General features: G+C 35.8%; 2 protein-coding genes across 5 annotated transcripts; one reads left to right on the top strand and one right to left on the bottom strand.

Moving 5' to 3' along the window:
- Positions 1–51299: 51299 nt before the first annotated feature.
- Positions 51300–52082, bottom strand: LOC110712730. The gene is made up of 2 exons (XM_021891183.1): positions 51769–52082; positions 51300–51663 (listed from the first exon to the last, which is right to left on the bottom strand). Exons 1-2 carry the CDS (start codon positions 52080–52082, stop codon positions 51300–51302), a joined length of 678 nt encoding a protein of 225 aa, XP_021746875.1.
- A 5496-nt stretch (positions 52083–57578) lies between these two features.
- On the top strand, positions 57579–69459 carry LOC110712645 (single myb histone 6-like). Of its 4 annotated transcripts, XM_021891115.1 has the most exons (9): positions 57580–57782; positions 58506–58616; positions 58849–59032; positions 59192–59406; positions 61396–61480; positions 64193–64276; positions 65035–65372; positions 67437–67512; positions 69135–69459. In XM_021891115.1, exons 3-9 carry the CDS (start codon positions 58883–58885, stop codon positions 69156–69158), a joined length of 972 nt encoding a protein of 323 aa, XP_021746807.1. In that variant the 5' UTR covers positions 57580–57782; positions 58506–58616; positions 58849–58882; the 3' UTR covers positions 69159–69459. The 4 variants fall into 4 exon arrangements, with proteins under 4 accessions (XP_021746808.1, XP_021746807.1, XP_021746806.1 ...); XM_021891114.1 differs by lacking the exon at positions 58506–58616 and having other exon boundaries at positions 57581–57782; XM_021891116.1 differs by lacking the exons at positions 58506–58616; positions 64193–64276 and having other exon boundaries at positions 57579–57782.
- The last annotated feature ends 2630 nt before the right edge of the window (positions 69460–72089 follow it).

Below are 72089 nucleotides of genomic sequence, written 5' to 3'. Positions count from 1 at the left end.
AAAATATACTTCAATATCTTTCCAACTATATCTTATTTATCTTATTCTGATTTTTGGATCGAAAGATATGATAAAAACAAAAACCGTAAAAACTGCTATCTATCGAGCTTTATTCCGATTTAATTCGGATCTTATCTTGTTTTTTCGACCCTTCTTTTTTCTATATAAATAGAGGTCATATCACCCCTTTTTCAATAATCAACAAGCTTGATCACAAAATAATTCTCTTCTCCCTCTTTAGCCTAAACACTAGCCTCCCTATTCTTTCATTCCTTCCCCTAAGCACTCCAAGGAGTCCATACAATACCCAAAGTTATATACTTAAACCAAGGCGTGAAAGTTAAAATTAACTGAGTTTTTGGACCAAGTCAACTTTACATTTATTTAATTTAATTATTTCAATTCGATTTATATTTTTATTGAAGTTACTAACAATTTATTCATGATGTAGCAATTTGAAGGAACGCGCAGAATATGAGTAATTAGTTAATTTAATTACTCTTATTTTATTTTCTTACTGCTAGTATCATGATTAGGTTATTTTATATCTGATTTAACTCACATTATTATTGTCAAATTGCTTCCAATATTAATGTTGATTCTATTATTTATTATGATCACCATATTGCATGTTTAAAGGAATATGTAATTGAAAATCAAGCCTAATAAGATAATTTGGACAACCGGTTTAGATTCCTTTTTAATCTTGGTATTTAATTCAAGTGATCACAAATAAATTAGAATTATGTGTTGCATTAATATTTAACCAATTTAGCTTAATAATAGTTTGGAGCAAATTGAATCTTTGTTTGTATGCCTTTGAAATCGCGGGAATCAATTTTCACTATAAGAATCGAGTAGAGGCCAATACGGGCGAATGTGACTCCATGACTCACTTCGTACCATCATCCCCGATCCTCCTTTCGTGGTTCCAAACCATATAGAGTTAGTAATCTCATGGATTATTAATAGGGTGTAACCTTCACGGGTCAATCGTTGTTGCCTATCGTTGTCCCTTAATCGTGGTTGCCTTTTATGATCCGTGAACGGTTTACAAGCTCCTTAAAAATTTGTTGGCGGCTCCCTACTTTGCTTTGTCCCTAATCGTTGTCCCTAATCGTAATGTCAATTCCCACTTCTTCTGAGTGCCAAGCATATTCACCACATGATTTAACATAGGCGCACTTCGAGCGACGCCTACAATTTGGCGACTCCACTGGGAGGATTCTTGGTTATTTATCGATTTGAGTGATCAGTATTTAATTAAGATGAGTGGATGAGACTTGAAAGATTCTTGAATTGTATTCCTGTGATTTAATTGGCATTGTCACATATGCATATTCAATTTTAGGTCACCTATTTTGCCACAATAGTACGTGTTCTACGTATGTGGCTAGCCCGGGGGATTTATGCTCTATCAACCCGAAAACGCTCATGGCAATCAGGGTTCATCCGAGTTTTTAAATCCATCCAAACCATGGAGTCTAGTTCCATTTCATCACGAACTCGCGGAGTCGCCCGTTGGCATACACCCTCAAGGAAGGATGCCTAGCTAACGCGTCCAAACTCTTAACCATGGTACCCTTTGACACCCAAAAGCTTGACCATAGTCGAACATAGAACTTGACTTTAGGTTGCGAACTTCATTGCATCATTCGTGACAATGTGCTTATGTGTGCATTTTTTTTTAATTTTTATTTAATTTTTATTTTTTTCTCTTATCAAACCTTTTTTTTATTATTAGAGTCGAACCATAGATTTTTTTTTTATTTGAGTCACCCGGATTTTTATTCCCGTATACTGCACAAGAGTCAACTTGTTTTGGTAATAGCCAGAGTTCTAGAAAGAGTTACGTGTTGTGCTACCTATGGATCTGTATCCCCGAGTTTTGTCTTTAATTTGGAGTTGGTTTCGTACCAATCAGAGTCACAGATCAAAAGTTTCTTTTCAGCCTGTCCAGTTTAGGTGACTTTTTAGCGTCAACCTTTTTTTTTCTTCTTTAATTTTTTTTTTTTATCTTTTCATGTCAAGCTAGTATTAGCCAAGTCCTTTAATCCATGTCAACACATATAACATAGGATTATAGATTTTTATTTATTTATTTATTCTAGTCCTCTTCCTAGTTTCTTGTGATCGGTTTTTGTGCTAACCTTAACATGTTTCTTTGACTTTGATTGTGGTTGATCTTATTTATGAATAAGGATTGCCAATGGACCGTTTTCACCTAGTAAATAGCATAAACATTAAAATTGGACAAAATTAATCAAGTTAGTTTGTCTTTTAGTCTTCCGTGCTATTTGGTCATTGGGTCCTTTGTTTTTCACAACGTCCTCGTGTCTAGCCATGCGATCATACCGCGATTCTTAATAAACTTTCCTAATCACACATGTTGAGTCATTGCACATACTTTGTCTCCGAGTAATGCACCATATTGTTTATGATTGTATATTAGGACCATGCATGCATCGTTTTCCATCATAATAGGAATGAGTGGAGTATTTCCCATCAGTTTTCGAAATTATTTCATACACTCTTCCTTTTCAATTCGAGTATTGAGTAAATGCATTAAGTGAGTTCATCCTTACACAGTACTTGTGTCTAAAATCACTAGGCAATAGTTTGAAGAACAAGGGGAACATCACTCCTTCCTTCTTTCCTTCCAATCAAATCATCAACGACAAGAAACCTTTTTCCTCACCAGGCGGCAAGAAGTTACTCATAAACAGCCATGAAGACAAAGCACGATGCAAGCTTTTCACCAAAATTTCATGTTTTCTTCTTCTTTTGTTTCATACACTTCCCCCCTAAAAAGTCTAGCATATGTTCTCCTTATCCATGTGTCTATGTGTCACATTTCTTACTTCTTCATAAATGAGCATATCTTTCTTTCATTCGATCACGTAATTAGCAAAAAAAAAATAAAAAATCAATTGCCGAACTAAAAACAAGGTACACCAATGATTTGAGGCACCTTTGCTACCCTTTCATTCCCCATTAACCATTAAATCACATATCCATTTCTTCATCAATCACTTTGAGCCTCGTCTAAAGATTGGCCTTATTTATTCAACCCACAATCACCTAGTGTAATACCCCGTATTTTTATGTATTTTTATAAAATATTTAAGTATTAATAAAATGTACTGTCAAGGGCTTAAGTATTTTAATTAAATATTTTAAAGGGTTAAAGTATTTTAAATATAAAGTTTTATAAAAGTAAAATATGTTTTGGACCAAACGTTTATTAATTATATGGCAATGTAAATTATTCCTACATACTCTTATTGGAATAACCCATTCAAAAACCCATAACTCAAGCCCTATCCCATAACTCAAGCCCACATTTTTATAAGCCTAAATTTAACCCTACACTCTCTACTCTATAAATACCCCATGAATCCCCAAAAATTTCCCACACAAAAAGGTTAATCTTATTTTCTCTCTCCTTTGTTTTATTAATTTGTGTAATTATAATTATTGATTTATGGGTTTTGATTTTATTGTTTGAAATTAATTTAATTAGTATCAAATAGTATTTTGATGATAAAACTTTATAATTTTCAGATTTTGTAAATTTTATAACCTAGGGTTTTTAATTATTGAAAACCATGATTTTAGTGTTTTATGAATAATTGATTTAGGGCTTTTATAGTAATGATGTTTTGAAATTTTGGTGATTATAACTACTTATTAGTTTAACTTAATTCCAGATTATTTTGAACACGTAAATTCATGTTTTAATTATTCGATTTCCGTCCGTTAATATTAATCCCGTTTTAATCCCGATCAGGTTCTGAACTCCTCCGATTTTGATAAAAAAAATAAAAAAAAAAAGAGTAGTGTTTTTCGTGTGGAAACAACGTTTTAAGAATGACTCACTACCTTTTGTAATGAGCACTACCCTCTCATTGCCAAATTCAGCCTCTAAATATGATTTTCGGGCAGTTTTTGATTTTTAACGAAGTTTTTTTATGCTTTAAATTTTATCCTTGAGTTTAAAAGGGGTAAGAGATAATTTAATGTTTCTATGGATAATTTAAGTATAAAGATGTATTTTGATGAAGTTTTAAAGGGTTTTTGATTAGTTTAAAATGTTAGAATTTTATTTAAAGTAGTATAATTGTGATTTTTAATAAAAGGGTGTGATTATCCATTAAAAAGGAGTTTAATTAGGGGTTTTTAAATAAGTTTCAGATTATTTTAAGTAGTCTAAAGTAAATTTAAGTTGTTGGAAATTTTGAATACAAGGAGAATTAATATAGTATTATTGGGACATATGTAGGAGACTTAATTCGGGAATTGTTGTAGTGTAACGGCTACTTTAAGGGCTTATTTGAGGTACGTTCGCGTACTTAGCATATTTTGATGATGTAGAATCATGCTAGGCTTGATTTCAATAAATTACAAGTAGTATCATGCTAAGGTTTATGTATGGAATCGTGAATTAATGGTGTTGGTGATTGAATTATGAAGCATGAATTATTTGTGATGGTTTATGGATTAGAAAATTATTTTTGGGCATGTTGTGTTTGAACCACACTTTTATTTATGGCATGTTAGAATGCATGATTAATTAAACTACATGTTTAATTATATTTGGAATATTGAAAAGGAATTTTATTATGGTTCAAATAATTTTTATTGATGCTTTAAGCATGAGGAAGGAGCTATATAAGTGTCTATGTACACGAGGAATAAATTTTATGTTGGTGCCTTTGTGCACTTAAGGTGTTTTTAACACCGAGGGATAGGATTTTTGGCGCTTTATGCATTTAAGGTGTCTTTGATACTGAGGTAGAATTAAAAGGGGTTCAACATTAAATAATATGTGGTCACTAATTATTGAAGAATTAAATTGGTATGTTTGGTTGATTGAATAATTATTGTTGATTGATTTATTATGCTTTGAGAGTCATCACCAAGTCCAATAACGCGTAAATAACGTAAAGTGAAAGAGATTACGCACCAAAACTCTTGGAACGTATATACCTTGAGTATGAACAATGGGGGGAGTTATGGGGTTTTATATTTATCTATAACTTCTAATGGAGTACAGGACGCTGTACATTCCTTTTTATTTATTATTATGCGCAGGAATTCCGCCACCTTTGAGTGGTTTTATCGCTGGCACGGTTAGCTCCCGTGTCAGTTAACCTCAATTTATTTGGGGGAGGTATAGTTGGAAACCCGTTCGATGCGTAATCAACGCTAAATGAATTATTTAGTGTCTAGTTAATGTGTCTTGTTGATTGTTGTGTGTGCTTGTAAACAGGTGCAATGAGGTAAGTGTGTGTTGATAGGTGAAAGCATGTTAGTGTGTTTAATTACGCTTATGTACTCAGCTTTGCTGATTGTGTGTGTTTGTGTGTTTGGCCATGTCTTTACTTTGGCCCTACGACGACCCATTTTCTAATGGCGAGTAGTGGGGTCAAGTAGAGAGGAGGTTTTCAGGTGATGAAGCATATTCATGGATGGGCATGAGTGAAGAGCGAATCATGCTAGTTTCTATAAGTATATGATGTGTTTAATGCTTTAATTATTTATGATATTATTATCATGCATGACTAACGCAAAAGTTTTTAAAGTTGGTTTGGTTTTAATAAGGGCCTACAATGGTTCCAAGTTGTAGGATGATTTTATTTTACTTTCGTTGGTTGACTTTTCAAGTTAACTTGTTTTGAATGGTTTTGAAATTAGTCTTCCGCTGTGTCTTTGATGGTTGCCTTACCCGTTTTCACGGTGGCGGTAATATCTTAGATATTCCTATTTAAATTTTTAAACTGGGCAAAATAGGTATTTTAAAAGAAAGAAATTTCTAGGGTGTTACACCTAACCCTGGAATGGGAAGGTGTGTAATTTTTATAACATTCAAAGGCAAGTAAAAAAAAAAGGCAACAAAAAAACAATGTCTAAGGGCAAGTGTTCCAATGTCTTTGATATGAACACGTCTCAAATTGCGTCTCTCATCGAGTGCTTGGTACCGTGCCTGAGAAACATGAATGTTAAGTGAGTGATGGACCGCATGATCAGAGATTGCCCACATTGATTCAAAAAAAAAGAGTCAAAGCAAAAAGAAATGTTAAAAATAAAACTTGCAAAGTCCAATTCACAATTACACATCTTGGGGGTTTCTCTCGGGTCTTGAGCTTTTTACTCCTTTCTTCCTTAAACCATCAGCTTAACCACATTACAACCCTTGAAAGACTTCTTTAAGGTGTACATACACTTGTGCAAAGTTTGGTCAGAGCTACGTTTGGCCTGATTCCTAATGGATACGTAGGCAACCTCACATCGAGGTGCTGCCACATTCATATGCATGATCGAGTCAAAGAATATCCAATGATTACCCCTACCCATTTAAAACTAGACATGGGGGATTGAACCCACATCACATTAGCCTACCTAGCCTAAAGAGTCATCATCTTTTACTCTTCTCACATATATTTCCATCACCATAACCCTTGCATCCAGCCTTAGTATCACATTCACACACTTCACTCACACATACATATCCATATCACCTTTCCTTCTAGGAACCCTCTATTATGAAATCTTGTTTCCCTACTGTGCATGCTTCATCATCTTTCAAGACAACATCCATTAAAAGAAACATTGTATACTTGCCTAGCTTCCTGACCTGAGCAATGTTCATTGTTTCATGCATCGCATAATGTGCTGAGCAACATTTATACATCAATGATTTGTTATCATACAAAGCATATCGTTCTTAGCTCCTTGACCTAAGCAACGTTCATTATGCAATAATCTTTTCATCTATATACACACTTAGCTTCAAGACCTAAGTGATGTTTAAGATCGTTTCTTTACACCATATATGATGCTTAGCTCCATGACCTAAGTTCATTCATCAATCGTGTCACATGATTTAATTATCCTTTGCCTCCTGGCCTAAGAACATGCATCATGTATAAATTATTTTCAAGACAAGCAATTTAATCCATGTGATTCATTTCGTCTTGCTCAACGAAGAAGTTCAAAACTCTTTCCCTTTCTCATAACCTTTATTTTAGGGAAATTAAAAAACGTTTTTAAAATTTTCTCATCGAGGGAAGTTTGAAAATAAAACTTTTTTTCACGTCTTTCTTTTACGAGAGAAAGTCGGTACCCTTCACTCATCTCATGACAAAAATGACGGAATTTTTTGCTTTTGCATTTGCTTGTGTCTGTGCACACACACTCAAACTATACACACACAATCACAAGTCATACTCATGTCATGTCATGTCGTGTCAAGTTAAACTTGGTCAAGTCAGTTGGTCAAGTCAACCATAGTCTATACGAGTCCCTTGGTAAATTTTATTTTGCAGGTCTCAATTACAGCCCACGTCCAGGGACAAACAGGCCATTTACAGCCCATATCCGGGGACAAGCGGACCGTCTACAGCCCACGTTTGGGGACAAGCAAACCATTTACAGCCCACGTTCGAGGACAAGCGAAGAACCATCTACAGCCCACGTCTGGGGACAAGGGGACCATGTACAGCCCACGTCCGGGGACAAGCGGACCTTCTACATCCCACATCCGGGGACAAGCAGACCAACTACAACCCACGTTTGGGGACAAGCAAACCAACTACAACCCTCGTTCGGGGACAATCGAACCACCATCATTTCACAACGCAAGGTTCTCGATACACAGAGACTTGCAATATCATCATTTTTCGACTTTCCTCAAGCAGTGAAAGTATTATCCGGTGGATTTCTTCAAGCATAGAAAGCTGCCAAAATCATCTGTCGACTTTCCTCAAGCATGGAAAGTATTATCCGGTGGATTTCTTCAAGCATAGAAAACCGCCAAATTCATATGTCGACTTTCCTAAAGCATGAAAAGTATTATCCGGTATATTTCTTCAAGCATAGAAAGCTACCAAACTCTTCAGTCGGCTTTCCTCAGGCATGGAAAGCATTTCAACAAACGTCATCCGGTGGATTCCTTCAAGCATAGGAAACTAACAAACTCATTTGTCACCGATACAATGGTGTCAGATAAGCGTTTTATCCCTTTACTCTTTTATCTGTGGAATTAACATTTTTTGCAGGTATCGGCGTATACATAGTGATTTAGGATCGCAGAACGTCTTAAATCATTCTCCGTCCCTATCGACTACTTTGACTACCGTTTTTGAAACTAACGTTTCTACAAACTCCGTTAAAGTGGGGGCTTCTATAAACACCTAAGAATGTCTCCCCAAAACTAAACCCGATGATGAACAACCTTTCACCGCCCTTATTGGTCGGGTTGAGTATTTAATCTTGGAGTGCTTAAATCCATATTTCCATTTCATAAAACCAACCCAAATCCTATCCCATTTCCCCAAACCATAACTTATTTTCCTCTTTTCGTGTCTTTAAACCCAAAATAATTAATTTTGTGTCCTTTAAAATCATTCATTTCGTGTCCTTTTTATAAAAACATTTATTCTAGTTTATTTTGGTCCATAATCTGGGTCCAATTATTGAATAATTGGATGGGCATTGAAAGAGCTTTCCAATGATATTTTATAATCCCAAATCCAAGTTATAACGAATAAGTTATGACCAAAATATTAAACAGAGCCCAAACCGAACCTAAGCCTACCTTACCTACGACCCAATGATCATGTGGAGGGTCCAAATTATTTAATCCCATTCCTAAACCAATTAGGACTAATTGGAGGCTTCTAGAGGTTTCTAAAATATATTAATTATCCTTTTAAAAAGATAAGATTAAAGATTTTGAAATTGAATAAAACTTTTCTTTTTGAAAATCCTATTTCTACCCGAATTGAAAGACGTTCAAAGATAGTCAGATATTATTTTTGTGCCTCATATTTTTTATCCAAAGTTTATATGGTTGGATAGCCCTTGAAATTAGCTTTCCAATTATATATTATAAAATCAATTCCGAGCTATAACGGAAAAGATATGAATAAAATATCAAACTCTATCCAAAACTGACACTGTCTCACTATTTCGGCCATATCATTTATCCTACAAAATATTTTAATCTGATTCTAAGTGGGTTAGAAAATATACTTCAATATCTTTCCAACTATATCTTATTTATCTTATTCCGATTTTTGGATCAAAAGATATGATAAAAACAAAAACCGCAAAAACTGTTGTTTATTGAGCTTTATTCCGATTTAATTCGGATCTTATCTTGTTTTTTAGACCTTTATTTTTTCTATATAGATAGAGGTCATATCACCCCTTTTTCAATCATCAAAAATCTTGATCACAAAATAATTCTCTTCTCCCTTTTTAGCCTAAACACTAGCCTCCCTATTCTTTCATTCCTTCCCCTAAGCACTCCAAGGAGTCCATACAATACCCCCGAAGTTATATACTTAAACCAAGGCGTGAAAGTTATAATTAACCGAGGGTTTGGAACAAGTCAACTCTACATTTTTTTAATTTAATTATTTCAATTCGATTTATATTTTTATTGAAGTTACTAACAATTTATTCATAACGTAGCAAATTAAAAGAGACGCGCGGAATGTGAGTAATTAATTAATTTAATTACTATTATTTTATTTTCTTATTGCTAGTATCATGATAAGGTTATTTTATATTTAACTTGACTCACATTATTATTGTCAATTTTCTTCCAATTTTAATGTTGATTCTATTATTTATTATGATCACCATATTGCATGTTTAAAGGAATATGTAATTGAAAATCACGCCTAATAAGATAATTTGGACAACTGGTTTTGGTTCCTTTTTAATTTTGTTATTTAATTCAATTGATCACAAATATTTTAGAATTATATGTTGCATTAATATTTAACCAATTTAGCTTAATAATAGTTTGGAGCAAATTGAATCTTTGTTTGTATGCCTTTGAAATCGCAAGAATCACTTTTCACTATAAGAATCGAGTAGAGGCCAATACGGGCGAATGTGACTTCATGACACACTTCGTACCATCATCCCCGATCCTCCTTTTGTGGTTCCGAACCATATGGAGTTAGTAATCTCATGGATTATGAATGGGGTGTAACCTTCATGGGTCAATCGTTGTTGCCTATCGTTGTCCCTTAATTGTGGTTGCCTTTTATGATCCGTGAATGGTTTACAAGTTCCTTAAAAACTTGTTGGTGGCTCCCTACTTTAGTTTGTCCCAAATCGTTGTCCCTAATCGTAATGTCATTTCCCACTTCTTATGAGTGTCAACATATTCACCACATGCTTTAACGTAGGCGCACTTCGAGCGATGCCCACATGTGGGATAGTACACCTTGGATCTACTATGTGACGAATTAAAAAAGGGATAACGTTTTCTATGTTATTCCCTAACCTCCCTCATTATTCAAAAGGGACCATTCGATTTGACCCTAATTCTCAACCTGATCCCGCTTGCTTAGTGGGGAATGGACATATTAGGATACCATCAAGTATTACCTGGAAGATATGAGTACCAAATATGCAAGCGCCTCTGTCTGTCACCTACAGAGCAACGACCAAGAAGAGGCAGCAAATAATCTGATCCTAATAGCCTTGCAAAAGAAATTGGAAGAGCATCATGACCTATGGGCTGACCTAGTCCCAGAGGTATTGTGGTCAAACAGGACAACAGAGAAGGAATCTAAAGGAAAAATTCCATTCACCCTGGCTTATGGGGAAGACGCAGAAGTTCTAGTGGAAGTATAAATCCCTATCTTGAGAATCCAGCACTATGAGTAGCAAGGGAATGAGAAGTGTCTGCTAGAAGAGCTAGATTTCATTCTAAAGATGCGGCTAAAAGTAGCCCTTAAGCTGGCAGCTTAGAAGAGCAAAATCTCAAAAGCCTTCAACAAAAGAGTTAAGCATTGGAAAATACTACCTAGAGACTTGGTTCTCAGAAGGACTGTAATATTAGGAAGAGGAAACCGACATGGAAAGCTGTCAGCAGCAGCAAGACATCGTTAAACTTGTAAAGATCACATTTCCCTAAGTTTGACCTACCTGCTAAAAGTAAAATAGGGCACCGCCTTGGGAATGCCTGAGGAAGGGGTTTAGCACGTTCAAATTTAGCAGGGAGGAGTGAACAAAAAGAAAAAGAACAGGCTGAGCGGGTTCCCCCAAGGTTCTCTTGGTCCCACCTTACTCACCTTTTTTGTAAGAAGAGAAGAGGTAGATCAGCAATGACCCCTTAAGAGAGATAATTAAGAAGCATGACTAATAAGTCACATCCAAACAATTTGAATGACATACACATAAGTCACTGCCAAACAAGATGAATGACACACATAAGTCGCAGCCAAAAAAGCTGAATGACATACGCATAAGTCACAATCAAGTAAGCTGAATGACATACGAACAAGTCTCTACAAAAGTTAAGTAGTGACATAACATACAAGCCTTCGTCACAAAGAGATGAGTGGCATAAACATTAACAGTTCCCACCTAGTGCAGTGAAGGGAAAAAACTAATGAAGCCCTATACAGCTAAGTTAGGGAGCAACAAAAGCAAACGCAACAGGAAAACCTAACCTACAAGGTTTTACCTAGTATAATGAATGGGTTGATGAGTTAAGGTTTAGGTACCGCTATACCATGACTCAGTAGAGGATTTGAGCATGCATATTGGCAAAAAATTAAGCAATAAGAAAAATAACATAAAAGTTATTATATACATATATTAACAGGCTGAACCTCTGTCCACCAAGACAAAGAAAACATTCATCCAAAAGTTATAACATTCACAAAGCTGAACCCTCATCCACCAGGGTGAAGAAATATTCAACAAAAGCAGTTAGAAAAGCAAAAGAATTCAAGTTAAGCTGGACAAACCTAGCAGGCAGACATATATAGTGTTAAGAAAAAACACACAGAAAAAACAATCTTTGGCAACTATACACCTTAAAGACAATTATAGGCACTACCTAGTAACTATAGACCTAGGTGAGGGAAACTCCGATGAACCGTTGGAGGAAGGGGGAGACAGCCGCCAAAACCTTTATTGCTCATCAGCTAGAGTCTGCACTCCAATGGAAGCAGCAATATCAGCAAAGAAAGGCACTTCAAAATTCGGCACAGCGTGATTAGGGACTTTGCAATCAACAACGCGAGGGTGGTCAACAGGCAAATTATAATATTCAGCTTCTTTAGCAGCATCAACCTTAGCCCAAAAGGTGTTTAAATGAGCTTGTTACTCCACACTCTCTCTATAAAGGCCGCTCACGCAACGAGTTGCGGCCTCCCAGCCCCCATCACGGCGGTTAGCGAGCAACTTAGCAAAGGCTGGAGAGAGCACAAAGGACTTAATTTATTGCCTCTTTCTTAGCAGCCTCAAGCTCATTTTCCCTCCCATCTTGCAAATTGGCCATCTCAGCCTCTAACGCTTGCATCCTGGTTTGAGAAGCTCCTAGTTGCCTCTTATAGTCTGCTAGCTTAGTCTGGGTGAGTTGGAACTCTCCTAACTGACATTGTAGGGAAGTCGCTCTCTCTCTTAGGGGAAGCACCTCGCCAGCAATTGCATCTCTCTTAGAGCGAGCCAACTAAACATCCTTGTCCTTCTGAATAAGGGCGCACTTTGATTTTTGTACTCCATATCCAATGTAAGCAAGGCATTTCCCAAGTCACCAACAAACTTGGTGAGCTACAAACAAGAAAAACGATAAAGATAAGCTAAAGCAAATAAGCAAAGCAATGCAAGTTAGCTAAGGCAAATAAGCAGAGCTATTAAAATAAGCTAAGGAAAAAACAAGAATAGAAGGAGAGAGACAAAGCTAAAGCAAACAATAAAACCAGAGATACAAAAGCTAACCATCTGCAAGTCATGACACGCGGTGACAATAGGCAGACTAACTAAACCACTAGTAGAATCAGTAGGAAGACGAATTCCTTGAGTAAGACGATAGCCCAAAGTGCCACCTTGTTGCGGATTGTCCACAAACATGGATTTGTTAGTCCAAACATTTATCAAAGGGAAAAACAGAGCGTCCTCAGCCCCAGGGGGGCATAGCAAAGGGCGAAGAAAGGTATCAATGGGAACCTCCCCGAACTTTATAGGTCAAGTTGGACGGAAAGTACCTCCATCAAAGATTAAGGTTACAGAGAGAGGATTCTCAAACGCATCACTTAAAAACTGGTGAATGGAGCAATTAATTTCACTCGAATTATGAGTGTTAGTTTCCTTAATAGCATTCTCATCAGGATGCCCAGTGTTGGAAGAATAAGAAGCAAAGGGATCAAGCACAAAAGAAGTACTAGCCCTTTTGGCAGCAGGTTGGTCAGCATTTCATGAAGGAAAGACCACAGGATCATTCTCCAAGTCAATAAATGGATGATCTTGCTTATGTGAGCTCCTAGGCTAAGAGTGCCCTCCCCTACTAGTACTTCGTAGACGGCTTCGAATCCTAGTGGAGCGAGGTGTGATCTTAGGAAGCTCTATGATAGGCTCACCAGGTAATTCAAAGGCAGAAGCCTTAGTAAAAGGACTAGTAGCATCCTTAGCAGCAACGGTAGCACCAATGCTTGCAATATAAAGCAGAACATGCTTAGCAGAAGTTGTGGGTTTCTCACCCACCGCAACATGAACTACAAAATCTCAAAAACACTGTCAGCAAAATTATCCAGTCTAGTCCCTTACACATTATTTGGATAGAAGGAAATGGAAGGAAAAAAAGGAAGAGATAGGGAAGGGGACAAACTATCTTATTTGGATAAAGGATTGGGGGAAAGAAGGGAAAGGAGAGGAAGGGATCCATTTTCCCTCTTTATTCAATAAGCATAATCCCTCTAAAATTGGAGAGATTTGGAGGAAAAATGGAGCTCACCTCCCCATCCCTTTCTCTTCTACTCCTTTCCTCTTGTATTCCTCCCCTTCCTTTCCTTCCTTGTTTTCTATCCAAACAAAGCATAAAGCGACCAAGCTTGAGATAAGACAAAAATCAACTCTCTTTAGGAGCCACATATTACCGTAGACTCAAAACCAGAGGACAACCTCTTCAGGTTCATTAAAGACTTAAACAAATACATCAATTCAGGGTACCTCTTAAACCGCGGGAATCACAACAAGCATATCAAGGTATGTAGGGATGCAGGGTGTAATAGGAAAATATAAAGGTTAAAGGCACAAAAGACCTTGTCCAAAATAGGGTCATGGGGAAATCGCAAACCCAAGTTTAAGTTAGCTGCAAAAATAACAATGTGACTAGTAGGAGGAGCAGATAACTTAAAGCCCCCAGCTGGCAAAACCTGGAGTCCAGCACACAATTTTTGGGGCCGTGACACCTCTTTCCAGGTAGAAGATGTTCCCTCTTCCACGGGCTCTATAACATAAGTAGGCTGGCAATCATGAAAAGCACACGTAGTGGTAGACTCAACCATCCTACTCATATTTGTAACCGGAGAAGGAGATGGTGAAGAAGTCACATCACTGCCGCCCCGCACTACATAACGATCAAATCGATTCACATCAACTATATCATCAAGCCAGGTAAAACTTTGTAAAGGCTGGACATGAGGAATGGGGCTAACAAGAGACACATCAAGAGGATTAGATTTAACTTGGTTAGCTAATTGTTTATGTTGCATCACGTGCATCCTTAAACGGGTGAGATGGGACAAAGGTATCCTATCACGAGTAAAGGATTCCCATCACAAGTATCCTTTCGCAATAAGGGTCAACAAAATCAGGACCGGGCCTGGACCGAAAGGGATGAAAAGCGCTGCCATTAGCAGGATGACTACTACCCGATCTAGGTGCAATAGGACAAGTCGCAACAGTACTTAGCCTGCTCTCAGCAGGAGCGCAATCACCTAGCATAATATCAACAGGAGCGCTCACTTGAGTGAGATGAATTAGAAGGAGAACCTAACTCGATGCCTACAAGAGGGTCACTCACATTTTGGCTTTGAATAGCGTCAAACATCCTTAGATCTACAAAGACAAAAAAGTCCCCCAATGAAGACGAAGAAAATAGGGTGCCAAAAACTCAAGAAGAAGTCAAATCCTGAAGAAGAAGCATAGAAAACAGCGCAAGAAGTGGGGAAAAGAATTGCGAGTACAAATAAAGCAACAAAAACAGAAGACGTCGACAAAACTTATCAAATTCGATCAAAAGACGCCATCTTGCGAAGAAAAAAAGCCAAGAAGAATGAAATTGCACACATAAATTCAAGAAAAGGTACAAATAAAGTACCTTTATGACAAAAGCTACAGAAGCAAGAAAGCACAACAACAATGGCGACTCCAAGAAGCCAAGGAAAGAATAGGGTTTCGAGCTAAAGTAAAAAAAGCAAAGAATATCTATGTAGAACGAAGAATGGGAGAAAATAAGTAAGGAAAACAGAAAAACGGAGCAAAGACAATAACGAAAGAGAATGAAAAAGACAAAAACTTACAACAACAATGGAGGAGCAACAAGCGTCTACGAGGAAGATAAAAGGCAAGAAATATGAAAATTGAAAGAGGAAGATGAAAAATGAAGAAAGTAAAAAAAGTGGGGAACAATGAACCCACAAATGGCCGACACATGTCCCACGCATGCAAAACACTATTCCCTCCCAAAAAAATAATAAAATAACTTCAGCGGGAGTAATCGAAATTCCTCCATACAAGTTTGTCATTTCTCAAACTTCAGCGGGAATAATCGAAATTCCTCCTTGCAAGTTCATCAGTTCTCAAACTTCAGCGGGAGTAATCAAAATTCCTCCCTGTAAGTTGGTCATATATCAAACTTCAGTGGGAGTAATCGAAATTCATCCCTGCAAACTAGTCATTTCTCACATTTCAGCGGGAGTAATCGAAATTCCTCTCTGCAAGTTCGTCATTCCTCAAACTTCAGTGGGAGTAATCAAAATGCCTCCCTGCAAGCTTGTCACGTCTTGGGGTTGATAATTCAAATCCCTCCTAGAAAGTCTACTATATACCCTCTAGTATCACCATGAATAAATTAAATATCCCCTGATACATGGAAGACATGTACTTTAAAGACAGAGAAAAGCCACTATAAACAAGTAATAACACAACCATGTCTTCATCAACTTGCAGCGTGTCCTCCCAAGTCTCAGAATCGCGTAGTCAATCTCGAGAGTTGTGGGGCTAAATGTGTATGGGGCAACTTAGCCAGACGACCCGTTGAGCAATCACCGACCGGGAAGGTTACGTGCTTAGAATAGCTGGCATGAGTGACCTCATACCACCACTGAAGGGGCTAGTTGTAGGGGATAGCTCCTGCTGAGCTATTTCCCCCCAAAAGGGCTCATTGAGAGAGGTCGCACCGTGCAGAGAAGAGCCGACATGAGTAACCTCCTACCACCTCTTGAGGGGCTAGTTGTATATGATAGCTCTCATTGAGCTATCACTGGGATCCTAGTATGGCTCACGGGGTGCGTACTCACCACTGAAAGAACTATCAGAAGGGCTCACCAGCTTGACAGAGTTAGCCCGCAGGCTGAACAATTAGGAATTTTCACAAAGGAGATCGTACACCTATAAATAAGGGATAAAATACACCGAAAAAGAGGTTAGACACACATTCTATTACATCATTTATCTCTCTAAGTACACTTTCTCTCTCTAAAAACACATTCTAACTTGGGCATCGGAGGGAGGGGTTCCTCGAGCCACCCCCGAGGGTAGTTCGCGTGTGTTGCCTTGCACAAGTCATCAACTAGACCTAGCCCGTGCCAGCCAAAACACTTTAATCCATACCTAGAACAAAAGTATATGTGGATGATATGATTGTGAAGTCCAAAGATAGAATGGTACGCATAAAAGTTTTACACAAATTCTTTACTCGTATAAAATAATATAAAATGAGATTAAACCCACAAAAATGCGCCTTCGGAGTAATTTCTGGCAAGTTACGTAGTAAGGACACGTGACATTGAGATAAATCCCTCTAATATAAAGGCAATTATTGACATGCCTCCCCTCAAACTAAAAAATAAATTAGGGCTTTCTTGGCATGTTACATTACATTAGTCGATTCAGTGGTAAATTGACGATGACTTGTGATCCAATATTCAAAAAACTAAAGAAAGAAGAAAAACATGAATGGGACAATCAATGGCAAGAGGCCTTTGAGAAAGTGAAAAACTATCTCAAAAGTCCACCAATTTTGGCACCACCAGCAGTTGCCAAATTACCTCTTAGACTCTATATTACTGTTACGGACACGACCACAGGAGGCATGCTAGCATAAGAGGTAGATAAAGTAGAGCGTGCAATAAACTATATAAGTTAAAAATTCATTCAATACGAAACAAAATATAGCACTTTGGAATAAACAAGCTTAACATTAGTGTGGGCAACAAAAAAATTACGACATTATATGCTTTCCCACACCACTCATGTGATTTCATAACACAATCCGATAGAGTAATTGTTTGAACAACCACCCATACAAGGAAGAATATCTAAGTGGCCTGAAAAATTAATAAAGGGAAAAGTAATATCCGACATCCTAGATCAACATTCGATTCAAATAAGTCATGCAGAAACTACTCACCTTCCCGATGAGGATATTCTCATGACACAAGATGACAAATAGGTAATGTAATCCTCCATAATTTTAGAGTGAATAATAATATATTTCTTTTTATTTAAATAAATATTTTATTTTGTTTTCATTAAATGAATTGTTTTATGTTAATTTACTTGAATTTTGTTAAATTAATAGGCACTAATATAATTTACATTTATCTTCCTATGCACCAACTCATTTTGTTTATAATATTGGTAGCCCACTTTTGAATAAAGAAAGCTTAAACTTTCATTTAAACCCAACTATAAAATCCTACTCTTATTTAAACTTGGAAACCAAGCCCATATAAAAAAACCCCCCAAAAACCCTCAAATTCTCCCTCTCATTCACGTAATTCCCTTCTCTTGTTTTTCCCCTTATTGCTTCAGTGTTTCAGAGTATTCAAAAAAAGTAAAAAAAAATCAAAATCTGCTACTCGGCCACCACCCGCCACCCTGTAGTTGTCGACCGCTGCTGCTCAACCCGCACACCACTGTACAACAACTCTCCTTCCTCCTCCTTTCATTTTCTCTTTTGTTATTTAATTCAAGTTTTAATTTTTATTAAGTTTTGTTTTTATGTTGTTATTACTATGATTTAAATATGCATATAAATTACAAAAGATTATAAATTTGTGATTTTTTCTATGTTTAATTTAATGACAAAAGTTTCAGATTTGGTTTAATCAATAATTAAGGGTTTAAATGTTGATTTTTCTTGGTTTTAGGGTTTAAAACGTGTTAATTAAGTTATCTAATTATATTACGTGTAAATTTTGTTTAAATTCAATTGTTTTGATTACAAATTAAGTTTCAGATTTTAAGTATGTATATTTTACGGTTGAAGTTGTGAAATTTGAAGGTTTGATTGAGTTTTTATGAAACCAATTGAATTCTAATTATATATTTCAAGTTTAGATTGTTCTACTCATACATTCTATTACTAAATTAAATTTTCAGATTTTTAGTCTTGGTATTAAAGGTTTTAAATCATGGTTCTATGATGGAATTTTAGGTTTTTAACATACTAACCCACTACATAATGATTATTTCAAGTAGAGATGTCTATGAGGTTGTTTTATAATCTTAGACTAAAATTTTAAATTATAATCTTTACTTTAAAGTTGTTAAAATTTCATGTTATAAGCTATATATATTCATGATTTTAACCTATAAACTTAAAGTTAAACTATTGAATTATTAGCTTTGGCTATTGTGAACAATTTAAATGCATTATTTCAAAGGTTTAAGGGCTTTTAAAGTAGTTTGGTATTGTAGACACCCATTTGTGTCTCCCCAAAACCAAACCCAGTGATGAGTACCTTTCATATCATTTGATTATCGAACAAAGAAAAAGTGTGAAAAGTCTAGTGATGAGGATGTTTTTATTAAAATATCTTTTCTTTCTGTTATTGAAAATATTTCTTTTCTTACCTTATTTATGAAAAACGTGCATTCTATTTTAGTTTGGTCCATGATAAGGGTCCAATATTGGTGTAGTTGGATGTGGCTTGAAAATACCTTTCCAACGATATATTATAAACCCAATTCCGATGAATAATGAGGAAGTTATGGCCAAAATACTAAACTGGGCCCAATTTGGTTTTTATATGCGGCCAAATGATCTAGAGGAGGGCCTATTAATAATTATCATTCCTAAATCTATTTGGATTGATTATATTTTTCTAGAATAATCTAAAAGGTTCTCTTAAATCCTAATGGAGTTAGGATTGATAATTATGTTTCAAAGAGTTTGAAATTGAATAAAACTACTCCTTTTTAGAATCCTTGTTTTGTACGAAGTGGAATATATTCAGATTTTATTTTCATACTTCATAATATTTATCCAAATTTTTTATGGTTGGATAGATATTGAAATTATCTTTCCAATGATATATTATAATATTAATTCCGATCTATAACGAAAAAGATATGAATGAGATATGAAACTCTATCCAAAACTGACACCGTCACACTATTTTAGCCATATCGTTTTTTCTACAAAAGACTTTAATCTGATTCTAATTGGGTTGTAAATTAAAATTCAAGAGCTTTCCAACGACATATTATATGCCTTATTTGGACTTTCGGATCAAAAGATATGATAAAAACAAAAAACGCGTGAAACTGATTATTAGCGCATGACGACAAGCATTAGCGTCTGGCGCTCTGGTGCTAATTGTGTTTTATTCTCGTTGTAACTCTGATTCATTTTTTTATCCATCCGGCTGATTTTCTCTATAAATAGCCTCTTAAAATTCTATTTTCAATCATCAATTCTCTCTATCACCAACTCTCATCAAGAAACTCTTGATTCTCTCTCTCTTTCTAGCCTAGCATTTTACAAACACAATTCCTCATACATTAGCACTAGACACACCTAGCATTATTCGAATTTTCCTTCTCCCTAGACGTGAAAGGTTTTAATTTCTGAGGGTTTGGTCCCAAATCTCTCTTTCAATTATTTAATTTAATTGTTTTGTTTTTATTATTTTCCTTGAATTTACTAACGTGTGTATTTTGTTATTAGAAAGAGGTACGAGGCATCCAAGTAAGTGCTTTAATTGTTTAATTGATATTTTGATATAGAAATCATGTTTAGGTTATTATATTGATTCCTAGTATCATGTTTAGGGTAAAAGTTATAATATCAAATATGCTTATTATGATTTCTGTGATGCTTCCTATATTCTTTCCTAATATTCATGTAAGTATCGTGTTAGGGCTAAATATATGATCTTTGATTGTTTAGTGACATGCTATGGTTTGTTATTAATCTTGTTAATATCATGCCTAGGATCTTGCTATTATTATTATGCTTTAACATGATTATGTTAATTATGATTAATTTTATTTTTTTAATCATGATTAATTTTATAATTTTTATAATAATTATGATTTTTATGATTATTATCATGATTATTATTATGTTGCTTGATATTTATTATTATTTCTTGATCACGCCTTTTATGCATGTTTAAAGGAAATTGGTACTTGTAATCACGCTTAATAAGATTATTCATAATCTTATTGAGGTTAATTTAATTATAATTCAAGTGATCTCCAATAATAGATTTATTGGTGCATTAATATTCAACCAACATAGATAAACAGGTTTAGGGTTAATCCTTTTGATTGCATGTTAGTCAGAAAGCGCACATGAATACGATCAGAATAAAGTAGTAGAGGCCTATTATTAGGGCAGGTTCAATCTCTTTTAGGTTGGATTCGTACCTTCATCCCCGAACTACCAGTCATAGTTCCAGACCTATTGGAGTTGACGATCTCCTGGATCGTTAAGAGGTGTAACCTTCACCTTGTGAACGGTTTACAAGTTCCTAAAATTTGTTGGCGACTCTTTTGCTCTATCTTCTTTCCCTTTGGATGCCACCGTACTTTAGTGTATGATCACAGTGGGGTTCAAGCTAGGGATAATGCTTGAAATATTCCCTACAGTTTTTTTGCTACTCCACTGGGGAGGATTTCTATTTTAATTCCTAAAATTTATTTCGGCAAAGATATAGAATGAGTGGATGAGACTCGAAAAGTTCTAAGTATTTCATGTGCGCAATTTTGATTAATATTATTTTCATATGCATAAAAAAGATCTCATTGGAAAAACCATCTGTAATGAGTTAAAAACATAGGATTTTTACACGTAGGAAATTAAAGGAATATCTTTCACAACTAGGATTGAAATAATGCTGCGCGAAACTGGAAAATTTTATCGAACACAAAAAGCTACTGAGGCATGTAGGAACTAGCGTCATAAAACAGAGTTTAGCGCCACTAATTTGACTCTAGCGCCAGGCGACAATTTTTGTCGTCAGGCGCCAAAGCCAAATTGTTGGCGCCGGCCTCTGTTCGCTGGCGCCAAGTTCTTCCAATACTGAGCCAGAAATATGCGTTCTATTTTTGACCAGTTTTTAGCACTGTTTGCTCGATCCTACTTCCTGATTGGGTTTTTCTCACTTTTCTGAAACCCATATGTGTTCTACATATGGACATAACCCTCTGGGAATTCATGCTCTATCTGCCTGATTAAACGCTCTGTGCAACAAAGGGTACATCCGAGAATGTTGAATTCACCAAACCATGGAAGCGAGTTTTTCTTAACTCGCGGTGTCCCATCCACTCATGCCAACCCTTCACGGTTAGGCTTCCGCGCGGTGCATCCGGACAATTAACCATGGACCCTCTTTGACTAACCCATATCCAAAACTTTAGAGAACTAGAGCCATTGTTAGGTTGCAAACTCATTGCATCATGGTGTGACTACTTGACTACTTGTGCATCTCTTACTTGTGCATACTTATTATGTGACTAAGCTAACCGTTTGATTTGACTTGTGCTTGTAAATAAGTCTTAATAAACTAATTAATGAATAAAGGACTTTTCTTAATTAATTAATAATTAATTTGAGCTAAAAAAATGCCTAAAATCGAGTCATAGTTCCTTTAAGTCAACCCGGAGTTTTATTCTCGTATACTGCACAAACGTAAACTTTTTTTGGTCATATCCGGAGTTCTAAGAATAAATACGAGTCGTACAATCTATGGATCTATAGCCCCGAGTTTTATCTTTAATTTAGCGTTGGTTTCATCCCAATCAGAGTCACATATCAAAAGTTATGACTGAAATACCATAGTATGTCCAGTTTAATGCATATACGTGAGGTTTTAACTTAGTCTTTGTTCCAGTCTAGTCACATATTCTAGCCACATGGTCATGACACGAGTCTTAACATGTTACCTACACTCACTAGTCTTAGCACACACTTTGAGACCATGTCCTGGGTTCATGCATGAGTCGATTTTTTTTTCGTCATTTGAATTGGGGGTACATTCTACTCCTAATTTTTCATATCTCTCCATATACATCATCTTTCTCCATATCACAACTGTTATTTCGGATGATATACTACAAGAGGGGGGTGAAATGTAGTATGTTCCTAGTGCCTACTTTTCGCGGAATATAAAACTGATTGCTGTTAGGAACTTAGACAATGCAAAGCGGATTTTACGAGGAAACCATCCAGGGCCCAACTGGAAGTAAAACCTCGACCCTCCAAGGGATTTCAAGCCAAACCAATCCACTATAATAGGGCAAACACCAAGTTACAAACCTATTAAGTGACAGACCTTTACTCACAAGTTCCTGACTAAACTTGCTACACAATAAGACCCTATCTTACCCAATCTAAGTCCCAAACTTAGATTCACTCAGCACTCCCAAAGTGCCTACACTCGGCCTCTCATTAGAAGCTCATTCGGCTTCACCCTAGAAGCTTACACATTGCACTCTTACAATACAATATTATAAAAACGAGAATCCTCACGAACTCTCACACCCCAATACATAAAACACTCAAAACCCTTTTTCCCAATTACAAGATCTCAAAGAATAACTCTAAATACATACCAATGAATAAAGAGATAAAACTAATATGCTGGACACTTCAAGATCTATCTGGAACTTACTGGACGAACTGTAACTGGAACCTGACTGGAACTTCGACCTGGAGGTTTGACTTAGCTTCGTGGTGAAGGATGAAACCATTAAGCACGACCACTAAGCTTCATCAGCCTCAACTTTGAATGAATACATATGAGCATATTTATAGTACACCCAAATTATTCTTTTCGTAAAAGATAAGTTTTATTAAAAGATAGAAATAAAAGATATTTTCCAAAAATAAGTTTTCCATAAATATATCTTTTGTTAAGAATATATTCAATCAATAATAATAAGATATATTTACCATAAAATCAGATTTTATCTAAATCTTATATTTTCCAAATATACTAATATATCTTTTAACAAAAGATATACTTACCATATCCTTTTACAAAAGATATACTTGCCATATCTTTTTATAAAACATATACTTAACTTATCTTTTTACAAAAGATATATTTACCATATCTTTCAACAAAAGATGTACTTGCCATAAAATTAGATTTTATTTAAAACTTATTTTACTGAAAATACTTTCCAAAAATAACTTATCTTTTTCCAAAAGGGATTTATTAGAAAATAAATATTTTTATTCTGTAAAACCAAATCCCTAAAAGATATGCACGTATTAGGTAAATATTTATATCATTAGATTCGACCTGCGACCTTTAACGACGTGCAGACCTAAGTTCCGATTAGGTTCTGGAACTCTGACAGTCTCTGAGTTCCTTGAGTTCCTGACAAGTCAGTAACTCTAATTTCATTGACTATCATGAGTTCACCTTGGTTCTTTAGACTTGTTCCAGACTGACTTTTATGTCCAACATACTTACATGAATCCTAGAGCGACATACTTCGATTTCTCCGTCTTCATGTTGTTTCTTTGAAACACTTGTTCTGGAATCTTGTAGTATTGATGTATTCTATATCTCGGGGCAAGTTCCTGTTAGGGAACTTAGATAGTTCTTTTTAGAGAACTAAGCACCTGTTAGGGAACTCTTCATGTACCTGTTAGGGAACATAGAACTCTTCATGTACCTATTAGGGAACATGCTCCGGCTTTCGTGGGAAAGCCTGCCGAAAGAACCTTCTGGATCTTGTTAGAGAATACCTTCAGGTTCCTTCGTGGTTTGGTTCTCATGAGAGAACCTGCTTTAGGTTCATTCATTCTCTCTTGTTCCTCTTGAAGTCTTCTACGTTCCAACCCATTGACTTCACCTAAGTCAGTTCCTGTCTTCCCATAAACACTTAAGAGAAACATTAGATTGAAGTTTGTTTGTCATAAACAAACTTCAAGTGAGAGAACTAATTAAACTTAAAGCTTATGTAAATAATCCTACACATATACAACTCATGTATGCATAGTGTACTTACCTTATGAAGCTAACATATGCAGACACCTATTTACGTAGTTACCTTCATAGTTCCTTAGCCATCATCATGCTTATCAACCATAACACTCATCATTGTTATTGTTCTTCTATTTCTTATCATATATTGCTTAAGTTCCTTATATACATAATTGTCATTTCTCAGGTTCCTTGTATCCTGTTCCAAGTATAACTTGTTCTTTCTATGCACGACTTAACAAACACATTAGATAGATAATCATCATTAGTTTACAATCATCAAAACCTAATTACTCAACAATTTCCCCCTTTTGATGATGACAAACTAATGATGCTTATCACACATTAAAGGATAAATCGTTGTACATTTATTCCCCCTTAGTCTTTCAAGGAAATAACATTTAGAACAAGTTAGGAACATACACAGGAACATCAGGAACATACACAGGCACTTCACATAGTTAGAAACTTAGCAATACACATCCTTATCGATATATATATATACTTTCAAAGATCATGTTGTAAGAACTTTAGACTTAACTAATACATACCATAAGCATCATACATATTCTTCCCCCTTTTGTCTTTATCAAAAAGGGTATTGTTCCACAAGTTTGTTTTCCGTAAACTACACACAAATAAAGTCATATGTCACACCTACCACCATATAATAAGTATATATATAATGGTTAAACACTTGTTGTTCCTAAAAGTCTCAAGGTACTCACTTTTCAAACTGGATACTATTTCCACACTAATTTCCAACTCACAATCCAAAGGCCCAACTTCAAAACCCTTAATTGAACTTGACAAATAAGAAGTTAAAAATCAAGTAAAGAACAGAGCTAAAAAGTTAGAAATGGATTGCATAAATAGGCAAATGAAAGCGCAAGCTCAAAGGATATTTAAAGAAACATATGGAACAAAATAAGTAGAGGGAACATGAAGTGGAATTTGTGCTCTTCATTTAGACCTTTTGAGATGATAAGGTTCACCACATTTGTTCTTCATTTCATACTCTTGAACCTCCTACTAAACACAACACATATTCATCTTGCTAATTGATAACCAAGTTCCCTTACTTCAACTACCAACTTCTTTGAGAAACATTCTGCTTACTGGAACTTAAACAGATGTCAGCTTGATAGTCAAGTTCCTTCAACGTATAATGTTGCTCCTTCACTAGCTAGCTTACCAAGTATACGAGTACATGACATCAACATAGTCAATATTCTTCATATTTAGAAATCTAGGAAATTAAATATTGGATCACCCTTCTTCTTCTTCTTCTTTTTTTTTTTAACATAGGGTGTCATTACACAGATTTTGCATGCTTTCCTAGAATAACACATTTTAAATCAATGAAGAAAATACTTACTCATACACTTGAGTTCCACAACCAGCTTTGAACCATTTTGATTTCTTGGTTCCTACCTTATTCCCCCTGAGTTCCTTATCATTCTTCTTCCTTTTCAAGTGCTTACTTCTTTTCTTTTTCTTCAACTTCCCCCTCAACATGTAATCACCATTCTTCACGTTTCATTGATCCATAAAAATATTATGAACAAACTTAGAGCACATGGGAATTAAGAATAAGAAGTATGGCTATATGAAAAGATAAGGAAATAGGGTCGATAGAATCTTCGAATATATGAAAATATGAAATAAGTATAGCGCAACACGGACACTCAACTAAAAGTTGTAGAATAATGTTGCATTCGAAGAAATATGGTGTGGATACTTGAAAGTTGGCTAATATATAGGTTAGTTCCCTCTGAAATTTAAACGGGTGAGATACAAACGGTCTGGGAACTTACCTGTCTTGTTCCATCAAAGTTTCTTCCATTGTTCCTTTGGCAACTTAGGAACTTCGTGTTTGACAGCACCCATAGTTCTATTATGAGACCTCTAATACTTTTAGGCAAGTGAGTATGTCTTTTACAACACAAGAACTAAGTGTGACACATAAACAATAAGCGCACATTCTTTACTTCAAGTTTAACATGCATAGGAACCCCAACTTGACATAACTTAAGGGAAAAATACTTTATACTCATGTTATGTTTCATCAAGTCTTGTTCCATTAAGCAATATACAAGAATATGACAAGTCAAGACAAAACCATAAGAGAATCCATTCACAAATTCACATATTGCATTCATACCAAAAAAATATTTCAATTCAATTCATCTAATGCCGACATGTGAAAAGGAACTTATATCTTATGTAGTTTATAACCAGTAAAAATATAACTTTTAAAACATTGGTTGACATGATGGCTTACCTTGGAGTTCTTGAAGTGGTTGTTTTGTTCCTTGATGATCTCAAATCTAATATGAACTTCCACTTCTAACTCAAGTTCCATTGTCAATGGCTAATGCTTACAAATATATTTTCTCATCATAGAATCATCAAAAACCAATGCACAATGGCTCGTTAGTTGTACTAAAAATATAATCAATGTAAATAAGTACAACTAGTACCTTAGTCCATCTTGAAAACAAAAATTGACAATTTTAAAGCTCAATTTTCAAGAAGGAACTTGGATAGCAATCTATCCTAGAGTATGTTCCACATAAACATCTATGACAAAAAGTTATACAAAAGACATCCATGACATCCATGTGGTACAACTCTAATCCCATATAAACAGCAAGATAAAATAATATTCAATTACCTTCAAGTCTAGCTATACGAGCAACAAGTTCCTGAAAAACAATACATACCTTTGTATTGGTTGTTTCCTATAAGAACCAACATGGCCTTGTTCCAATCACGTGCCTTACTCAACAAGCTTTTTCCAGAACACCCTTTTTAATCTCCGACCCTTTTTAGGTGTTCTAGAATAGGTTCAGGATGTAACAAACACCTTCTTCCTTTTAAGCTCATTGAGTTATTGTTACACACCTAACCTTCAAGCTCCATCCTCAAATGCTTCAATATCTTGAGGCTCGGTCTTAGTTACATATGCATATAAGACACTGTAGCTCCATAGTTTGTTGAGATTTTGCTGGTCGGAACAAATATTATCTCAGTTTTGGAACTTCGTTGGAACTTGCTTTCTTGTATTGAGTTCATTAAACTTTACTGCATGAGTTGGAACTTAACATCTAAAAGTTCCTCAACATGTGTAGCTAGCCCTTGCTATTATCCTTAGTGACATATTTCTTTATTAGGAACTCAGTTAGTTTTACAAGAATTTGTGAGTTCATCTTTTATAACCTGCTTGATGAGAACAAACCTGTTAGTCTCAAAATATGTTCACTTTTTGCACATCAAACATGATAGTGTAAACTCTTTTTGTTTTACTGATCTAGGCGTTTATGGGTAATCGCCTTGGCATCAAACATCCCTAAGTGGAACATAGGGTGTCTTGTTAATCAAAGATCTATTGCTTCAGTGTTGATGATGTAGTAAGAGACATTGAAAACTATTCCAAAGAACCCGCAAAGACCATTAGCATATAACTTTGTTCTCTTCATGTCTTTCATGATTCAAAGTTGGAAACTTGTTGTCAATCTTGTGTTCCTACTACAAACATCAAACATGACTGGAACTAGGTTCCATTGTTAGATCCATAACTTCATAAATAATGAACATTTAGCAACAAACCATGTGATAGAAAAGACTTTCAACAAACAGTTCATCATCTCTTCTATTAAGAAAAGTAACCAAGTGTCCATTTGCGTTCATTACTTATAAACAAGACATATCTTTCAATTAGTCTCTTAATATCACATGATAAACAAATCCATATCACTGAGATCCAACGGATTAGTGTTGCTTACCATCTACCCGAGGTTAAAAGAGAATATAACATGTTTTAATCCTCATGCTTCTCAGTTTTTACCTGTTTGGAACTTACGTATACATATACCTATTATCAAGTTCCTACTAGGTTTATCAAGCATAAAAAGATTAACATGTTTACAGTTTGAAGCATAGAATTATTTTGTAAAACATCTAGAGTTCCAAGCATTTAAAACACCAAAATGTGCATCAAAAACTCGACAAGAAAAATGTTCACAATGGTATAGGAACTTGACTTACTAACCACTGGTTATGCAACAATTTTACCTTATGTGTTAGTCTTATAAGTCAAAGTTATTCCATTGTAGGTTTATAGCAGAAAATATCTTGATTTAACAATCATCATCCCTTTGGAACCTCGCTGTCGAGATACTACGAGTTCCTTCCTACTATGCACCTTCAACTGTTCATGTTCCTATTGATATCAGGTTGGAACATGCCCTTCTAGTCCTTTTGACCATTGTATCTTGGGTAGAGGAACGTGTTGGTTTAATCTCAAATTCTTCAAAACCTTGTCAAAGTTCCTCAAATATTCATTCTGAAGATATACCTGAAAAATCAAAACCCAAGAGAATTCTTTTGTGCTTTCAAAAGGATAGTAGGTTAGTCAAGAGAGATAGATAAAATCTAAAGCATAAAAGTATTGAAACATAAAGTTCCAGTAAGAATACTCCCTTTTGGATGTCGTTCCATAAACGTAATTATGGATCTCCAACACGTAGTCAAAGATAGTCATCTTAACTCATCATCCTTCATAAGAGTCTGCTACAGGAATTTATGCTTGGTTCCAAAGAACTTTGAACAATAGGAACTTGACTGGAACTTGCATAAGAAGCTGAACAGGAACTTGTACACTAACTCTTATAGCACCTTGATATAGAAGCTTTGTTATTCCTGTATCCTAAATCTATTTTATCAATTCAAGTTCATTAAGTTTCAACTAGTTAAGCACCAAGTTCCTAACGAAATAAAATTTTATGCACCGATTTATCTCAATGGACAAACCTACAAAACAATCATTAACAACCAACACCAAACTAGAAGAGAAGTTAGTTTGTCATGATATATGCTATAAGCTTTAAAACAACTTCTCTTTTACATCCATTCACAAATACCACCTTGGAAATATGTACTTGAATTTCAACAGGAATCTGTGAAGGATTAAGATATATACCAAAAGAAAATGACCAATATTTACATAGATAAGTATAGGCGACTTACACACTTTTCCATATTGTCGCTTCACCTACAAACCTTCTTATAAAGGCTCTCTAGTGAGAGGAACTTGCACATAATTCCTTATATACAAACAACCAAAGTATCATCATTATTAATAGGTTGTCTCCACTCACATAGCCTGCAAAATCATTCACCTTTTGGCTTTGGTTACCCAATATATATTGGGTACCTTCTTGTTAGTAATAGTCGTCAATAACCCATAATTAAAACAACTACGATTAAGCCAACTATCTTTACTAACAATAAACATCACGTGTTTACATAATAAATATTCAGAATAATAAAAACACATGATAAGGTCATTCTTTGGCAAATATTCAAAATATTCGTTTATTACCTTGCCTAAAGAATTAAGTTTCCATTCAAGGGTAGTCCAGGTTCCAAAAGACCAAATATGCATAATTCTAAACAACAAGTACCTTAAACTATTTCCAGTAAACAGATTCTTTATTAATAAATCAATTTATAAATCTGAAAAAAAGATTTTTAGATACACTCAAATCAGATCTGAGGTTACACAAAATTGATTTAAAAACATTAATAATAAAATCAACAATTTAACTAAAAATACCGCAAGGAACTCGCACACATAATAACATGCATATAACAAAGAATTCAAAGACGAAACACTTACCTCAAAGATGTTGACCTTTGAATTACTTCTGCTTGACAAGAAGATTTTGGTCTTAATGTGGAGTTGGGAACATTCTCGGGCTGAGTTCCAATTGTTGCATTTCTCGTAGATATACATCCTAGCCTGGAACTTGCTCCTCGGGGTTACCCGGTTTTATCTAGAGCATTGGCTCTAATACCAATTGTTATTTCGGATGATATACTACAAGAGGGGGGGTGAATTGTAGTATGTTCCTAGTGCCTACTTTTCGCGGAATATAAAACTGATTGCTGTTAGGAACTTAGACAATGCAAAGCGGATTTTACGAGGAAACCATCCAGGGCCCAACTGGAAGTAAAACCTCGACCCTCCAAGGGATTTCAAGCCAAACCAATCCACTATAATAGGGCAAACACCAAGTTACAAACCTATTAAGTGACAGACCTTTACTCACAAGTTCCTGACTAAACTTGCTACACGATAAGACCCTATCTTACCCAATCTAAGTCCCAAACTTAGATTCACTCAGCACTCCCAAAGTGCCTACACTCGGCCTCTCATTAGAAGCTCATTCGGCTTCACCCTAGAAGCTTACACATTGCACTCTTATAATACAATATTATAAAAACGAGAATCCTCACGAACTCTCACACCCCAATACATAAAACACTCAAAACCCTTTTTCCCAATTACAAGATCTCAAAGAATAACTCTAAATACATACCAATGAATAAAGAGATAAAACTAATATGCTGGACACTTCAAGATCTATCTGGAACTTACTGGACGAACTGTAACTGGAACCTGACTGGAACTTCGACCTGGAGGTTTGACTTAGCTTCGTGGTGAAGGATGAAACCATTAAGCACGACCACTAAGCTTCATCAGCCTCAACTTTGAATGAATACATATGAGCATATTTATAGTACACCCAAATTATTCTTTTCGTAAAAGATAAGTTTTATTAAAAGATAGAAATAAAAGATATTTTCCAAAAATAAGTTTTCCATAAATATATCTTTTGTTAAGAATATATTCAATCAATAATAATAAGATATATTTACCATAAAATCAGATTTTATCTAAATCTTATATTTTCCAAATATACTAATATATCTTTTAACAAAAGATATACTTACCATATCCTTTTACAAAAGATATACTTGCCATATCTTTTTATAAAACATATACTTACCTTATCTTTTTACAAAAGATATATTTACCATATCTTTCAACAAAAGATGTACTTGCCATAAAATTAGATTTTATTTAAAACTTATTTTACTGAAAATACTTTCCAAAAATAACTTATCTTTTTCCAAAAGGGATTTATTAGAAAATAAATATTTTTATTCTGTAAAACCAAATCCCTAAAAGATATGCACGTATTAGGTAAATATTTATATCATTAGATTCGACCTGCGACCTTTAACGACGTGCAGACCTAAGTTCCGATTAGGTTCTGGAACTCTGACAGTCTCTGAGTTCCTTGAGTTCCTGACAAGTCAGTAACTCTAATTTCATTGACTATCATGAGTTCACCTTGGTTCTTTAGACTTGTTCCAGACTGACTTTTATGTCCAACATACTTACATGAATCCTAGAGCGACATACTTCGATTTCTCTGTCTTCATGTTGTTTCTTTGAAACACTTGTTCTGGAATCTTGTAGTATTGATGTATTCTATATCTCGGGGCAAGTTCCTGTTAGGGAACTTAGATAGTTCTTTTTAGAGAACTAAGCACCTGTTAGGGAACTCTTCATGTACCTGTTAGGGAACATGGAACTCTTCATGTACCTATTAGGGAACATGCTCCGGCTTTCGTGGGAAAGCCTGCCGAAAGAACCTTCTGGATCTTGTTAGAGAATACCTTCAGGTTCCTTCGTGGTTTGGTTCTCATGAGAGAACCTGCTTTAGGTTCATTCATTCTCTCTTGTTCCTCTTGAAGTCTTCTACGTTCCAACCCATTGACTTCACCTAAGTCAGTTCCTGTCTTCCCATAAACACTTAAGAGAAACATTAGATTGAAGTTTGTTTGTCATAAACAAACTTCAAGTGAGAGAACTAATTAAACTTAAAGCTTATGTAAATACTCCTACACATATACAACTCATGTATGCATAGTGTACTTACCTTATGAAGCTAACATATGCAGACACCTATTTACATAGTTACCTTCATAGTTCCTTAGCCATCACCATGCTTATCAACCATAACATTCATCATTGTTCTTGTTCTTCTATTTCTTATCATATATTGCTTAAGTTCCTTATATACATACTTGTCATTGCTCAGGTTCCTTGTTTCCTGTTCCAAGTATAACTTGTTCTTTCTATGCACGAATTAACAAAAACATTAGATAGATAATCATCATTAGTTTACATTCATCAAAACCTAATTACTCAACAACAACTTTCATTGTTTCTACCTTTTTCAATCCATTGCATATTGAATAGAGTTTGAGTCAAATAATTAACAGTCAATATCCCTAATTTCCCTTTCCACGGTACTTGGTCAAGGAGAGAAGGGCAATTAATCAAGGACAACCTCTTTATTCAAGTTTAACTTTTTGATAAACCGATTTGTCAAAAGAGGAAAGCTAAAAAAAGAATGGCAACTCAAGAGGAAGTTATTGAACTTAGGAGTCAATTAACTGACGTGACTGAGGCGTTGAAGGCTTTAGCTCTCAAAATCAATGACCCTGTGAAGCAACAATAAATGGACCTTATGCAAGAAAGCTTGAGTAAGCTATCTAGTGATTAAAAGTTTCAAGGCATTAGTTCACAAGGGGTCTTGGTGGACAAGGAACTTCTTCCGCATAAGTTCAATGCCAACGACATCCCAAAATTCAAGGCAACAGATAATCCTTACCTTCACTTAAGGGCCTTTGAAACTATTATGAACATTAAGGGGATTGATAAGAAAGTCTTTCATTCCTTGTTTACTTTATCTCTTGAAACCGTTTTCCAACAATGGTTCTTCTCCCTTGACAAAGAGAAAACCTCTACTTGGAATGCTATTGTAAACGCTTTCATTAATAGATATAAGTGTAATATTCAAGTCGAAATCGATTGTAGACAGCTCGAGGTGCTAAGACAAAAAGAGAATGAAGGCTTTACTTCTTTCTTCAATAAGTGGAGGGAAACTTCCGCTAAGATGATTGAGGTGCCCACCGAAAAAGAGTCTGTGAGGATTTTTATCAAGAACTTACAAGAAAAGTATTCAAAGCACTTAAAATATCAAAACAACTTGAATACTTTCAAGGCCGTTTATGACATCGGAATCGATATTGAAGATGACCTCGCAAAGCAAAAAGCTACTAACAATGGTAACCACGGTGGCTGGAAAGAAAAGAAGAACGACCATCCTTCTTCTTCCGAAAACGCTCACTCTAGTAACAATGTTAGTACCTTTGATCTCAGTGAATTTTTAGCCATGGATAACCAAGAATCTAAGAAGCAACTAAGTAAAGACTTCACCCCCATTGGGATGAGCTACGATACTGCCTTCGATCGACTCCATGCCAAAGGACTCATTACTCCCATTGGACCTATTCAAGATCCCGCACCTGAAAAGAGATTGCCTAGTTGGAATCCAGATGAACACTACATGTACCATCAAGGTAGGGGTCATGCTACTGAGAGCTGTTGGAAGATAAAGGAGGCTATCCAACATTTGATCGATAATAACAAGCTTCTCATGCCTCCAGTTAACAAGAAGAGCGAATGATGATAAAGCAAACAACACAAGACAAGAGGCAAGCTTCAACGACAAGATTTTGTGACCTCCTTTTTTCCTGTTTCTTTTATTTACCCTTTCCCCAATAAGTCTAGCATAGGCACCTTTTTATTCTCCTTAGATTTATTTTGTAGGATCATTATTTCTTTTCCTTTAATAAAATGAGCATTTTATTTCAATACATATGATCATCGCATTGCATTGCATTTTAATATAAAAAAAATCCATGCCAAACTAAGCACAAGTTATACCAATGATTTGAGGTACCCCTTGTAGCCACATCATATTACCTTTCACCCTTCAAATATACAATCCTTTTTTTGATAAACCACTTTGAGCCTCATGAAACGATAGACCTTTCTTCTTCAACCCATATCTACCTAACCTTGGGATGGGATGGTGTGTAACTTATGCAATTTCAAAAGCTTGAGTGATTTCAAAAGATCAAAATAAGCAAAAAATAAATAAAAGTGTACAAAAAGGGCAAGTGTTCCAATGTCTTTGATATGAACATGTCTTTGATATGAACACGTCTCATATTGCGTTTCTTATCGAGTGCTTGGTACCGTGCCTAAGAAACATGAATGCCAAGTGAGTGATAGACCGCATGATCGGGATTGCCCACACTTATAAAAAAAATGCTAAAGCAAAAAAGAAAAAAGAGAGCTAAAAAAAAGAGTAGAAAGCCTCAAGCATAAAAATATAAATATTAAAAAGCAAGGTTGCATACCTTGGGGGCTTATTGAGGATCTTGATCTTTTATCCCCTTCTTCTATAACCTTTAGCCTAACCACGTTACAACCCTTCAAAAGACCTTTTTGAGGTGTACACACTTGTGTGAGGTTCAGCTAGAGTTACGTTCGGCCTGATTCCTAACGGATACGTAGGCAACCTCACATCGAGGTGCGGCTGTAAAAAACATGCATTCATATTCACATTCACATTCACACATCATGGGCATATAAAGGGATCTCCAATGCTCATCCCTATCTACTTAGAGATAGACTTGGGGGCTTGATCCTTACATCATTAGCTTATCTAGCCTAAGAGTCACCATCATTTAACTCTTCTAAAAATAATATCTTTCCACACACTTGGCTCTTGCGGCCTAACTTTAGTATCACTTTCACACACCTTACAGATACATGATCAAATATACTTCCCTTAGGAACCCTTTGTCATGAAATCTTAACACAACGTTGAAGCATGCCTTGTCATATTAACATCACTCTCTCATCAATAATCATTGCATCACAAAGTATGAAGTACATACTTAGCCTTCGCGCCTAAGTTACCTAAATACTTTCATTATCGAGTCAACTAGGATAGTCTAAGATGTTACAATCCTTGTACTATGAGAGACAACGTTAACGGATTAAGCTCATTCAACATGCACCTTCAAAAACTTCATTTTGATTTTTTTTTATGTCTTTCTTTTTTGGGAGAAAGTCGGTACGCTCCACAAAAATGACGGAAAATTTTTGCTTTTTTGCATTTTCGAGTCGCACGATCACATTACAATGCACACACGAGTCATGTCGTGTTATCACATTGAGTCAACACTAAGTCTTAGGTCAACCCTAAAGAAAGATAAGCAAATTCCTATAGTCAAAGATAAATACAGGTGCATTCCAGCGGCAGCAACAGCAGAACATGGAAGACCCAACTCCAGCGCCAGACGACAACATCTAGCGTCTGGCAACAGATTTCAGCGCCTAGCGCTAGATCCCAACGTCTGACGATAGAGCAAAATCGCGGTGTCAGATATATTTCAGCAGCGACAGAGATCGAAGCCTCTCAGAACAGCAATTTCGGGTTCCTTGGTACGCCAGTTAGCCCTATAAGAAATTTGACATGATTAAGTAGTCGATTTGATTACAACCTCAAATAAGTGATCGATCTGACGAAAGATTGTCGCACTTAGCTTAAAGCGCCTAAACATTGGCTCATCACAAAGGCACTGACATACTGGTTCAGAAGCACCGACGTAATGGTTCACAACACCGACATACTGGTTTACAAGCAGCCGAAGCGCCGACGCACTGGCTAAAGCAAAGTTCAAGTGAGCTTTAAAGATCGACAAGCGTTGGTCTTCGGTAGTTTTCTTCAGAATATTATCGCAACAACTAAGGATGACTTCAAGAGAGATTATTTTAGACAGCATTCGCTAAGATTGTGCAAGTTGTCACCAAGATTCGAGAAGATAGCACGAGATGGGCGATCTTTGACGGCATTTGCTAAGATTGTGGAGGTTGTCACCAAGATTTGAGAAGATAGCACGAGATGGGCGGTCTTCGACAATATTCGCTAAGGTTATGGAGGTTGTCACCAAGATTTGAGAAGATAGCACGAGATGGGCGGTTTTCGACGGCATTCGCTAAGATTGTGGAGGTTGTAACCAAGATTTGAGAAGATAGCACGAGATGGGCGGTCTTCGATGGCATTCGCTAAGATTGTGGAGGTTGTCACCGAGATTTGAGAAGGACAGTTCGTGATGAGGCGGTCTTCGGCGAATTTTGCTATGATTGGGAAGGTTGTCGATATGATTCAAGAAAAAGAAGCTCTTCGTTCAGAGACGCGTGGACATATAAAAAAAAGCTCTATTGTTCAGAGATGAGTGAACATCAAAACAGCAAGATGGAGTTCCATAGATTGTACCTTCATCCCCGAACTACCAGTCATGGTTCCAGACCTATTAAAGTTGACGATCTCCTGGATCGTTAAGGGGTGTAACCATCACCTCGTGAACGGTTTACAAGTACCTAAAACTTGTTGGCGACTCTTTTTCTCTATCTTCTTTCCCTTTGGACGCCACCGTAATTTAGTGTATGATCAAAGTGGGGTTTAAAGCTAGGGATAAATGCTTGAAATATTCCCAATAGGTATGGGTGTAAATTATATTGCTTAGGCATTGATTGAATTAATATTATTTGGTTTAGGTGAGGACTTTGTAGAAGGTGATTTCTAGTTAGTAAAGTGGCACACAGATTCGTTTACTGAAGGTGCGTACAAGGATACGAAAACCTTGAACTTGGGAGCATGTTTAAGGACTTGGAAAATTTAGAATCATGTTAGGAACTTTTGGATTAGTTGAAATTGTATGGTAGTAAGTGTGATTAATCATTGATGTGATGTTTAGTTTTGATTCTAGTATGAGAAATGTGTATTAATTTATCTTTTAAGTATTATTTATGCATTAATTTGCAAGATGAGGTTAAAGGCAAAGGTACGTGAATATGGTGATTGAATTATTTTATTACTCGTTCATGATAATTGAAATGTAATAAGTAAAGGGAGAATTAAAGTCTTATAAGACGAGGTTATAGGATTTGAGGTGCCTTTTATGCACTTAATGTGTTTATACACTGAGGTAGTTAAAAGATTCAATAACAAATATTATTTGTCACTAATAAATCATGAATTGAATTGGAAATTTAAGTTGCTAGAATGATACATGATTGATTGGCTGAATTGTTTTGCATTTGAGTCATCACCAAGTTTAAACTTGTAAATCACGTAAAGTGCAAGATGTATGAGCAATAGAACTCTTGATTTGTGCACATCTAGAGTATTGACAATTTGGGGTTGGGGTTCACGGGGTATTAGTCGTGTACTTTCTAGGAAGTTGTCAGATTTACGAATCTCTTGTTTACAAATACTTTCTAGATGAGATCTCATACTAGCTATGGTCACAAAGTCGCTCCCATGGCCATTGGATGTTTATTGATGTTTCCGAAAGGAGGCATGGGGTTTTGATTTTGTTGATGTTCCAAATGGAGCATGGGAGGACATTCTTGTCTATAGCTTAATCCAATTAATAAAATGAGATAATTTATCTATTATTAATTAGTGAAGTTTTAGTAATGTAAACAGTTTAGTCATGTGTTTGAGTCTATAATTAAATTGTATTTGATAATTGATTATTAGTAGCATGGTAGGAATTTCTTACTATATTTCATAGCTTGTATGTACTTAGCGTTACTGATTGCATGCTTTTGTGTGTCTTTATTTGGTCATATCCTTCGCGTTTCAATGACCCTGTAATGATCCATTTTTTACACTTGTAATATTGGGGAGCAAATTTACCACATGTTTTTATATATTCAGAATTTGCATCAAGGTGGTGGGATTTTGAGTAGAGTGTTGGTTACCATTCACCGTTTATGTTATTTCTTACTTTTGAAATTATTTATACTATGTTTCACTTATTTACCACTTTTATTGGGTTTTGAATAAGGGCCTTAATGGTTCCAAGTTGTTAGACTTAATTTGGTTTAATATGATTATTGGTTTTGAAACTTATTTATAAATGAAATAGTTATTTCACTGCTAAATTCTAATATAGCCTTAACGTTTGAACACGAGGCGGTAGCAAGTCAGTAATTCTCTTGGATTTTGTTCAGGGTACTTACAGGTTTAAAGAGAGAATTATTAGGGTGTTACAAAGTGCTATCAGAGCCAGGTTTTATTTTAGTTACCACTAAAGAAAATTTTTTTTAGGCGCCTAATGTGTAAGTATTATGATTTTGGATTTAATTACTTGATTGAAAATTAAACTTTAATTTTTAAAATTATTTTATTTTAAATAAAATGATTCGGCATTTTAAAAATAAAATACTCCCTTCGTTACAGATTACTCGCAACAATTTCCTTTTTTAGCCGTTACACATTACTTGCAACAATTTTTTTCCAATTTTAGTAAGTTTTTTAGGGTAAAATGATAATTTTACCCTTACTTATATTTTTAACTTGGATTAATTATTAACAAAACACTACACTTAAATTCTAATCAAATTAACATAACATAAGCCTAATCTAACCATTCCCACAAAAAACTGATCACATTCCATCTAAATTCAACAGATTACTCTCATCTCCACAACTACCCTATTGAATGATCTTCATTCAATTAACCTCGATCATGCTTCCCAGAAATCCTTTTTTCTGGAAAATTCTCCTGTTGCTCTTCATAAACCCTAAAGTTCCTCCTACAATCTTCTTTCTCTCTCCTCTTCGTTCTCTATTCTCTCTCCTCCATTTTCTCTTTGAAACCCTAAATTTGAGTCCCTGTGTTTTCTGGAAAAATGAGTTCCCGAAAAAACAAGAAACCATGTGTAAAACCATCTAAGAACGATGATCAATCCACCATGTACATTGCTAGGCGTGGATATGGAGTGATGAAACCTGTTCGGAGGCGTTCTTCTTCGATTTTGAGGTACTCTTGTGGGAAAATAGGGGCAAAGTTTTACTTTTCGTCCAGCGACGAAGAGGAGCCAGTGGTTGCTGCAGATCCACCCACCCCGTTGGCTGTTGAGGCGGCGCCTGTGCCGGATCTGACTGTTTCCACTAAGGAAACTGTTGAAGGGGTGGTCGGGGTGAAAAAGTCCCTTGAAAAAGGAGCCGGAAATAAGGAGGAGACGCCTCAAGAAGCTATGGAAAAGGAGGGGTCTTTTAGGGGCCTCAAACGCCGATCTATGTGGCTCGATGACTACAGCGACTGGAATCCATGTTACCTGGCCTATATTAGGAAGCATTACCCTAATGACTTCCCCCCTGATCTCTGAACTTGCAGCGTAACTATGACTAAACCCTAGTTCCTTTAATTTTTTTGTTATTTCCTAAAATTTTTGTGTTTTTGTTCTTGAATATGAGTCCCTCTTGATAAAATATGTTGGATTGTGTATGAGTATTCTAGGTTTATTTGTTGGTGATGCATATCCTTTGAGTTGTCTCTTGTGAGTTTTTGTTGCTGCTATGTTGTTGATGCTTGTACTTTTACTGGTTACAGGATGTTGAATTTGGTTTAATTAGTTATTGTATGGTGACCTTGCTTATGATGTATGGATGATGTGCATGTTTTTGGAGTGTTATACTGTATTGATGATGATGAGCATGTTTTTTGTATCTAAGCCCTTGGAATACTCTTATTGTGGCTGTGTTTGTGTTGTTGCCATGGAGTCCCATTTGACACTTGTTTATGTTTGGCCCTTATAATGTTTGACTCATGTGTATCAATTGTGTTGTGTTGTGAGTGCATACTTGAGGCATACAGTCACCCCTTCTTGACTGCATACTTGAGGCATAGAGTCCCTGATGTCCCTTGTGTTGTGAGTGAAGAGTCCCCCCCCCCTCTTTTGTAATGGGTCTTTGTTGTTTCAAGTGATGAAGGGACTCTTCAGACACTAACCTCAACTTAAAGGATGCTCCAACATTTTCTTACAGATTTCGTTGTTGAGGTGCCTTTGTTTGGATGGTTTTTTGTGTTGATATAACATCCCATCTGATGGACTCATGGCATTCTTAACATGTCCTACCTATAGGGTATTTGTTGGTCATAACTGTTTATATTGATTGTCAAAAAGTTGTCATGTTTTCATAATTCCTACTACATGTACATTTGTTTGTCATGAATTCCTTACTAATTTACCTATGTTATTTGTCAAAATACACATAACCATTACAAAAACAAACAAAAACCTAGTTTTAGTCTTAATGGTTATATGTGGCAATCCATGATCTTTTGTCTGCTTCTTTCTTGCACATTCATTCACAAAAACTTCTTTCTTGCATCTTCAAAAAGTTGTTACCTTGCATTGTGTTCTTCAAAAGGTTGTATGCTTGCTTCATGATCAATCTGCATCCACTTCCATGTCTTGTGTGTCTGGTTGAGCCCCTTTTGTAGGAACAAACAGTGTGTTAAGGTACTCCACTGTTTCTGCTATGAGTTCCTTGTTTACCTTGAGTATGTCCTCCAATGTGCCTTCCCTTTCTTGTCTTGCCTTTCCCATGTGGGATGGGTTAAAGTTATTCCCTCCCTTTTTCTCTAGTATTTTTATCATACAAGATTGGAGAGTGATCCAAGTGTACCTGTTTAGTGTAGGATCAAAAATCTGAAATGCCTCTCCCACTTTCTCAATAAGCTCATCCACATTAGTTGGGAAAGACTGATATTGTATGGACTGTATGACCTTAAATAAACCAAGGTCCAAAACATTGGGGTATGGGGATTGGGCAGATTGAAAAACTAACTTAATGTTAAAACCGTTAGCTTGTGTGGCTGCCAAAAATTCAGCATCTGTGGGTACTTGATGGGGCCTTGCATTTTCCCACTAAATTACTATGTTCTTTGATAACTGTTGTGGCCATTCAGCATGAATAGTTGGAATAATTTTGTTCATGAGCATGTCTCTGATTGCTTCTTTGTTAACATTCTGAATGACTTTTGTTTCCATTGTGCCTGCCTCTCTATTTTTGCTTTTTTTACTTTGCTCTTTCATACTTCACAAAAGGGAATAGTCCATACTTATCTGAGTGAAGTAGAGTCCCATCCTCACCATAAATAGGCTTCCTTATCATCCCCATGAACATTGCCTTCAATTTGAACCTCTTTGATTGTTGTGCTATGTAAGGTACCTCTTCATTAGGTGTTAGGTAAAAGGTCCTTGTCTCTGGGTTCCAGTAGAACCACTTTTCATCAATTTGAATTTGATGTTACATGTCCATAAATGATGGGTCCCCTTCACTTGGTACTGGATTGATATGCTGCAACACCCATTTTAACCTTGCAACTTTATGATTATCACTTAAAGCTGGGTGATTAGTTGCTGTGACTGCCCTTAGTCTGCCTTTTTTCTTTAATCTGTGTATGACCACATGATTCACATTAAGTGCTGCACCATAGCTTCTATTTGTGGTCCTCTTGTACAGTGGCACAGACATAAGCCACTCATCAGAGTATTCCTTAGGCTTGGGACCAGTCTTGCCTAACTTCTTGCTCCTGACATCTACAACATCACCCAATTGAATGTGTTTCTTAATTTCATGGAACCATCTTCCTGTTGTTTATCTATGTACTCCATGTTTTCTTGCCAAAGAGGACAGCATTCCACGTGGAAGAGAGTCCCCTTCCATGTGTAGCAGGATGTCATCTACTATTTGCCTCTTTTCATTGATGTTGAGTTCTCTGTTATGCCTTGCATTCTGTTCCTCTTGATTGTGACCCTCTGCCTCTACATCTGATTCCCCTGTTTCTGTGGACTCTGTCTCTTGCTGAGTACTTGCTTCACTGCTGCTTGAAATTATTTTTGTACTGTTGGATTCATGACCCAATTCTGTACTCTCTTGCATTTCTCTGTCCTGCTGCATGAGTAGTTGGCTGATGTTGTAAAATTCATCAAATTCGTCTTCCATGAGTCCCTTTTTTCATATCAGTTGGTAGGTGATGAAGTGGAGATGATCTGCCTTTTTTTGGGAGCTTACAATGGAGCCTAATTTTGTACAAAGGACTAATGCTGCTACTAATTCAGCAATTAGGAATTAGGACTAATTTTAGTGGATGACTGTTTTTGTAATTTGCAAACAATGGCAACTTTTGGTTTGTAATCAAACTTTGAATTATGCTTCCCCCCCCCCAACCCCAAATCCGAAACAGTGTTGTTGATGATGTATGGGAAATGAATGGAACAGGTAATCCCCTTTAAATAAGGGGCTTTTGGTATTGAAATTAGAAATGTCCCAAAAATTTGAAAGTGTTTTCAATTGATTTCAAACTTTTCATGAAAAGTTTGGAGGGAAATTAATTGGAGGGGAAAAAAACCCTCCAATTTGCTGCTAGCCAAAAAGAGAGGGAAAAAGGTAAGAAAAAAAAAGGGGGTCACATGGGTCTCCTTAGAAATTGGGACCACATAATTTCCCTCTCTTTTTAACTCACCTAATTAATTACATACCCTTACTATTTAATACACCCCCTTAAAAGTTTTGCCTAGGAGTCCGCAATTCCTCCCTTTGTTGCGAGTAACTCGTAACGGAGGGAGTATTTTAGAATAATGTGTTGCATTAATATTAAACCAATTTAGCTTAATAATAGTTTGGAGCAAATTGAATATTTTGTTTGTATGCCTTTGAGATCGTAGGAATCATTTTTCACCATAGGAATCGAGTAGAGGCCGATACGGGCGAATGTGACTCCATGACTCACTTCGTACCATCATCCCCGATTAGGGATGGCAACGAGTCGGATCTGGACCAGGTCCGGATGGACCCGGATCCAGATCCGTTTTTGTATGTAGGATCCAGATCCGACCCAGATCCATCGGGTCTAGAAAATGAAGACCCGGATCCGGATCAGGTCCAACGGATCCGGGTCCAGATCCGGGTCCAATATATTTTGCCTAATTTTTTGCAATAAATGTAATTTTCGGGTCAAAAAATTTATTTCAAACTTACGTTGTTGGTTATTAAGTCCAACCCCAAATTAACCAATTTATACACTCATATTTTGAATTAAAATTAAAAACAACAAAAAAAAATACGATGTTACATATGAGCTAGTGAAAAAACAACAATGATGTATATAATAAGAGCATCCAAAATTCATCTCTTGAAAGGGTTAATCTTTATCATTATCAACATTTTTAATAAAGAAACAAACAATTTTAGTTTTTTTATAGGAAAAATAAAAAACGGGTCCACGGATCTGGATCCGGGTCTAGAGCCCAGACCCAGATCCAGATTCGTTTTTGTCAGCAAGACCCAGATCCGACCCGGATCCGTCGGGTCCAAAATTTGAAGACCCAAATCCGTGAAAAACGGATCTGGATCCACGGATCCGGGTCAGGTCCAGATCCATTGCCATCCCTATCCCCGATCCTCCTTTCGTGGTTCCGAACCATATAGAGTTAGTAATCTCATGGATTATGAATGGGGTGTAATCTTCACGGGTCAATCGTTGTTGCCTATCGTTCTCCCTTAATCGTGGTTGCCTTTTATGATCCGTGAACGGTTTACAAGTTCCTTACAAACTTGTTGACGGCTCCTTACTTTGCTTTGTCCCTAATCGTTGTCCCTAATCGTAATGTCAATTCCCACTTCCTATGAGTGCCAAGCATATTCACAACATGCTTTTACGTAGGCACACTTCGAACGACGCCTACAATTTGGCGACTCTACTGGGGAGGATTCTTGGTTATTTATCGATTTAAGTGATCGATATTTAATTAAGATGAGTGGATGAGACTTGAAAGATTCTTGAAAAATATTCCTGTGATTAATTTGGTATTTTTGCATAAGCATAGACGTTTTAACGTCGCATTTAAGTCTGTCCCGTAGGAAAAATTGAATAACTTGATTGCGTATGAAGGAAAACAAGGCACCAGTCATATTTTTTGACTGACGTGCCACGGCAGATTCTGCAGTGTCACGATGCAGTACACCGTCACGCGGTGTGCAGCATCGTAACGCGGTGCTCTCTGCCGTGTCACGGCAGTTCTTAAATCAGTCCGGTGGCTTATTTTCTCTTCTCACAATCAGCTTCCTTCGATTTTTCTGAAAAAACGTGTGTGTTCTACATACGTCTTAGCCCCGGGGGGTTTAAGCTCTATCAACCCAAAAACGCTCATGGCAATAAGGATTAATCCGAGTTTTTAAATCCACATAAACCATGGAATCGAGTTTGATTTCATCACGAACTCGCGGAGCCGCCTGTTAGCATACACCCTCAAGGGAGGCTGCCTTGCTAACGCGTCCAAACTCTTAACCATGGTACCCTATTGACACCAAATAAACCTGACCATAGTCGAACATAGAACTTGACCTTAGGTTGCAAACTATTCTTTGCATCATTGTGCCTACGTGTTTTATGTGTGTATATTTAGTTGTTTTTATCCTAACCTTAACGATCTTTCTTTGACTATGGTGGTTTATTTTGTGACTAACAATTGCCAATGGACCGTACTCACTTAGTAATTAGCGCAAACTTAAAAGAAAAAAAAAATCAAAAAAAATAATAATAAAAAAAAATTGTCATGCCACGTTAGCATCCACCGCGCCGTGGGAATGTTTACCGTGTCACGACAATTTTCACCGTGGCATGATGGATTTCCCGAAAAAAAATTGTCGTGCCACGTCAGCATCCACCCGCCGCAGGAATGTTTACCGTGTCACGGCAATTTTCACCGTGGCACGGTAGATTTCCAGTAAAAAAAAATAGAAATGATCACCGCGTCACGGAAGCTTGTACTGTGACACGGTACAGTTTGCCATGTCACGATGCCTAAGAAATAAGTCCAGTAAGCTTTTTTAAGTCTTCAGTGTTAATTTGGTCCTCATGTCAATCATTTTGGTTACTGTTCACATGTCTAGCCATACGATCATACCATGAGGCTTATAACATCACTTAATCACTCACGAGTCAAGTATAGTCCACACACTTTCTTTATTTTTTTTTTTAACTCGAGTCATACACCATGTCGTTTATGATCGATACTAGGTTCATGCACCCCCAATCCTGTCATAATAAAAGATGAGTGGATCGGAGTTATTCTCACCTGTTTTCAAATGACTTTTTTTTCCTATCTTGAGCAATGTGTCAAACAATTAAGTGCAGTTGTTTTATTTCACAGCACTTGGTCAAGGATCAGGGATAGATTGGTACGGTTCGAGTCATTACTACATCAACCTCTTAGACCTAAGAGGCGTTTAAAGAGAACTTTGCCATCTCCACGTCACTCATCACCATCAAACTACTTTCAGTTTGTCCCAATGGCCACTAAGGAAGATATTGAGAACATTAACAAGTCCATTGAGACAATGTCTAACATGTTACAAGCACTCACTACCAGAGTCGACACTATAGAGCAAAATAAAGTTACCGCGGCTGCAATGGACAAGATCAAAGAGAAAATGAGCAAGACTTCTGAGGATTTCACTTATGTGGAACGGCCTCCCACTCCCTTGGATATGAAGGACAGACTGCCTGAGAAGTTCTCCACTGCTGATATCCCCAAGTTCAAGCCAACTGACAACCCAATGTTCCATTTAAAGGCGTTCTCTGCAACCATGGCTCTCAAGGGATTGGACGTAACACTCTTCCCTACGGTGTTCCCTATCTCCTTAGAGCATGCTTGCCAACCATTGTTTTTTTTCTCTAGGTTCCAAACACATTGCAACTTGGGAAGATGTCACCGAAAGATTCATGAATCGTTACAATTGTTACATTCAAGCTAGAACTTCTAAATGTGAACTCTCTATTCTCAAATAAAAAGAGAATGAAGGCTTCACCGCTTATCTGAACAGGTGGAGGGAAACATCTGCACTCTTGGTAGATCCTCCCAAAGAAAAAGAGATGATTCACCTCTTCATCCAAAATTTGACTCACAAGTACAAGCAACATCTCAAATTTCTTCCTTTGAACACTTTTGAAGCTGTATATGACATTGGCATCAATATTGAGGATGATCTAATAAAGACTGCCGGTAGTATCAATAATAACAATTGGAAAAACAAGAAGAACGACCATCCTTCTTCTTCATCTTCTAAGCACGAAAATACTACCAACAATATAAGCCAAGTTGATCTCAATGAAGTGTTAGCTCTTGATGCTCCATTGCCCAAGAAGAAAAGAACTTACACTCTTTAGGAATGACTTATGATGCGGCCTTTGATTGCCTTTACGGTCAAGGCTTGATCACACCTATTGGGCCATTTTCAAAGCCAAAACCTGAAGAAAGGAGCTCCAAATGGAATCCCAATGCCCATTGCAAGTACCATCAAGGAAGGGGCTACACTACGGAGTAATGTTGGAATTTAAAGGACGTCATTCAAGACTTGGTGGATGCAAACAGACTTCTTGTCCCTCCAGGCGGCAAGAAGTAATGAACACAAGGTGCACAACAGATCCTTTGTGCAAGATTTCATGATTTCTTTTTAATCATTCATCTCCATTCCCCCATTCATGTCTAGCATAGATTTTCCATTTCAAATTTTTATATGTTTCATGTGTTTCGTTCACCTTTTCCATTAATAAAATGAGCAAATTTCCTTTACATCTCGATCATAGCATTTTTCATTCACTAATTAAAAAATAAAAAACAATTACCAAGTTTAATACAAGGTACACCAATGACTTGAGGCACCTTTGTAACCCTGTCATTCCCTGTTAACCGTTCAATCACATTCCATTTCTTCATCAACCACTTTGAGCCTCGTCTAACGTTTGACCTTCATTTCTTCAACCCACATTCACTTAACCCTGGGATTGGAAGATGTGTAATTGTATAACATTCAAAAATCAAGTAAAAAAAACGCAGCAAAGAAACAATAAAACAATGTCTAAAGGCAAGTGTTCCAATGTCTTTGATATGAACACGTCTCAAATTGCGTCTCTCATCGAGTGCTTGTTACCAAGCCTGAGAAACATGGATGCTAAGTGAGTGATGGACCGCATGATCTGAGATTGCCTACATTGATTAAAAAGAATAAAAAAAATGAAGTTCAAAAAAAAAATGAAAATAAACTTGCAAAATTCAAAATTTTCAAATTCACAATTACACATCTTGGGGATTCTCTCGGGTCTTGAGCCTTGTACCCTTTTCTTCTTTAAACCATCAACTTAACCATATTACAACCCTTGAAAGACCTCTTTGAGGTGTACATACACTTGTGCAAAGTTCGGCTAGAGATACGTTCGGCCTGATTCCTAACGGATACGTAGGCAACCTCACATCGAGGTGCGACCACATTCATATTCACATTCATATGCTTGATCGAGTCAAAGAATATCCAATGCTTACCCATACCCATTTAGAGCTAGACTTGGGGGCTTGAACCCACATCATTTAGCCTACTCAAGCCTAAAGAGTCATCATCTTTGGCTCTTCTCATATATATTTCCATCACCATAACCCTTGCAACCAGCCTTAGTATCACATTCACACACTTCACTCACACATCCATATCCATATCAATCATCCTTTCCTTTAAGAGCCCATTATCATGAAATCTTGTTTCAACACTGTGCATGCTTCATCATCTTTCAAGACAACATTCATTAAAAGAAACATTGTATACTTGCTTAGCTTCCTGACATGAGCAATGTTCATTGTTTCATGCATCGCATAATGTGCTGAGAAACATTTATATATCAATGATTTGTAATCATAAAAAGCATATCGTTCTTAGCTCCTTGACCTAAGCAACGTTCATTATGCAATAATCACTTCATCTATATACGTGCTTAGCTTCAAGACCTAAGTGACGTTCAAGATCGTTTCTTTACACCATATATGATGCTTAGCTCCATGATCTAAGTTCATTCATCTATCGTGTCACATGATGTGATTGTCCTTATCCTCCTGGCCTAAGAACATGCATCATGCATAAATTATTTTCAAGACAAGCAAATTAATCCATGCGATTCATTTCGTCTTGCTCAACGAAAAAGTTCAAAACTCTTTCCCTTTCTCATAACTTTTCTTTTAAGGAAATTAAAAAACGTTTTAAAAATTTTCTCATCGAGGGAAGTTCGAAAATAAAACTTTTTTTTCACATCTTTCTTTTTCGGGAGAAAGTCGGTACCCTCCACTCATCTCATGACAAAAATGACGGAATTTTTTGCTTTTTCATTTTCGATTGCTTGTGTTTGTGCACACACACTCAAACTATACACACACAATCACAAGTCATACTCATGTCATGTCATGTCGTGTCAAGACAAACTTGGTCAAGTTAGTTGGTCAAGTCAATCATAGTCTATACGAGTCCCTTGGCAAATTTTATTTTGCAGGTATCAATTACAGCCCACGTCCGAGGACAAGCAGACCATCGATAGCCCACATTCTGGGACAAGCGGACCATTTACAGCCCACGTTCGGGGACAAGCGAACCAGCTAAAGCCTACGTCCGGGGACAAGCGGACCATCTATAGCCCACGTCCGGGGACAAGCGGACCATTTACAGCCTACGTCCGGGGACAAGCGGACCATCTACAGTCCACGTTCGGGGACAAGCGAACCATTTACAGCCCACGTTCAAGGACAAGCGAACCTTCTACAACCCACGTCCGGGAACAAGTGGACCATCTACAGCCCACGTTCGGGAACAAGAAAACATTTTACAACCCACGTTCGGGGATAAGCAAACCAATTACATCCCACGTTCGGGGACAAGTGGACCATCTACAGTCCACGTTCGGGGACAATCGAACCACTATCATTTCAGGACGCAAGGTTCTTGATACACAGAGACTTGCAATCTCATCATCTGTCGACTTTCCTCGAGCATGGAAAGTATTATCCGGTGGATTTCTTCAAGCATAGAAAACTGCCAAATTCATATGTCGACTTTCCTTAATTAAGCATGAAAAGTATCATCTGGTAGATTTCTTCAAGCATAGAAAGCTATCAAACTCGTCAATAGGCTTTCCTTGGGCATGGAAAGCATTTCAACAAACGTCATCCAGTGTATTCCTTCAAGCATAGGAAGCTACCAAACTCATTTGTCACCGATAAACTAGTGTCAGATAAGCATTCTATCCCTTTACTCTTTTATCTGTAGAACTAACGTTTTTCTGCAAGTATCGGCGTATACAGAGTGATTTAGGATCGCAGAACATCTTAAATCATTCTCCGTCTCTATCGATTACTTTGACTATCATTTTTTAAACTGATGTTTCTACAAACTCAATCAAAGTGGGGGCTTTTGTAGACACCTAAAAATGTCTCCCCAAAACCAAACCCGATGATGAACACCTTTCACTGCTATTATTGGTCGGGTTGAGTATTTAATATTTGGAGTTCTTAAATGCATGTTCTATCCAATATATTTCATAAACCAATCCAATTTCTAGCTCATTTCCCTAAACCATAACATATTTTCCACTTTTCGTATCCACATCACAAAATCGAGCTGAACTAATTTTATGGATATATAATTTTGATCCAATTATTATTTGGTTTTATAGGCCTTGAAATAAGATTTCGAACCATATATCATAAGCCCAATTCCGAGCTATAACGAAGAAGATATGAGCCAAACACTAAACTCGGCCCAAAACCAACACCCTTCCACTAAAACGACCATATCTTAAAATCTATAAATAATTTTACATGATTATAATTTTATTTGAAAATAGACTTGATAAGCTTTCTAATGATATATTTTATGTCTTATTCCAAGTTACGGATCAAAAGTTATCACAATTTTAAAAACGGGTATAAAACTGGAATTACCGCGCACAATGCAAAAGCACCGTGTCACGGCGCTTGATGACGTGGCACGGTGCCTGGTGCCATGACACAGTACTTTACATCGTGTCACGGTGCTATTTTTAAAGCTTTTTTTGCGTCAAATTCCATCGTGGCATGGTACTTATCGCCGTGACACGGTACCTGTTTCCGTAATATGGTACCTGCTGCCGTGACGGTATTTCTCACCGTGTCACGGTGCCTTTTCCGTGTAATTTCCGCGTTGTCTTATATCGTGACACGGTGTAATGTACCGTGCCACGGTGGACACTGTCATGTCACGGTACGTGGGTCGTGTCGGGAATTTTCTCGTGTCTTTTCCGCGTAAACCCTTCACGCGCTTTCACTTCCTGTAGGTCAAATATGTCCCGCGTCACTCCGATTTTCCCCGCATCATGGGATTTTCCCCCGTCTGACGGTGCCTTCCCCCGTCTGAAGGTGACTGGCATCGTGTCACGGTGTTCTCTGTCGTGTCGCGGTGTTCTCTGTCGTGTCGCGGTGTTAATTTTTAGTGTTTTTTTTTATGGTTTTAGGGTTCCTTGTGTTCCCTCTACTAATTTTCCTTATAAATACCCCCCTCCTTTCTGCAGTTCGGGACATCAAATCCTTCTCTCTTTCTCTCTTTTACACCAAAAATCATTCTCTTTTCTTTCTCTCATATTCTAAGCCTCAAACCTATGTTCCTAATTACATCATTCTTCCCCTAAGCACTCCAAGGAGTCCATACAACACCCGAGGTTCCGTCCTTAAACCAAGGCGTGAAAGGTACCAATAACTAAGGGTTTGGACCAAATAAAGTCTACATTTATTTAATTTAATTTCCATTTGATTTATATTTTTTATTGAAATTACTAACAATTTATTCATGATGTAGCAATTTAAAGGAACGCGCGGAATGTGAGTAACTAATTAATTTAATTACTCTTATTTTAATTTCTTATTGCTAGTATCATGATTAGGTTATTTTATATTTGATTTACTAACACTATTATTGTTGAATTGCTTCCAATATTGATGTTTATTTTATTATATTTATTAATCACCATATTGCATGTTAAAAGTAATATGTAATTGAAAATCACGCCTAATAAGATGATTTGGACAACCGGTTTAGGTTCCTTTTTAATCTTGTTATTAATCGAAGTGATCATTAATATTTTAGAATAATATGTTGCATTAATATTAAACCAATTTATCTTAATAATAGTTTAGAGCAAATTGAATATTTTGTTTGTATGCCTTTGAGATCGCAGGAATAATTTTTCACTATAATAATCGAGTAGAGGCTAATACGGGCGAATGTTACTCCATGACACACTTCGTACCATCATCCCCGATCGTCATTTCATGGTTCCGAACCATATGGAGTTAGTAATCTCATAGATTATGAATGGGGTGTAACCTTCACGGGTCCCTTAATCGTGGTTGCCTTTTATGATCCGTGAACGGTTTACAAGTTCCTTAAAAACTTGTTGGCGGCTCCCTACTTTGCTTTGTCCCTAATCGTAATGTCAATTCCCACTTTATATGAGTGCCAAGCATATTCACAACATGCTTTTACGTAGGCGCACTTCGAACGACGCCTACAGAGCTCTACCGTTGGAACACCTTTACCTTCCTTGGTTGAGGCCTCTTGCAAAGCTTCTTGGCTTGAGAACTTCATGCACATTTTTTTCATCACTTCCTTCCAAGCTTTCATCAATGACTCTTTCAAGGAAATTCATTTCTTTGCCATGATCACCTATCTTTTCTTTGTTCAACAAAACACACTCAAGAGGATCATTAGAGGCGAGCAAGTGCATTTGCATGGAATTCAGAATGTCATCTAAAATTTTGATTCTCATACAAGTCTCTAAAGAAGAAGGGTATTTTATACTCTCATTCATATCAAACTCAATCTCTTCTTCCCCCACCTTTAGAGAAATTTTAGCACTCTTGACATCAATCATAGCTCCCGATGTTGCAAGGAAGGGTCTACCAAGAATGATGGGAATATTGGAATATTCGTCCATATCAAGCACAAAAAATCCACCGGGATCACAAACTTCCCTGCCCTTAAGGGAACATCCTTTACCTTACCTTTGTGGGATTTTAATAGGCCTATCGGCTAATTGTAAGGTAATGTTGGTAGGTGAGAGTTCTCCTAGCTCAAGTCTTTGATAGACCGAGTATGGCATAAGGCTAACACTAGCTCCTAGGTCACACAAGACATTATCAATTTGTGTCTTGTTAATAGCACAAGGGATAGAAAAATTCCCAGGATCCTTCAACTTAGGCGGCGTCTTGTTCATTATGGTGGCACTACAATTCTCGGTCAAACTAACCGTTTCCGCCATATCACAAGTTCTTCTCCCACTCAAGATTTCCTTAAGGAATTTTGCATAATTCGTCATTTGGTCAATGACATCGGTAAATGGGAGGGTAAGATGAAGTTACCTAAGCATCTATATGAATTTGCCAAATTTTTCATCTATCTAATTTGTGCCTATTAAACTTTTGGGGGTATGGGAGCTTAGGTTTGATAACTTCTCTCACTTTCTCTTTCACTTTCTCAACTTATTTCTCATCAACTTTCTCAATCAATGGACTCTCATCTCCTTCATTCAATTCTCAATCGGATCATTGTTGTGACTCTCCTTAACATCACTCTTCTTAGAAACTCCACTCTCAAGAATCCTACCACTCCTAGTCACAATTGCATTCATAGAACTCTTAGGATCTATACCTTGTGAAGTCAAAGAAGAAAGATTTGCAAACTCTTTCAACATACAAGCCAATTGAGAAATTTGGTTCTCTAACCCCTTACTATAAGTCATCATGTCATTAATCTTCTCATTACTAAGAGTTATATGAGTATTCAGCACCTTGGTTTGGTTCTCAAAGAAATTATCTAACCAACTCCTAGATGAACATGGTTGATCATAGAAACTATCATTTTGGCCTCGGGTCTTTGGAATAAATCCAAGTGGGGTACCTCTTTGAGTATTGTTTTGAAAATTCCCCCTACTTTGATTACTCCAATTACCCCTACCTTGATTTTGGCCATGATTTTGATTATGGTTACCATAACCTTGGTTATGATCTCCATATCCTTGGCCATGACTTTGACCATTATAACCATGGTTGTTATAGTTACCACGAAACCCTTGGGTTCTTTGGTTTCCATAACCACTATTTTGGTTATAATTATCATAGTTCTCGTGGTTGTGATAATTCCTATTCCCAACATTCCTTTGAACATCAAATCTAGGTCCAAAATCATTATTAGCAACATAATTCACTTGCTCACTCCCATTTCCATCATATTCATCATTTCTATCACAAGAAACATTAGGAAAAAAAGAAGCATCATGATAATTCATTCCACATAGATCACAAAACCAACATTCACTAATCATACAACAAGAAGAGGGAAGAGTGTTAGGGTAAGGAGGTGTACCTCTCCCCTAAATTTGGGAGGGAAGAATCGATACTTGTGAAGTTGCACTCTCGAGCTTAACCTTGATAGATACTACCTCTTTCCCTAAATCCGAAATTTGCGTGGACAATTTGTTGATAGCATTGAGTTGATCAATTGAGCATCCCGTGCAGCTACTCTTGTTTGTCGGCTCTTTCTCACCCTCTTGCCAATCCATGTAGCGTCTCACTACATCCTCAATAATATCAACAACTTCTTCTCAGTCTTGTTCATTATTGGGCCTCCGGCTCCGACATCAAGACTTGACCTCCCTTGAGGACTCAAACCACCATAAAATATTTGAATGATTTGGTAACTGGGGATTCCATGGTGAGGACACTCTCATTGATATTCCTTGTACATCTCCCATGCTTCATAGAGGCTTTCACTAGTCCTTTGCTTCAAACCTTCATCAAAGCTTTAGCCTCCGCCGTTTTCTTTTGAGGGAAGAAACGGGAAAGAAAATCTTTAGTGACTTCACCCCAAGTTCTCAAGGAATTAGGCTTCACTTCCTTGTCTAGCCACTTCTGAGCTCTTTCAATTAGAGAGAGATGAAATAGCTTGAGCCTTATGAATTCTTGTGCGACCCCCCTCACGAAATAGCTTGAGCCTTATGAATTTGAGTACTGTGAGGGAAGATAGACAATGCAATCAAAAGAGCTCAATAAGCAATCTCCCAGAGGTCTAATTAGTGCCACTACGAAAGACTCTAACTAGGAACGTCACAAACCAAGCTCAATCGATAAATGTGAGCTACAAATCAATGGTCCGTATCAATGTAGACACATAATGCAATCTAGCATGAAGAACAAGGTTGATCACTCCTTCCAATCCATACACATGCACAAAATCAATCAACCAATTTAATCACAATACTAAATCAATAAAAAAAACCCCAATTAGCTAATGATCCATCACTAATACATGCTTCACCACATCCCTAGAAAGCAAACTACTCACAATCCATTAAAGAAATCAAGAACAAAGCTATACAATTCATTAAATTCATCAACATCATTCCAATCAAACTAATCCAATCAAACAATCAATAAACTTGAACAATCAACAAAACAATTGAAATCAAAAGCTAAAGATTGAATTAAAGTAAAGAGGATTCTTAAAAACTTGATCAAATCAAAGGATATGTACTTGAATTCAAACCAATTGCAACTATCATTAATCATCACCCATCAATCTTCAATGTTTCTCTCTCTAAAATCCAGAGTTTCTCTCTCTAAGAAAATCAAACCTAATTCTAATTCTAAGCTTTCAAATTCATTCCCCCCTCTAAAAAATGAAGAGAAAACTATAAATAGGAAAACTAACAAAGGAGAAAGTAGTTAGTTGTCCCAAAAGAACCCGTACAGGCGTGACCTTTACTTTGAAGATGCACGGCTGCGAGAAAAAGGGTTCGGAACAGGGAAAGCTACAGGCGCGCTTGCGACTGGGCACTGAGCCCGCGCCTAGGAGCAGGACATCTCTTTTCCCCTTCATCTTGATGCTCCTCGTGCGCTCCACTTGATGTGCTTGATGAACACGGAGCATGGAAACCCTAAAACACCTTGACAGTGGGTTCAACACCAGAATTGGTTCCCCCACGGCTTGAATGCACGGCTAAGGTCACTAGCTAGGAACTTTCACATCTCCATACTTGGGCTTCAAATGGAAGACACTAGCCATCCTAATCAATGAAAAACCCGGGAAGAGACCTCGGGAACAAACTTTTTCTAAAAATAAAAGAAAACAAACAAATAAAGGTAAAAAATGCGAAATAAACCAAGAAATGCATGAAAATAGAAATCTACTAAAGAAAATGCAAACTAAAGAAATAAAGGGCAAAATTAAGGAAAAAGGAATAAAAAAAGTGGTACAAAAGAGAATGAAATTCACCCTAAAATTGATCAAATGAGTGCCATAAATGACACTCATAAAGCATCTGTTCTTCTATATTTCCTTATAGTTATTTTGGGGACGTAGATGAAGATTGACAATTTGTAAGTAAAATTAATAGCATACCTTTTATTTTTACAAGCTTATAAATTAATTGCATATATTAAAAGTTGGCGCTTAGGTGAAATGATTCCCACTTAAACCCTTGGAAACAGGCTTAAAGTCTGATTAACACACCAAAATTAAATTCTCAGCTTTTAATTTTTTATTCCCCTTCTAAGGCTAGCAAAGTTGACATGTTTGAATTAGTGGTGTACAAGTGTATCCCAAGCATTTCCCAAAGTTTGTGTTGTTCATTGCTCCATATAAAGTTCATGCTGTTTATGTAATACCCTTCATGATTGTTTTAAAGGAGTTTAATATACTACTCATACCAACAAGATGCATCATCTTTTTAGGGAGCTAATATGCTAAGATAGTCCACATTTAAGCGTGCTTTGTTGGGAGTAGTCTTTGGATGAGTGACAATCTGCGGAGTTTTTCTCAGGATGCGCATGAGTAAGGACAAAATGCACCGAAAGGACTTGTGTTGTTCTGTGGGGATAGTTGTTGGCCCTTGATGCGCATTTCGTGACAACATGCCTCTTCCTAATTTGTTTGGGGTCGAAGCTAAGGGTTACAATTTAGCGTACCCAAGTACTGATTTGTATTTTTCGAGTAAATAAAAAATTATACAATGATAAGATATGGACTATAACTATTTTATAAATAATACTTCCTGTGTCTCAAATTGGATAAGATGATTTTTTATTACCTTTGTTAATGTAAAAATTCAATTGAAATATTATATGTGATGTAAGAAAAAACTAAAGAATCGGTTGTGAAAAGTAAGGGCACAATGGTATTCGCAGTGTGAATAGAGGTATTTTGTTTTCTTAAATGGATGTAATGCAATATTAGTAAAACTTATTTAAAAGGAAAATAATGTAATAATTTAAAAAACAAAAGAAGTACTATAGTAACAATATTAAAAATTAATTAAGTACACATTAAAAAGAACCTAATTTAATATTGAGCAAAGCAAAGTTTATATAAAATGTAAAATGTGTAATCTAATTTAATACGGAGGGAGTATGAAATTGTGGTGATTAATGGTGTTCGTGATCTAGTTTTGTGTAGTTTAGGTTATACCCAAACCAAATCGTAATACGATTTGACATTTTCTCGAATCAAACCAAACCGTATTATACGTCAAACCAAACCAAATCAAATTACATTAAAACGGTTTGGTTCAGTGTCACAATATCATTTATTGATTTTTTTTTAACATTGATACTTTTATTGTTAAAATGGTTTGTAGCATCAAAGTTTTACTAGAAACTAAAAAAGTTGATAAAGTCAATTTATTAGCAAAACAAATCACAAAAGTCAATATTAGATCTATATTGGACATTTATTGTTTGTTTTAAATTATTAATAGAATATGTTTTAAAAAAACATTTTATTCAAAAAAAGATTTATTAGTAGAGCCTATGTTGGCATTGTTTTGAGTTTTATGTTTCATGTTTTTTTTAAATTAATAACCAAAAATAGGAAACAAGAAAAATGTGTTTCCGCTTCTATGTTAACAAATTTCAAAATTATTATGATTTTAATTAGTTTAATTAATTTTTGATACATTATATAATATATATCATGATTTTGAAAAACAATTAAAACAAAAAGTCACAACAATACCTAACGATAGGGGTGAGCGTAGTAGGGGACCCTGTAAAAATCTCAAGACCCGAAACTGGAACCTGTTGCACCAGGTTCCTAAAAATAGGAACCGAAACTGAAACCTGCAGATATTGGTTCCGATACATGGTACCCTGTCTTTCAAATTAAGCTTAATAGTTACTTGATAAATTGTTAAAAAAATGGATGTTCACAATAAAAGCTTACAACTTTAATACAGTACTACAAAATAACCAACCAACACTGATTGTCTAGAATCTTGAATACAAAATTACAAATATTTATATTAGTACCATTAATTAAATCTTATGATTAAGATGAAAAATGAATAAGAAGAGGGAGAGAGGTAGGTGACGACTTTTACACAAATTTGGCGTATGGCTTTTATATTTGGGCTTATATGATAGGTTTCACTTTCGCGTATCCTACAGGAAACCTGTACGAACAGTGTACCTTACAGATTTCAGGTCCAAAATTTTATTATCCGGAATCGGAACCTGCGGTTCAGCGATTCCTAATAGGTTCTGATTCCAGGGTAGGGGAACCTGAATTTTTGCTCACCCCTACTAACAAATCCATTGTGGTTTTGTTTTAAATTTTCTGAAAAAACCAAACCATAGATTTTATTCACAAACTAAACCATAATTTTAAAATCGTAAATCAAACCAAACTGCTAAAAAACGATTTGAATTACGGTTTGACCGCTTTGACGTGGTTTAAACCAAACAGATTTGATTTACGGTTTGACCACCTTGACCGGTTTAAACCAAACTCTGAACACCCCTAACGGTGATAAAACAACAAAAGAAGGGGAGAGAGACAGAAAGTGAAATCACGACCAGGAAAAAAGTAGTAGTAAAAAAAAACCGAGAAAAGGAAAAATAAGATTGAGAAAAAAAAAACAGAAAAAAAAAGCGATAGAAACTTCCATGGCCGCTCTGCTTACCATTGTTCTGGGCACTCTGATTGACTAGCGTTTCCTCTGTTGTTACAATTCCCTTGTATTTAGGTATTTTTGCCTTGTGATTTCCTCTTTATTCATGTTTTTATCGATCTCTTTGATAACTATATTAAATTTCGATTTTTCTTCTTCTCTTATTGCATTGATCTCTCTGTACAATGTTATGCCATCAATTTTTCGTCATGTTTTCTCAATTTGTTATCTTTTCTGTTTTGGGTGTTTAATTTTGACGCATTTGGTGGAATTGGGTTGTATATGAAAATGGCTTTGCTATTCAAATACTTTATGCTCCAGTTTATTGATATCACTAAGCTTCTTATAGATGCTGTAAGTCTTTGCAAATTTGCAAAATTATGGGTACCCAGAACATAATCTTCTGGGGTCATTGTGAGGATCAAAATTTGGGATGTTGTTATTTCCGAGTTTTGATCAAGGTTTTGTTGTTGGAATTTAGAATTATGGGTACCCAGAACATAATCTTCTGGGGTTACTCTTGGATGTTTGTTGAATTCGGGAAGAGGGGAGGGTTTTTGGATATTGAATTTGAAGAGTTGAAGCAAGAATGATGCGTGTTATTCATTACCATCTTTACACGTCCATAAGATGCAGAATTGTATCTTTCCTTTACCAATTAATATTATTATGGCGGTGCCGATTGTATCGTTCTTGATTAGCCTACAAATCAATAGATGCAAGGTTGCAATGTCAGCTGCCTAATTATTTTTTAAGACAGCCTTCAATGCATGCATGCTGTATTATGATAATATGTAGGTGAAAAGCATACAGAAATGAAGAAGACATGTTTTAGCATCATGCCATTCTTTGTTCAGAGGTCATTGCCAAATTAGAGGATTTTGAAATTCCCAGTTTTCTTATGCTCTTGTAAGTTCACTAATTCATATAAAGTACTCTCCTTTTCGACTAGATTTTCCTGCATAGTTTTTTTTTTTTTTTTTTTTTTTTTTTTTTGCCATTAGTAGCAGTTATAGTGATTACTACTCACGACTAGTGTCATGATCTATAACCTGATAGTTTAGTCCTTAATGATATCTGTACAATTTGCTGCCTGTGATATGCAGTTTCAGCAGTTTTTAACAATCTTATATGTTTGCAGATGTTTTCTTGTAAAGAGTCTTGGATTCTAGCTAATGGGTGCTCCTAAACAAAAGTGGACAGCAGAAGAAGAAGCAGCTCTAAAAGCTGGAGTACGCAAGCATGGGTCTGGTAAGTGGCAAACAATACTTAGAGATCCAGAGTTCAGCAATGTCCTATGCTCCCGTTCAAATGTGGATCTCAAGGTATGGTACTGAGCCCTTTTAGAGAATTGAAGCTTTGATTTATCTGAACATACTTTTACATTAGAGGCAAAGAAAATTCTATTTCAGCTTGAATGACTGTTCTTATCTTTTTGTATTGAATTTGTGCTAATATCAGAATTTCTTTATCGTTCTTGACAGGATAAGTGGAGAAATATTAATGTGACTTTGAGTGGCTTAGGATCTAGAGAAAAAGCTAGGCTAGCACTTAAGAGGAATCCACAAATCCCCAAACTTGATGACAAGCCTTCCGTGGTGAACCATGTTAGGAGTGATGAGGATGCTGTTGAAGATGAACTTGTTGGTACCCCTAGTGAGACAGTTCAGGTTGCTGATTCGAAGAAAACATATACAAGGTCATAGTCTTTTTGTCATTATGTTGATCTGTTCTTTATTTGTATATCTTGGTGTATAAAGTATGATGTTGTTATAACCAAATATGCTACCCCTCTTGCAGCCCGTATAAAATCTAAGACTGGACTAGTAACTTCTGTTCTGTATAGAGTTTAATGGTTAGTGCTGATATCCGTTCATCCCCGAATACATAATTGAGTTGGGTCTTTAATTCTTTATAATGGATACTTGACTACAATCACTTTTACAGTGTTTGTTTTAAAGGAGATGGAGGAAAGGATGGGAAATAGAGGGGTGAAGTATCTTTCATTTGGATAACAAATGAGGAAAGAAGGGAATTGGAGGGGAGAAAAATGGAGGAATTAAATGGTAAGAATTGATAGTGGAGAGATTTGGAACTTCCCTCCCCTCCCTTTCCCTTTCCCTTTCCCTTTTCCTCCCCCATCCCCTACCTCTCCTTTTCTATCCCTAAACAACTGTAAAACTCGATATATATCTAAAATCACATACTAAACGTGGGTACTTCTTGTTTTGAAACTCTATGTTTAGCCATTATCTGGCCCACCCAAGTTGCAAAAAGGGAATTGAAATTTACTACTTGTTTGGATAAGACTTGGTCCCTGTTCACTTAACCTCATTTTTGCTAAACTGAAATTATTTTTGATGAACTAAAATTATTTTTTGCTGAACTTAAATTACTTATATTAAATTGAAATTAATTTTATCGGGTTTTTCACCATATGCCCCTGCGTTTTTTGTTTATTCACCATTACCCATGACCTTTTTAAAATTCATCATATACCCTCGAATTTCCACAAAAATACACCATATACCCTTAATGACTTATAATTGTTAACTTTGTCAATCATTAGGGTTAATTGTGACCCGAAACCACCCTAAATACATTCATTTAACTCCGAAATCACCCACAATTCGTTTTTCCACCCCCAAAACCACCACAAATTTCTTTTCTTATCCTCAAAATTGATCATACAGACATGATTATGGATAGGACAAAGGAAAGGAGTGGTTTCGAGGATGGGGGAGAGATCTAAGGTGGTTTCGATGCATAATAAATCAAATTCCACTCATTTTGTTGTCATTAGGGATATATAGTGAATTTTTGTACAACACGGGGGTATATGGTGAATTTGAAAATTTTCATGTTTATACGGTGAATAAACAAAAAACTCAAGGGTATATGGTGAAAAAACCGTAATTTTATAGAACTAAGATTTTTTGTACTGATTCTCTAGTATATTTATTCTTAACAATTACTGATTTTTACTGGCTGAACCTAATTTCATTGAATATTATTTTTTAAGGTGAAGTGAACAGGTCTTAAAGAGGGAAGAGGAGGGGAGGGGTTGAGAAATACTATTCCCCTATATATTTTTGACAGAACGAGTTCCATGAACATGATTTTGTTTTTCCCCAATCACAACATATTTACAAATTTGTGATTATTGTGAATTTTACCTGCTTCTTGATTACTTTTGATGTATATATAAAATAATTGAGAAATTGACTTAGGCTCCAATCTTCCTTCCAAATCTTTCCAATTATGGAGCGAATTGTTTATATAGGATGAAGGAAAAATCTTTCCAGTTTTTTGTCCTCCATTTAACTCCTCCTTACAATCTGGAATCTGAACAAGGCACCCACTATCTTTCCCTTTAAATCTCTCTATTCAAACAAGCTGTTGGTGATACAAATTCTGGCAATTAAAACTAACGTGAAACATTGATTGACATAAGAGAAAGGATGAGAGGTGTATAGTTGCTAGGTCATTCTTTTGTGGGTTTATTCTTTTTTGTAGTGCCTAAAACAGATTTTGAGAGTTTGTAAAAGGGGTGATGAGTGTGAGTATGCTTTATGTGAGGCTGTGTTTAGGAAGCTATGCTAGCTTTAAGAGTTTACAGTCTGTTGATATGGTATGATTATTTAATATTTTGATAATGATTGTCATTCTGTATTTTGTTTTTGATTAGGCTGGATAACCTCATATTGGAGGCTATAACAACTCTTCAGGAGCCGAAAGGTTCTGACAGGAATGCAATTGCCATGTACATAGAGGTATTAGAGGCTATAACAACTTATCATTAGCTATACTCAGAAGTCATAATGACACTTTTATTTAGTTGCCATCTTCCAGTCTTTGGTTGCTGTCAAAGAAAACTGCTTTTTGACATACCTTGACGTCTTTTTATGCTTGTAACTGCTCAGTTATTGCATCCTATGGCAGTAGCTTTAACAATTTACTGTCAACTAGTTGTCAGTTTTGGCTTGCAACTGATGGATTTAAAATATTAAATTGCGATAGGTTTATGTTATTCACCTTCATAGTTGCTTTATTAAGGAAGAGTTATAATTTGTTTATGATTTTTGGAGCATTATCTATACGTGGATTCTCCGCTGATATCATTTAAGAATTAAGTAACTACTATTCTTGTTAGTTGTGGATCAAGAGTTTTCATGAAGTAGGGCTATCTGAATCCAAATATAGAACTAGTGCTTGTCACAGGGAGATATTTATTGCTTTCTCAAACATAAATAATTTGCTTTGAACACCAAAGAAGCTATTATTACATCAGACAAGCATATTCCAATTTATTATATTTTTTTTAGTGAACGAGAGGGGCAAGCCCCAAGAAACAAAAAACACTAGCCAACTAAAAAAAGAAAAGGTAGCAAAAATGAACAATTGGAAAAAGAAAATTACTAACTACTGAACTCCATAGCCGGCACTAGTCTTTATCCTTCAAAGCTTCCAGAACTGATCTAGCCCAAGCTACACCACTAATGTCCTCCCATAAAATAACATGAAGGTCCTACTGCACCGCCTCCAACAACAGTAATATCTGTTCCACATCGACTTTATGCTGCTGCTTTTTCTTCATCCTACTTTTTATTTTATTTTTTTTAAATTTTTATTTTTAATAATTATACTTTGACTTCTTTTTATTATTTTTTCATGTTCATGATGTATACAACTCTCCCAAAATTACCCAATTACTTTCATTGGAAAAAATAATGAATCGCCAAGAATGACCAAATTGATTAGAATACATGCTACCATCAACTTTTTAGCCTGAAGATGATTAATATTTTTCCCTCTTTCATTTTGTTTTCTTTCCTTTTCTTTTCTTTTTTACTTTTTTTTTGTACAATTTCATTTACTTTAATGTCCTCTCCCTCCTAAGTTCTAGTCATCCCTACTCTCCTGTCATTTACTGAAACATCATAAGCCAAGAACCGCTAAATCCACTTAGAATTAGCACACTTAAAATACAAGTGCGACACACTTTCATTTTCAAAAAAAAAAACAAAAAAAAAAAAATAATAATAAAAATTTAAAAAAAAAATTAAAAATAAAAAACAGATAGGATCACAAGGCACATGCCAAGCAGTCAGCCTGTCTTTGATAACCAGCTTATTCCAAACAGCAAGCCAAGGAATACAATGATATTAGGAGAAGCGTTATTATTACAAATAACCATCTTCCAATTAAATTTAGCTCCTTGAGGCCTGATCAAAGCATATAACTTTTGATACTCATTTTCCCCTGATGCACTCCAACTACCAATTTCATCAATTATTGCCCTGCATTTTAGAATTCTTTTTAGAACCCAACATTTTTTAGGAATAGGAGCAGACTAGAACTCTGTATATATGAAATAATGTATATGAACCCATTTAACCTACATATCTGCTTTGTGAGCAAGGACCCACATTACCTGGGTTATTGCAGCCTTGCTCCCATCACCAAGAGAAATAACATTCTATCCCCCACAAAACTCTAGGTATGCACACCAGATTCCAAGAAATCAGAGCCTTCTTAGAAGGGTTAGCTTTCCCTGTCCGAAGCAAGCATTGAATTCTAGCTTTAGTTTCCTGTAAAATTTTCTTAGGTGAATGAAGATTTGTGCGCAATATTCTGAATACCAAACAACTTTCCCTTTACCCAGCATAAGAAAGCAGCCTGTATGTCTAGCAATCAATCCTAGAAGTAACTTTCTCCACCAAAGGCCTACATGAGAAATAGTAAGTTTTTCAGAAGAGAGAAAAACCCCTAAATTTTTAAAAGGAATGGTTCCCTTTATCATCCATAGCACCTCTTACATTCTATCCTGATTAGCCTCCGAAAATCCACGAAATAAACTTATAACTCTTTCTTAAATTTGAAGAAAACCTGTACCCGTAAAGAACTTATGAAAAGCTACAAAAAGGGAGTAGAATGATTATCAATTCTAGAGAACTTTAGCAGATTTTCATATTCACCAGCAAACATCGTGTGAGTGATGTTTAGATTTTCACATCTTGGATGAAAGTTGAAATTTGGATTAAGTGTCAGCTCTTGCAAACACTTGGACAACTATTCCATTCCCTCCCCCCACTAGTTTATTCTTGCCACTTGACCATTTAAAGCAATGTTTGATTTGGTGGTCAATTACATGCGCAAATTTGGCTTACAGACCTTTAAGCAAAGTGTTCTTGTATCTGGCTGTTGAGGAGAGAAAGACAGCTAGGAAACTCCCAATTTATTACCGAATTGTATCTTTTCATAGGCAATAGCCCTATCATTGACAGTTATTTTGCTCTTTGTATCGTTTGTTATTTGAATGATTTTTATCTGGCAGCGTCTTGTTTATATTTCTTACATTTTTTTGTGGAAAGTGATTTAGATTTATTTTTTTTTTTTTAATTCTAGTTGGTGTCGGAAAGGCTTCTGACATTATTTTTCTTAATATACAACCAAAGCGTTGACTCACATCTTTCTTCTGCTAGGAGCGGTTTTGGGCACCTCCAAATTTCAGTAAATTATTGTCTTCAAAATTGAAGTTTATGGCATCAAATGGCCAGTTGATTAAGGTGAGGATGTTTGGAAGTAGGTTCTTGTTGAAAGACATGAGTCCACTTTGTTGTAGAAATTGCTGACAACAAGCATCATCGGTTCGTAAAATTTTAGCTGTTTGGTTGTCACCCTCTGGGTTGCTTTTAATGCATTTATATTTTTCTTAGCTTGGTATGATTGTGTAAAATAAGTGAGTTGACGTCAAGATTTTTATTTCATGTTTGGTATTGCCTCTGTTTAGGATATTTTTTGTTATTGTTTTTTTTTTTTTTTTTTTGGGGGGGGGGGAATACGACACCCTATGGATTGAGAGAATTGGAGCGAAAAGAAGAGAAGAGAAAATAAGGGATTCATCCTCGTTTCTTTGGATACCTTTACTTTGATAGTAGGGAAGGGAAATGGAAGGATTCATTTTCCCTCCCTCTTTAATAAACTAAATCCTTCCAATGTTGGAATGATTTGGAGGGAAAACTTAACCTAACTTTCTCCCTCTTTCCCTTTCCATTCTTTCCCCTTCTTCTTCTTCCCTCCCTTCCCTTTCTTTCCACTTTGCTATCCAAACATACCAAAAGTTTCAAATATCTGATTGAAACCTTTTATAGGACTGACTTGGAATTGCATCACTTGTTATATAATCGAAAGGTTTTTTCCTGAGCATTTACATCCACTTTTTCTTCATGTGATGTATCTTAGATTATTTTACAAGTGTACTGTTAATTAGCTCCTTTCCATGGACGGACATACTAATTGTGAGTATTGGTTTTAATTGTGCCAGGTTAAGCACAGGTATAGAATATCTGAGAGTTTACCTCCTTCTGAGACAAGAAAAGATTTATTGGATAGTAAATGCAAGGACCATGCTAAGCCAGAAAGCAAGGAACTTAAAATTTTTACGAGGTCAGAAGTTGTTGCAGAATTGGGGAAAATGAAGAGTTTGTCGTCTCATGAAGCTGCCGCTGCAGCAGCTCGAGCAGTTGCTGAAGCAGAAGTTGCTATTGTGGAAGCTGAGAAGGCTACAAGGGAGGCTGAGGCTGCAGAAGCTGAAGCAGAAGCTGCAAAAGTTTTTGCTGAGGCAGCAATCAAAGCGTTAAAGTGTCAAAATCTTCGTGCATGGTAAAGTTCAATCTTAGTTTGCTTATTATGCTTTTTTGGTAACTATGGTAAGCATTATTGGTTAGATGGTACATTTAGAAATGCTCTGTTAAACACTTAAACGCATGTTGCATGTCATACTACTTAGATACCTTTTGCTGTTTTAAAAATTTGTAGAGATTGTTAAATGCATAGTACTAATTGATTCAGTTGAATAAAGAGTATGTCTAATTGTTTAATTGATCATTTTGAATTTAATTAGTTTGCTCATCATCTAGTATTTATATTGTTCTTAGCGAACCCACAGTGGAGTTAGTTTGCAGGCAAAGGTCACTCTCAATCCTTTCTTATCTTTTTTTATTTATTTGTTATTATTATTATTTTTTATCAGTAAGCAGATGAATTTTATTCCTCATCAAAATGATGATACAACCAATCTCCTTGAGGAGAAAACTATATAGGCAAAGAGCCTAAAAAAACACCTATGCAAGTACTATACAACAGTTCACAAACGTAAACTCTATCCAAGAATTCTGCTTTACAGTATTCTTTACTATACCTATCCCTTCTAATCTACACTTTATCTTGTACTTTATACAATTTGCCACTCTAGGCAGTGGCGGATCCAGGAATTTGAACTAGGGTAGCACTAGACAATAATAATAATAATAATAATAATAATAATAATAATAATAATAATAAATAAGGAGTATAACATTGTTGTAACGTATCATAATATATAATCAGCCAAACATGGATATAATGCGTTGTGTAGTCGTATAATAATTAACAATCAAATTTAGACATTTATATTGACAAGTTCAATTATATTGTGTCTCGTCAAAAAAACAAAAAAAGTTCAATTATATTGTGGATATCAATTATAATATTATAAACTTTCTACCTGTTTATTTTTTATTTTGTCAAAGTTACATATGAATTTATAACGAAAACTTTGGTATAAATTTTTCCTTGTGCACATATGCTAACGTAAAACTTTGAATGAAAATATCTTTAGTAATTAATCTTATAATAATTGAATATTAAAGTAATAAATTTGACGATTCCAACAAGTACCCACATGAATTTATTTATTGTTATGTATAAATCACAAAATATTAGCTAAACTGAATTAGATAAATTGTACAAAAAGTCAAAAAGTTTCATTTATTTAAACACAGTTGGAGTATGATTTTTTATATTTATTTCAGTGTAAATTTTCATACGATTATAAATAACATTTAATAATGGCCAAATAAATGCAATAAATATTATGTAATGAAAATGAGAAGAATATAACAGAGAGAGTATTTCATATTACAAGGACTGTTTATAAAAAGTGTGAAAATGAAAAAAAAAATTATAAATGAAAATTCAATTGGGTTCAAAGCAAAAAAAATTGATGCTATGGGGTCTCGAACCCTGAACTTCTTAAACAAAGATTGTTCACCCATCCAACTCTCTAACCACTGAAGCAATGCTAGTCATTTAACATTATTACAAATTATAATATATATACAGATATAAGGGACGCTTTTCCAGGTTTTTTTTTTTTTTTTTTTTTTTCGTGGGGGTATCACTTGCCCCCCCGGGCGTCAATGTGGATCCGCCACTTACTCTAGGAATCCAAAGGACTTTCCTGTCCCATAAAGCAGCATTCCTTGCCCACCTGGTGTGATACACCCACTGCAAGAATACAAGTGTACAGAACACTTCTGTGAAAGCTGCTCCTTATTCTGCCTATTACTCTATAGACCGTACTCAGCTGAATGCTGTGAGGCCCTATACCAATCCACTGTCTGATTTCAGACCAAAGAGTCTTGCTGAACTTACACTCAAAGAACAGATGTCTATGACCCTTCACAGTCTCCCCACTCAAGAGACATGTCTTGTCTCTGAGAATGCAGCCTGTCTTCTAGTCTTCAGTCTGCCTTGAATAGCTAGCCATGCAATGAACTGATGCTTAGGCATGCATTTCTTTTCCCAAATGAATTTATCCCATCTGCATCTCTGCTGGGCATGCATCAGAAGATCAAAATGCTTGCCAATCTTATAATATTCCTGCATCTTGCCCAATCTATGCAGGAGCCACTACACTTTGTTTCCAACACAAGCTGCAATCTACTTTTGGCTGATAACTCATTCTATTTTGCCCCTTCAGGTAAACTGCATTCACCCACTTTACCCATAGGCTTTCCTGATTTTGAGCTATAGCCCAACCATGTTTCCTTAGAGCAGCAACATTCCAGATTTCAGCATTTTTAATGCCTAAAACCTCCTTTCTTATCTTTGAAGACATCTAAATTGGTTGAATTGCCAAATTTGTGTATTAAGTTCCCAATCTTCCCATAGATAAATTAATCATCTTTGGTGACAATTATTCCTAAAAATTGTTTAGATTTCACTAGAACTAGTTTATGTACATTATATATATAGGTTGGGATCTAATAAGAAGATTCTTAATTCAAGAGTAATTAATACCATACACATTCACAATGGAGCAGAAGCAAAAGTAATAGCTTCGCCCCACCTAATTACTTAGCAATTTCTCATTTCCCATATACCTTATGAGTAAAAGCTTAAAGGCACTTCAAAAGTTACAAAAATACCAAGGGGATGAAATGTAAGCAAAATTTATGGAAAATTGAAATTCTCAATCTTATGTGAAAATTGAAAGGCATTAACTTTTGTGATATGCTCTTAATTTTGATTTGTGAATAACTTGTTATGGTTTGAATTTTGAGGGACTAGGCGTTTAGGATTAACATAGTTCAAAATTCACTATAAATTGTCCAAAATTTACTAAAACTAGTCTCTCTTTGTTTTCTTTTATTTATCTTACCTAAAATCTTGACATTATTTACAATTTGAAGGAATCATTTAAATTATCCTAATCTATAAGATAAAATATAGTAAAGTTTGTTAAATCCGTCTCAACAAATGCTTTAAGAATTTATAATTTTTATAATTTGTAATGATACATAATTAGAGATGTTATGATGCGTATGTTAATCCAAAAATATATCATGGGATTACAGTGAACAGTGTTAAAGGACCAACCCAGCCAAAAGTTTAAGCTAATAGTTGAATCCTAAAATTGATTGATATACTATATCATGCCTCCTCATATGAAAGACCTTTGAGCTTGAAGTATGGTGGTTGCCGCATGAGTCTTGGCATAGGGTCCAATATCCAAAGTTAAATATTCCACTTGAAATGAGGGATTGATGTGCTTTGATATGTGATTGTTATGTCACTCCGGATATTGATGTCATGTAAAAGGGCCAACTCAACCAAAACTTAGCACAAATCTATTAGTTTGTGAGGTACTTCTTGGTGAATAGTTCAATAATTCAATTTGGCATTTATGGCGAGGTTTTAAGAAATTGGGAAAAGAGAAGTAGCATGTAAGGGATGGAAGGGCTTTACAAAAAGTTGGAAAAGTAAAACAAAATCGGAGGGGTTAATGTGCACTTGCTACCTTTTGTGAGATCATTGCACCATATGTTTTCTCTGTAATGTTAGAATTCATCCAATGTTAAATCATCATCTATGTTTGATATGCATGACTGCATGTACATGAAAAATAAGGACTGTGAGCTCTTTGATTCATCTTTTACCGATCTTCTTGAGGATTGTGTCAACTCTTTCTGGCCCATTGCTTGGAAAACTTAAACCAACATTCTAACACACACGCATGCACATCACGCCCACCTCTCACCTTGGTGGGGAGAGGCTTTTCTCCTGGTTCTGATTCTGACTATCAAATGTTTATTTGTGCAGCTGACATATCACATATGTTGCTGACTGGCTCGTCAACTAATGCTACTGTAAATGCCTGGCGCACAGAACAAATGGATCAACTTCTATGTTCCAATGCACTGTAGTATGCCATTGTGTTCATAATTATAGTTTAAAATGCTTCATCTCTTGTAAATTTTTGGTACTGATATCCATGTGTAGAAACAATTTGCTCAGTTTCAGAACCTTCTCTTATGGTTGAACCCAGAGTTTGATAGGATGTTTATAGGTTTGGAAAAACGGAATGAAATGAGGAACATAAAGTGCAAAGAGTTTCAAACTCCAAATTGAAAATCTTGTTTGTTTATTTATTAATTTATTTAAACTTTTTATTTTTATTTATTTATTTTTTTGTTTCAACCTGAGTTGTGGGCTAATTCATTGATTATAAAACAATAACTTTATGCTCTACAAAAACCATCACAAAATTAATGATTCAGGGACTCAGGGTAACTGTCCACCCAAATCGAAGGATTCCAGATACTATCATTTAAGGAAGGCAAGTAAGTAATTGAGCTCTACTGCCTTCTTCCTGTTTTCTCACTGACTTTCTTGCTTGCAGGTATAAGCTCTTATTGTGTCGTCGTTAATTACTCCTAGACCTCTAACAATACTAGTCCAAGAAACCAGAATCACCATCAATTTTGTGCATCTCAACACAGCGTAAGCTGCATGTAATAAAATCTTCACCATCAATTAGCGGGCGTGAAGAAGCATCTTTAAATGCCTCCAGTTAGCTTTCAATAACTTCAATCACATCAACAAGTAGCTTTATGTAATTATTGCATAAATCTTGAGAACACCATGACATGGTCCAAAATGGCATCATGTTACAGTATCTAAATTAATGCAAAGCTTTCATCAGTTCACCTATGCCAGCCTCCTTCCACGCATATAGAGAAGGAACATTCTTTTAAAGTGCAAAGATTGTACTCTCTCCATTTCAATATGATAGTCTCATATGGAATCAATCACATAAAATAAGAAAAAGGAGAATATTTGGAATCTAGCATTAAAGTAAAAAACAATTCACAAATAGTTTTGTCTTATTTAATTTTTTTTTAGGAAAGTTTTAGCCATAATTGCATAAATCAAAGGAGTAATTTCTTTACTTAGAATCATTTCATTAACTCACAATCAATTAATCTGAGCAATCAGAATTTATTATGTATAAAATAGGAAATAAAAACTAAATTAAAAGTAGAATATATTCAATATGGGTAGATCTTTTTGAAACGCTCAAAATAGTATATGGGACTAACAAATTGAAACGGAGGGAGTAGTATTGATCACATGGACATCCTCTATGTGCTTATGTTACCTCTGGTTGTTAGTTTTGCTCCTTTACGTGTGCACTATGAAAACACCTCATAATAAAATTCCCTTTTTATATTCAAACTCGATTATACAATTAGTTTGATTAAAACCCGCTTTTAATCATGCCAATAATAAAAGTGTGGTCCATATACAATATTAAATCATCACCAACTCCAACAATAAATCATTCCAAATAATCATGCCTCCTAATCAAATCATCAATTTGACCTCAATTCCACAAAACCAATTCAATCCAACCAATTTTTCATTAACTTAGAATAAAATAAAATAAAACATATCATGCTTCTACATGTTTAATAAGTACCGAGTACTTGTACATACCTCGAATAAGAGCACAAAATCGCTACAAGGATTTTGAATAAAATAAAAATGAGCTTTATTTTTTTTTAATTTTGATATGACCGAATCATAGAGTTTTCCTACGTATTCGTAATACGAAATCAGGTCTTTGCGTAGTTCTTTATTTTTTATTTTTTATTGTTGTAGGGAAATATTTCAAGCATTACCCCAAATTTGAACCCCACTGTGATCATACACTAAAGTACGGTGGCGTCCAAAGGGAAAGAAGATAGATCAAAAGAGTCGCCAACAAGTTTTAGGAACTTGTAAACCGTTCACGAGGTGAAGATTACACCCCTTAACGATCCAGGAGATCATCAACTCCAATAGGTCTGGAACCAAAACTGGTAGTCCGGGGATGAAGGTACAAATCCAACCTAAAAGAGATTGAACCTGCCCTAATAATAGGCCTCTATTTATTCTGATCGTATTCATGTGCGCTTTCTGACTAACATGCAATCAACAAGATTAACCCTAAACTTGTTTATCTATGTTGGTTGAATATTAATGCACAAATAAAACTATTATTGGCGATAACTTGAATTATAATAATCAAATTAACCCTAAACAAGATTATTAATTATCTTATTAGGCGTGATTACAAGTACCAATTTCCTTTAAACATGCATAAAAGGCGTGATCAAGCAATAACAATAAATATAATCAAGCGACATAATAATCATCAAAACAATAATCATCATAATAATAATCATTATAACAATCATAATAATCATAATGTTAAAGCATACTAATAGCAAGATCCTAGGCATGATACTAACAAGATTAATAACAAACCCTGGCATGTCACTAAACAATAAAAATCAAAACTTTAACCCTAACACGATACTAACATGATATTAGGAAAGAAGATAAGAAGTATCACAGAAATCACAATTGATTTAAGAAACTTATTCTTTACCCTAAACATGATACTAGGAAGATCAAAACATCCTAACATGATACTAGGAATCAAACATCCTAACATGATACTAGGAAGATCAAAATAATAACCTAAACATGATTTCTATATCAAAATATCAATAAATCAACTAAAGCACTTACTTGGATGCCTCGTATCTCTTTCTAACAACAAAATACACGCGTTAGTAACTTCAAGGAAAATAAAAATCAAAATAATCAAATTAAATAATTGAAAGAGAGATTTTAAAGAAAGTTTAGACTAGATTTGGGACCAAACCCTCAAAAATTAAAACCTTTCACGTTTTGGGCGAAAACAACTTTGAACTTGGCTAGGTGTTT

This window comes from Chenopodium quinoa, unplaced genomic scaffold (assembly GCF_001683475.1).
Source record: "Chenopodium quinoa cultivar QQ74 unplaced genomic scaffold, ASM168347v1, whole genome shotgun sequence".
Classification (NCBI taxonomy): Eukaryota; Viridiplantae; Streptophyta; class Magnoliopsida; order Caryophyllales; family Amaranthaceae; genus Chenopodium; species Chenopodium quinoa.
This window is presented reverse-complemented; position numbering and strand designations above follow the sequence as displayed.

What these genes read in the sequence shown, in the direction of transcription:
- LOC110712645 (XM_021891115.1), top strand. Translation starts at nt 58,883, where the DNA reads ATGGGTGCTCCTAAACAAAAGTGGACAGCAGAAGAAGAAGCAGCTCTA. An exon ending in GTTCAAATGTGGATCTCAAG is followed by an intron (nt 59,033 to 59,191) that starts GTATGGTACTGA and finishes CGTTCTTGACAG; the next exon opens with GATAAGTGGAGAAATATTAA. An exon ending in TGTCAAAATCTTCGTGCATG is followed by an intron (nt 65,373 to 67,436) that starts GTAAAGTTCAAT and finishes CAATCTATGCAG; the next exon opens with GAGCCACTACACTTTGTTTC.
- LOC110712730 (XM_021891183.1), bottom strand. Translation starts at nt 52,082, where the DNA reads ATGACGAATTATGCAAAATTCCTTAAGGAAATCTTGAGTGGGAGAAGA. An exon ending in CCTATTAAAATCCCACAAAG is followed by an intron (nt 51,664 to 51,768) that starts GTAAGGTAAAGG and finishes CATTCTTGGTAG; the next exon opens with ACCCTTCCTTGCAACATCGG.